The sequence below is a fragment of the Thermobia domestica genome, chromosome 8 (genome assembly GCF_964235325.1).
Source record: "Thermobia domestica chromosome 8, izTheDome1.hap1.1, whole genome shotgun sequence".
NCBI classification, from domain to species: Eukaryota; Metazoa; Arthropoda; class Insecta; order Zygentoma; family Lepismatidae; genus Thermobia; species Thermobia domestica.
The window spans coordinates 266,971,342-267,043,430 of record NC_137461.1 but is presented as its reverse complement, the minus strand read 5'-3'; the positions used below and the strand labels follow the sequence as shown (position 1 = coordinate 267,043,430).

Here is a 72,089-nt window from a genome sequence, read left to right as displayed (position 1 = left end):
GGCTGAATCAGTCAGGACTTCAGTGCACGAAGTAACGGAATAAGGAAATACCTAAGGCTTTGAGAAGTTGCAAAAACATGGAAGACAAGGCATGACCCCTCGAACAATAGACGAGTTACCATCCATAAAGTGTTGCTGCAAACGTGCATATGCCGTTCCATCTACGTCATAAATATTTAAGAGTAAAACCTTCTATTAGTTTTAAGTTTTTGCTATGAACAAATCTTTACTCCATTTAATAATATTTTCTAACAAGTAACTAACAACGTACAACTCCGTGTAATTTTCACGAAAGTAATGTGAGCATATACACTTTCTGGCAACACTTGCGTGAGTAGAAAGACTGACAGAGAGGGATTTTTTTAACCTATGTGCAAAACCTCTGCTTTTACGCTCGTTTCACTATGACGTCACTACCGAGAAACTTGAGCTGGTCGTTTTTTCGCGCGCAAAGATTAACTAATAAAACAAACAACCCTTTGTTTAATTTGGAATTGTTTTACTTCCCTTTGTTGGGCATTTTTTTGTTGAAAAATCTTTCTATTACGTGTTTTGATTACGTGGGCGAATGTCATTGAATAGAGGAAAATTTCATGTGTCGAAAGTTAACCCTTGGAGTACCAAGCTATAAATTTTACTTCAATACCCAAGACGGGGTCGATTTGACCCCATAGGTTTTTGTGACTCCAAGGAAAGCAAAGAGATAAAAGGATATTCTATTGTTACAATACAATAAATGAACATTTATTTTAAAGAGAAAAATATACCAGATAAGAGAAACTAACAAAATGAGGTTGGCGCCAAAACTCGCTTGCACGAAAATGCCATTCCCTCAGCGCCATCTACATTTGGCGGGATGAGAACTTTTTCTCCCCTCTTCTCGGAATATGGCTGAATACTCTTTTATTCGATTATTGACCAAGATGGGGTCTACGTGACCCCATTTTCCATTTCTGTAAACAAAAAAACAAATTATATTCTACGATACTTTTAAGTGTACAAAATTATTCAAGAGACTCTTATAGAAGCATTCCTAGAAAACCATTTCAGCAATTTTTTTTAATGCAATAAAAAATAGAAGATGTCTCGCTGGGTCAAATTGACCCCATCTAGGTATTCCAAGGGTTAATATATTCTTTACGTGGGCTTCACTGTACAGAGGTGTGTGGTTTCATAGAAGCTTAAATTCTGAATGCAATATTGCAAGATGGTGTGAGTCCGTTTGTACATATTTATTTTTACGTGTATTTGTCCACTTTCTTTCGTGTAATATGGTGTTTTCTTGTGAATTTTTGCGTATGTGCGTGTGTAAAGAAATATGCCCTCTTGTGTAGAGCTCTAGTTAGAGGGGCGAGCGGGGCGGTTGCCCAGGACGCCGATAGAAAGAAGGCGCTGCACAAGCAAGAAGAAAAGGAAAAGTGTTGGAAATGTGTAATGATGTGTCGACCCGAAAAGATATTGGCGCCCTGTTAAATCAATATTGTTGTCGGTTTGCAAAGAAATAGATTTGGTAAAAATGTTCTTGCTCGCTTCGCTCGTAATCCAAACGTTTCAATAAGAGTCAAACAAGATTTTACTTATTAGTTAAAGAAACTTATTATATATGATTTGTTAATGACGTTGTGATATACAAGGTGCTGAGTAACCACATAAGTAGACGCACAGAGTTTTCGAAACTAGAAATGGTCAAAGTCTGAAATTCATGTTCGGCATTTGCTTAATTAATCATGTTCTTCTACCCAATCGGATTAATCACGACAGTGAGAATGAAGGTATGAATATGTATGGAGTGTAGAGACACGTAAGCTGCTGTTTGTGTGGGAATATTAAAAGTGAAGGTATACAAGGAGAATAATAACATTTTCGAACTTGAATTAGGTAGTTGTAGAATGAGGGCTTAAGGCGACAGTACTTAACCCAACGAACTTCGTCTTTTCCAAAGACTGATCACTACCAGTGATCTTTTTTTTTTTTTTAAGTTAAATTGACGTATGAAATACTTATAATTTGAAAGAATGTATTATTATCATTTATCGACTAAGTACTCATATCACCAGTATATTTGTGCATACGTATGTAGTTGTGTGATATTTTTACATACACAGATACAAAACATAGACACGCATTATACATACAGTACATATGTGTGTTTACGTATATGTATATCCGTGTATTTTTAATATGTTAATTTATAATAAGTAGGGCAACTCAAAAGCATAAAAAGCATAATAGCAATTTACACATATGGTTGGCACCTTGAATATGGTTGTGGTTGTTTAAGGGTCCAGAAGAAACTAATTTTAAAAGCATAAGTTTAGAAAATAAAGCATAATTTAAAATATATAGCATAATTCTAGGAAAATTCTATTTAACTGCAAGTTTAACATACTATATTAATATTTTTAAGCCAATATTTAACACGCAAAATCATTGAGAACATACCAACGCAACAATGAAAAGCTTACTTTTATTTCAGTAAATGTTTCGCTGTAATGCTTTAATGTGGGGAAAAAGGGAAAAAATGGAAAAGAGAAAGGTTTCCGTCAACAATGAAGAGTACACAATAACTCCACACTATATTGTTATGTGTACCTCTTGAACTTGAGCACTTTCTGTACTTTTTGGTGGCATCTTTTATTTTACCTTTCTGTATACGAGGGTCATTCGGAAAGTAAAGCACGTTTTTGTATAAACACTTTAATAACTGATATACAAAGGCGAAATTTGTGTTACATACTATGTGATACTTAAGTTACTTTTCGACATAGTCGCCGTGTAAATTTAAACACTTGTCATACCGTGGTACAAGTTTTTCTATGCCTTCGGCATACACAGTTGCCGCCAAACTGTTGAACCAATCACTAACAGCATGCAGCAGTCGAGGCACCCACCTTGCACTATTTTTTTGTAACAAAGTTCACCACTGACAATTTCGTACAACACAGTTCTTGAAATTTCAGGAAAGAATTCGTGCAGCCCATCAATAGTGAATCGCCTATCCTCTTGAATTTTCCGCTCAATTCTTCCTTTGAGTTCGCCAGTCACAACAGAAGGCCGGCCCGAGCGTTCCTCATCGTGCACATTTGTCCGTTCGTCATTAAACATAATGCACCACTTACGAACTTATTCTTCATTTATTACATTTCCATACACCTCAGTGATTTGTCTATAAATTTCTATCGGACGCACTTTTCTTGCATTCAAAAATCTTATCACACTACGAACCTCACACTTCGCGGGATGAGTAATTGTATCGCACATTTTACAGTCGCACAGCGAAGCAATAACGGACCGTAGCGGATCGCAGCTGGTGCCAGACTGAAGTTTAAGCATGCCCAGGTCAATAACCCAGCGGGGGTGGCGGAACACGCGCACGCGCTAGCGCAAAACGTTCTTTACTTTCCGAATGACCCTCGTATAATGTATGTATGCACTTCTAAGGCGCACACAAGTGATAGAAAAAACTGACTCGAGCAGATATCTCTTAACAGTGCATTAAGTAGAAAATTCATTAAATATGAAAGAAATTGTTTGCATAAAATATTAATAAATAGATCAAGATATTTAGAATATTTAATGAATAGTTAATATTATACATTATTCACGATTAATGTAAAACAATGATTGAAATTAACAATAAAGCTTAATAAACCATAATTTGGAAAAATAAAACATAATTATACAAAAAAAGCATAATGTCGGCTGCTCCAATAATAAGTAATTTTATTCGACCTATTATTTAAAAAAATTGACGAAACTGCCTCAGGAATAGGTCTCTTAACTAATCAGGATGCTTGTCTTCTAGGCGCCGCTCTCACAAAGGAAGCTTTTACCAATGTCCTGTTAAGCAAAATATCGAAGTTAGAATATTTTTTGTCTTGACTCGCCTCGATTTCTGTCCATGCAGCTTTCTTTCTTCTACGTGCCTCTTTGTCGATCCCTCGTTTAAACTACTTCTTACGATGTTTTCCTTCTTGGAATGAGACTCCATTACTGGAGAAATACGATCATATCCTTAAAATGGGTCTGGAGTCAATTTTAAACTGCTCCTTAAGCGACGAATCTTGGATTCAAGCATCCTTACCTGTGAGATTAGGGAGTCTTGGTATTCGACGATCCGTGGATATGGCGATTCCTTCCTTTTTAGCGTCCTACCACGGATCTCTTCGTTTAGTCGAGGCTCTTCTTCCGCAAAGTTACCACCTAGACCCAGATGGCACAGTTCAAGAAGGCTCTACCAAATGAAAAATTTAACAGATACAGACCTTCCAGAGATTAACAAAATAGGTTCTCAGGCATCTTGGTACACACCAATTGCAGCGCATTTTCATGAACTTCTCTTACAGTCAGTTATTGCTCCAGAGGATAAAGCCAGGATTCGTGCTGCCTCATCCCTACATGCTGGGGCATGGTTGAATGCATTACCCTCCACACCATTAGGTCTTCATATGACTAAAGAGGCATTTCGAATCTGTGTCGCCTTAAGATTAGGTGCAGATATTTGTGAGCCACATCGCTGTCCAGCTTGCGGGGATCAAGTTAACCAACGTGGCCTGCATGGCCTGTCATGCATGAAGAGCATGGGTAGACACCCTAGACACTCCTCTGTAAATATCATTTTACGAGCCCTTACCACAGCTGGAATTCCTTCAATACGTGAACCTTAAGGATGTTGTCGTTCAGATGGTAAACGACCTGATGGCATGACATTAGTTCCTTGGTTGAAAGGCAAATCAGTAGTTTGGGATTTTACGTGTTCAGATACATTTGCCCATTCAAGTCTCCCTTTAGCTGTTATGAATGCTGGGGCTGTTGCTAGTCGTAGAGAAGTAGAAAAGCAAAGGAAATATAACAGCCTCCTTGATAAATTTATTTTTGCTCCAATTGCTATCGAGACTAGTAGTGCTTGGGGATCTGCAAGCCTTGATTTTATTAGAGAAGTAGGCAGACGCATTTCTATCGTTACTGGAGATATTCGTTCAACATTTTACTTAATACAACGCATATCTATTGCTATCCAACGTGGCAACGTGTCGTCGGTTCTTGGCACCTTACCACATGGAAAAGAACTGGATGAGATATTTCTTCTCTAACACAGAGGACAATACTGAACATTTGTACAACTGGACGACGTGCTATGCAAGTAGGGTGTGGTGTCATTGGATGGCGTGGAAAGGCAGGCAGTGGCACTGGATGTAATGCCGTTGATAGGTTGTTTTCTACATGTTCCTTTGGTGCGACTATCGAAATATGTTTCCTGTTGACTTAGTTATTTTTTCTTATTTGTTCCATAAATTTATTTAATAAAAAAAGTAATTTTAAATTTAGAACTTTCATTCATTAAGAAATTAAGTAATTACTATAATTTCAAACATATGTTGTAGCCAAACTATAGTTTGGATTTTAAATACAAACATTAAACGTATTCTTCACCTCCATTGATTATTATTGAGAAATTCGAAAAAGAAGGCTCCTTCTGAATTTCGGTTGCACTTCACAAAATATTTTTTACCGTAAGATAATGGAAATTGAAAACCTATTTGTGTGTGGTCACATACAAAATAAAATCATTACAAAAGTTTACAGTTATTACTGGAAATTAACGCTGTCACCTATTTCGAACATCTTTAAAAGAACATAGTTTCAACGTATTAAAATTTCATTTCCTTTCGATGGTATGGAACGATATAAATAATTGTAAATTTCCATAAGTGTTCCCTAAGTGGAGTTGTATACAGCCAAAAGGCAGTTTTGTCAAGTTTAACAGAAAGTCGAAAATAAGCATCTTAAAAACAGCCATTTGTAAAAGAATGCATAATGATCTTTGGCTGTTGCAATGATCTGTCCAAGAAGCGTGATAAAAATTCATCGTAGAATAACAACAAAAGCTGCTTTTCTTATATCTAAAAAAGAAAGAAAGAAAGAAAATCGAACAACCTGGTGATGTGAATATAGGGGACGCCGAATTGTACTTCGCCTCGGGTGCTGTAATCTCTATCTACGACTCTGCTCTTGTGCTGTATTGTGTATCATAAAAGATATAGGTATTGTGTATCATAATTATCGAAATGACTTTCTCCTTACTAAACAGCGGCTCCATACATGTACAAGAAAAAATAAAATTAGTTTTAAAACTGAAACATTTTTTCTATGCATTTCAGAAAAGAACATTATTTGGGAGACCTGACATCTGAAGTCAGCCTAATAAGAATGCGCACGACACAAGATTTGTGGCTGTCTCGTCTCAAAATGTGCTGTAAAAGTAATGTCTCGACTCGAAAAATGTATATTTCTCTATTGGAAGAGTCGTGTCTCGACTCGAATTTTCTTAGGAAAATTATGTCTCGACTCGTCTCGTGCGCATTCCTACAGCCAAAGAAAATTCCGAAACCAAATACAGTTCCCGTAGTTCAGTTATGCATTCACATTCCAATCCCTGTACAACATGAAACAAGTTAAGTAAAGACTTATGTTTCATCTCCAAGACATATCTCGTCTCCAAGTCGAGTCGATAGGTATCTTTTTAAATTCGAGTCTAGAAACATAGCAGTTCTCGTCTCGTTTAACAGGCAAAGTCAAAAAATTTCACGGGTCTTGTTGGGAACACTTATTCCCCCAAGTATTAGACCTCAAACACTGTTTTAGTGTTACGCGCCCCGTGGTAAAAAAAAATGATGAAGTGATTGTATAAACACAATGATATGGTCTCGTAATAAATATGATTTAAATGTCGTAATATTACACCCATCCTGGATGACACGGAAGGATTCTCAACTTCAAGGTGAAATTAAAAAGAATCAGGAAATAAATTTTATACAGAAATGTATGACACAAACCAGAAAACTGTCGAGGTGAGGCGATATTTTTTTTGAAAATCGAGTCGAAACGAGACATCTATATATATTAAGAGACGAGACGAAGAAATAAGGTATGTTCATCTTGAGTTGTGAGTAACATTTGTTAAGATACAAAGTATTTAGATATGAACGAAAGGCATTTTTAAGGACTTTATATTATTAATGTCGCCAAGAATAGTCATAACGTCAACAACTGTACAGTCAGTGGCGTATTTATGGGGGCTATCGGGTTCAATCCTTCCCCCTCCGAAATAAATTTGTTACTTTTTCGCATTCCACATACAAGAATAATCCTTCTTACCATTTCTAAGAATTTCATTGACTTTCCATTTTCTTATTATCTTTCTTCAGAAATGATGTGGTATTTGTAAAATTTCATTCAATGTAAGAACAGCGTTCTTTTTGTTTCTTTCTTTCGTCAATTTACTCTCCTGTTTATTTTTTCTTATTTGGTACTTTCTTTCATACTTTCGACCGTTGTTATTTGTGATTCAAATCGGCCATCGTCAGTAGAGGAGCTGATAAGCGAAACTGCTGTTACACACCAACTTCCACTTATATCAATATAATAGTTATTATAGCAAAGGAATATTTACATACAGGAATATGTTGTTACGAAGAAATGTACGGTAAATGATAAAATCAAAAGCAGGGAATAAGTAGCCCAGGAAATTAGGTAGGCCAAGAGGATGTTTCCTAGTTCTTCTATGAATAGAATAAAAGGTTGGATTCACTGCTAAATTTTTGTGTGTATCATATCACATAAGATTCACCAGTATGCAATTCTTACCATTAAAACTGCAATCAGCATATTTTAGCTTCATTTTGTCTCAACATTTTCTATCAGGTAAAAATGTACACAGATAAAACTGAATATTTCCATTTTTTCTAAAATGAAATCAGTTAAGTTGAAATGAGATTATAAATATTCAACATGAGTTTGCAGGAGCGTCATTTAAGATTTGTCTAAGGGATGTAAGATCTTCCATGAGTGTCACGTTTTTTCCTATTCTATTAGTAGAAAATTGATTAAAATATACCCTATATTTAATTCTCAATGTCACGTGAGAAATTGACTCCTACTTTGCAAATGACGCCCTTGAGTGTTTGGGTTTTAGAGGTTGAAAAGGAAAAATATAAGAGCTTATTCACTTGCATACCCTACCTCCCGAAACAAAATTCAAAATACACCCGTGGGTGCAGTAAACATAAACCTGTTGTGGATAGCCGATATGATGTTTAACACGGAGAGATTACATTTATAAAATTCACGTGGAGCTGGTATTAATTTGCACAATTTGAAGTTTAACCCTGAGTGTCGTATATTCAACCTGAGCATCAAAGGGCTTCTGCAAGTTAATACACTGGATAATTTATTATTATTATTATTATTATTATTATTATTATTATTATTATTATTATTATTATTATTATTATTATTATTATTATTTCCCATTGTTTTAAATATTTCATCAGATATCACTATCAATGATCACAAAGTAATTTATTCATGCCGGTGTGGAACTCACCTCATCATTGGTTCCGAAATTTACTTAATGTCCAGACCTCGTTTATTCCAAGGATTGCCTCTGGCAACACAGATATTTATCTGTAATTTTGCATTCATGCATTCACAATAATATTTCAGATATAAATGAGTATAAAATGTAATTATGATACAAGAATTATCTAGTTCAATTAAAAAATAAATGATTGATTATGCTATATACGTTGTTAATTTACCATAATGCAAATTGTACTAACAAAATGTTCTTTTTATTGCTGACTTATTTATTTCTTTATTTATTTATTTATTTATTTATTTGTAGTTTCTATGTAAGAGAATGCGTAAAGAAAGAAAAAGATATGTTTAGTCTGTTATATGTGCTTCAATATCCACTTGCTTCTCGCTGATGACGTCACGCAGAACGAAGAGCGAAGCGTCTGCTTGTCCTAGGCCAACCTTTCTTTTCTAGTAAAATGTAACTGTTGAAATATGCTTAAATAAAATGTTACTTTGGTGGTTCTTTTAAATGTGATAGTACAGTTTATAATGTGTGACTAAGAGTTCAATTTCCCTGAGCGGTATGTTGATCTGCAATACAATAAGCAGTAATATGTTTCTTCTTCCAATTAGGGTGTGTGCTAAGTCAATGCAATTATACCTTACAATTAGCCGGCGAACTTTCGTTATACATAATAGGGCCTATGCAGAGTCCTTCTGACTCATGCTTAGTGCCACACTAAAGAGTTCGGCTAACATATGCTTTCTGCAGTAGTCAGGCCTTTAATATGACGCTAATCATACGTCAAAACGACTCTGCATAAGGCGGAATACTACTAGTTCCTTCGATCTTTCACAAACCTTATTTAAGAAATGCTGTAAGAAAGAAGAAACAAAGCATATATTGAGGATGAATGTTTACTTACAAAAGTTGCGCTTGCGCACGTAAGAAAGTTGAACTTAGGCTATAGGTCACTACTACTTAATCTCATATATATAGTGGTTACACCAGACCAGGGTCAAGTATCTATTATACTGAATCAAAGTTAATATCAGCGAATCTTGATTAACTCTGAATGTCAGACAAGTTCTTACAACAGAGTCAATTAAATATTCATTTATTGTATTTATTTGTTAATTTACAATAAGTTTCAGATCCAGCACTAGGCAACTTTACACGGAAACATTTTAACATTTTGCAACATAAGAATAGAATAACAATTTGTGCTCAAGATGATACAGCACAACAGCAAAATTACAAAAAAAAGCTTACTTATGGATGATCTGAAAGTATATGCATTTGGAAAACCTTGTACAGTTTCTAGTAACTGCTTATACGTACTAACAATTCGGGTTAGAATGGACCTCTGAACAATGTTTACCCTCGCCGCTCGAGTGTAAAAGAGATCACTAGATCGTATTGTTCTAGCGGGTACGCGAAAATTGATCTGACTTAATAACTGTTCATACGATATATGGCCATTTACAATTTTATTCAAAAATATTAGGTCAGATATTTTTTTTCTTAAGAGACGTCTGATATTGAGGGATTTTAAAACGTCATTTTTTGGAAGTGTTTGGGGGTGAGATATTCGGTAGGATACAATGGTTAAAAGATAATTACATAATTTTTTTTTAATGAGTAGGACAGGCCATAGTCCAGATAGGAGAACAGTACTCAATAGTGGGAGCAACATATGACTTATTCAACAAGCTTAAGGGACTAGGATTTTTTATGTCAGCGAAGCGATAAAGGAATCACATTTTTTTCATTGCATTACAAGATATTGTGCTTTTACGATCCGGGAAAGTAAACTTACTGTCAATGATAACACCAAGATCTCTGAAAGACGTGACAGGATTTATGGTCTCATGACCAATTTTAGATGTGGTTTATAGGTTCCTTTTTTTAGACAAATCGTAAGAGAAGCGCATTTTTCGATGTCTAAACTAAGTTTCCAACAGTTACACCAGTTGAGAAGAATTGAAGCATTATGCTCATGAGCAAGAACATTGTATTCTGATTTAACTTCTCTATAGAGTTAGCTATCACGAGCAAAAAGAAGAATATTGGTAGAACTGTTTGTGAAAAAACAAGGCAGATCGTCAATGGATAATAGAAATAGAAGTGGACCCAGAACACTATCTTGAGGAACTTCAGAAGTTACGGGAATCAAGTCAGAAAAGTAATCTGAAACTGAAATCCGTTGTGTCCTATTACTGAGATAGGTTCCTAGAAGACTAAGTAATTTATCATATATATTGAATCTAGAACTGAGTTTGTATATAAGAAGATGGTGTGGAAGAGAATCGAAAGCATTAGACAGGTCCAAATACAAACTGTCGAGTTGAGAATTTTCTGAGCTGCTGACCATAGCATCGGGCAGAAGGATTGACAAATTAGTAAGACAATATTTTTCTGGCAAAAAGCCGTGTTGTGATGTGTTTATAAATGGAGCAACAAATTGAAAGAGTTATCTTTTTACAAACAAGTTACAATGGAGATAATAAGGAAATAGATTGATAAAAGGACACATCATTTTTATTTTTACCGGACTTGTGAACAGGAGTGATATTTGCTCTCTTCCAACTGGTGAGAAAGACACTTTCTGCAAAACTGCGATTAAGTAAAACCGAAAAGGGTTGAGAAAACAATCTGGCAACGCTGCGTAGGAAGCAAGTATATATATTATCTGGCCCTAAGGAACGCTGTTGGGGCAATGGCAAGAAAACAGAGAGTATTTCGGTCGGTATAGTACTGATACAAGACAGAGACTCAGAACAAACAGATTGAAGAGGTAATGGAAGGGTTCAGAGGTGGGAGGGGACGAAGCAAAGCTGCTAGCAAAATATTCATTAAATAACTTTGTCCGGTCTTCTTCATTTACACAAGCATTTTTGTAAGTCAGTTCTGTCGGTTTGCGTGAACTGTTTCTTCGATTGTTTATTAGGATCCAGAAACGCTTAGGGCTTTTACTTGTATCGATTGTAATAGGTTCAATGTACCCTCATACTTTCTTTATATAAGATATTTACTATGTCTTCTAATACCTGTAAAGTTCTTCTAAGTATACTTGCTTTGGAAATCTTTCCATAGCTTCCATGCACTTTTTTGTTGTTGTGAAGTATGCACTTTAGTTCCTCATCAAACCACGGGAGAAATTTTGAAGATCTTTTACTGAGAGACATAAAGTCTTTAACTACAGCCTGAATGTACCCAAATAAGTCAGCTGCATCGTCAACTGAGCCTGAGGCAAGTAAGCACCATGAGAAAATATGAAGAGTTTCACGTATTTTACTCCAAGGGACCTTTTTCTCTATCAAAGATTCTTATCTGAATTACAAAGAATGTCGTTATATCAGTAATGTGTTTTGAAATAAACGCTAGACATACGATAAGCCTTCGGCTACTTACATATCTCGGCCTCTTCCGGGATAACAGCTTCTCTGTGCATTTCCCTGGCATACGATAACGAACTTAATGCATTGTAATCACAGAAAACATCACGCGTTCCTCTTCCGAACATGGATTTCTTTGGCAGGTAGGGTTGTGATCAGGTTATATCCGACAGCAAACCTCTTTCCGTGGCCATAGAGACTAGATTGGACCCAGGTACTCTAAGCATGGCGGCAATTGCGGCCCACGGCAAAAGTCTTTGCATGGCTATGTAGGCAAGATTGAAACCACGAATTCTATGGGTGGTGATAGTAGCGACCCGCAATAGTCGCCTTTACTTTGCTGTAAAGATTGGATTGAACCTAGGACTTATATGGTGCGGGACTATAGCCGTCGTAGTTTCTACACATTACTTGCGTCTCTTTGTGCTGAAGTATTAAGGCTAGACTGTGCTTTCAAAGTTGAATCTTATCTCTTCTCAAGTCTCGAGACACTGAATGCGTGGAAAGAAGTTATGTTCTCTCTTGAATTTACTTTCGGTGCCTATTAACTCAGAACTCCTCGGACATCAAGCAAAATCCTCATCTTACCACGATGAATGATCCTTGTGACCTCAAAACCCTTAGTTTAAATACTGTTTTCGTCCTCATTATTCCGGCCACGAGAAACATTCTACAACTAAATCAAAGTTCGACAGTGTTTTTGTCTCTTCTTCTGTATCTTAATAAAGCCAAAGCCACTTTCTAAACGGTGCTTGTTTCTTTGTATGAAAATACCGGTTTATTTGATGAGTTTTGTGATTATTTAATTCTATTAATAATTTAATGTAATATTAATAATTCAATTTAAAATTTATAATTTAATTTAGTTATTAAATTCTAAATATTTACTTCGTTAATCGTTACTTATATTTCCTATATTTATTAGTACAACTATATTTTCTCTTCTTCATTTGCTTTAGAACATTTCATTCGTATAAGATTTCTTCTTTCTCACCTCAACCATAGGTTAGTCGCCAACATGAACATTTTAAAACCTTTCTCTGCCTTAGTAGAGCTGTTTTACAATTTGATAAAGTCTCTTCTCTGTAACAGCATTCTAGATATTCTATTCCTGGTCTTCCTCTCCCTGGTTTTGCTTCTGCCTTTCCCTCTATCAGCATGGTGATCCAATCAGAGCGCCCAATAATATGGCCCAGCATGCTGTTTCATCTTTTTCCTATTATCTTCTTGATCTGTTGTCCTTCATTAATTTCCCTTAGTACGTCTTCATTCCGTTTCCTTCAGTCCATGATATGCGCAGCATTCTGCGCCAACACCACATTTCAAATGCTTCTAGATTGGATATTTCAGTTTTTCTCAATGTTCTTGGTTTTGCATACGTAATTGAGGATTAATTTATCCGAAGATTTCCTTAAGCTAACTGATTGTATTCGCATAAACAGGTGTTGTTATATGCTGCATATATGGAACACTGACCAGAGTTAAAGTACATGCATGCATTTCATGATTGACTAGAGTTACAGTAAATATATACATGTATTTCATGATTGGTTATAGCCTGCATATATTACTGCATTAGACTTGATTGCTGTGGCAATTATACATGGGCTACCTTAAGATTTAAAGTTATCTTGAGTAAGCTTTACAATACACTCTCCATCTGATCCTCAATATGTAGGAAAGCTTTTAAAGGGTATCGTACAGTAGAGTATGGTAGAGCAGAGTAACGTAGGGATAAATAGGGTAGGGTAGGGTTGGGTTAGCTTAGTGTTACGGAAGTTTAGACCCATTTTTAAAAATAATAGAATGTAACAATTTCTCGTCTCTGCGTAAAGATGCCAACCGGAGCTGGCATTGTAAAGTTAACCCAATTATCTGAAACGTTCATTAGCGTTAAATATACATTAACTTGACTGTGATTAAATGGACATGTACGATTTCCAACGTAATTTCAAGGAGTAACAAACATAATTTTGAAGATAGTTAAATTACGGTACAGCACATGATCGCCGAATTGGTGCAGGGGATCGACCCCTGAATTGGTTTATTCAAAATTCCATTGTTCTATTATTCACAACCTCTTAAAATACTAGAGAATCATAGGTTAAAACAGAGTAAATATACCGTTACCTTGCTGCAATTTTCTGTGAAATTTTACTATACGGATCCATAGTAGAAGTAGTAGAGCCTGTCTATTCCACCTGTGCCTTCGGAAACTATGCAAAGTATTTTTCGGCCCAACCTCCGCCGCCCTCTGACAGAGAAAACCCTCCCTTTGGTTAGGGAAAAGAAGTGAATAACCTCAGCTCTGTTGACAATTTGTCATTCAGTCGTTTGATCTTGACGGGTGAACATCATAGGCTACTTAGAGTGGCTAATAACACAGACCACAGCGAAATAATTCATTGTAGCAACGCCTCCGCATCTAACAATTGAAAGATGTCGGTCGCAGCAACTTATCCTTCCTCTTTCAAGGGAGGTACGGGAAATCACATAGCGACAGGGGCGTCAACAGGGGCACAGTTGGGATAGAAAGGATCTAGTAAGTAGTAGTAGGAACGGGTTAGAAGCCTTGCAAGGTTTGGTCGGGTTCTGTTCTCGACATAAAATGGGCAAATTAAAAACTTTCCCAATTTTTTTCTGTACATTTCACAATCTGTGGATGCGTATAGTAAAACTGCATCCAATTTTCTTAGCCTGTTAATAACTTACGTGCGGTAGTTTCAAATACAATCTTATTAATGACAGTTTTGATGTTTCGTTTAATAAATTAGAGTCCAAACTACATGTATTTACACACATAGTATTTCTAAAATGCAAACATGTTGCTCATAGATTAATAGGATTCTTTTTTATTAATATATTACGATGCTGGTATGTGGTACTTCCCGAGTAGGTAGAAGTTCACTTTCTGCTTTAATTTTATGTAGACATGCTGTCAATTTAATAAGCGTAGCGTAACGAAGATTGCAGATTATCTATAAGTAGCTGTAAATTTAATTTAAAAATTACAAAAGATGTTGCGTAAAAAAAATTTGACGGCTGGAAGCCATGTTGATTGTTTACATTGTAGTGGGTGTATGCGCGCGCATTTAGCGGAAGTTGTATTTCTGGAGCGTGGCGGAACACTTAAACTGGTAAGTAGTTCGTTGCTTCATGCAGAAAATTATAATTCATTCATTATTTTTCGTTGAATTTTTAAATCTTAAATGGTACTGCGTGTTGTGAAGTATGAAATCCTCATTTCATTAAAATGATTTTTAAAGGTGTAATAACATTCAATACTTGGAGTTGCCTTGTCGTATGTATATGTGGCCACTGATCGAGCTTATCAGTGTATTAATCCGAAGTGTGTTAAGTAGGAAGGAACATTCGAGAACTATTTAGTGTGGTGAGGAGGCGGGGTAGATTGAGATCGAAAATTGCACGGAGGAATCTTATGCGTATTCCAGTTTGTGACGGGAACGAAATCATTGAGTATAGTCTTGTGGAGGTAGGTAGACACACCTACATACAATGTGATGTAAGTTAAGCATTATAATGCTTACTGTAGAGTAAGATTCCTTTAGTATAAGTAGTAGTAGTAGTAGTAGTAGGAGGAGGAGGAACGGGTTAGAAGCCCCGCAGGGGTTCATTGGGTTCTGTTCTCAACATAAGTAGTAGTAGTAATAGCAGTAGTCTAGTCGTAGTAGTAGTAGTAGCAGGAATAGTAGTAGCAGTAGTAGTACTAGTAGTAATAGTAGTAGAAACGGGTTAGATGTCCCGCAGGGTTGGTTAGGTTCTGTTCTCGACATTAGTAGAAGTAGTAGTAGTAGTAGTAGGAACGGATTAGAAGCCCCGCAGGAGTTGGTTGGGTTCTGTTCCCAACAAAAGAATAAGTAGTAATTGTAGTAGTAGCAGTAGTAGTAGTAGTAGTAGCAGAAGTAGTAGCAGTAGCAGCAGTAGTAGTAGTATTAGTTGTAGGAACGGGTTAGAAGCCCAGCAGGGGTTGGTTGGGTTCTGTTCTCAACATAAGTATAAGTAACAGTAGTAGTAGTAGTAGTAGTAGTAGTAGTAGTAGTAGCAGTAGTAGTAGTAGTAGCAGTAGTAATAACAGCAGCAGCAGTAGTAGTGGTAGTAGTATTAGTAGTAATCATAGCAGTAGTAGTAGCTGTAGCAGTAGTAGTCGTAGCAGTAGCAGCAGTAGTCTAGTAGTAGTATTAGTAGTATGAACGGGTTAGAAGGAACGCAGGGGTTGGTTGGGTTCTGTTCTCGACATAAGTATGAGTAATAGTAGTAGTAGCAGTAGTAGTAGAGTAGTAGCAGTAGTAGTAGTAGTAGAAGTAGTAGCAGTAGTAGGAATTGTAGTAGTAATAGTAGTAGGAACTGGTTAGAAGCCCCACAGAGGTTGGTTGGGTTCTGTTCTCGACATAAGTATGAGTAATAGTAATAGCAGTAGCAATAATAGTAGTAGTAGTAGCAATAGTAGTAGTAGCAGCACTAGTAGTAGTAATAGAAGTAGGAACGTGTTAGAAGCCCCGCAGGGGCTGGTTGGATTCTGTTCTCAACATAAGTATAATTAGTAATAGAAGTAGGGTCAGTAGTAGTAGTAGTAGTAGTAGTAGTAGTAGTAGTAGTAGTAGTAGTAGTAGTAGTAGTAGTAGTAGTAGTAGTAGTAGTAGTAGTAGTAGTATGATTATGATGATGTATGTATGGAGATACTATATCGTTGTACTATTTGTATTCTTGGTTATTTATTTTGTGGGAGGGGGTAACTTGGTACATTGTTGATTGCCAACATGTCATGTTACCACTTTTTCATAGTAAGGTACCGATAATACATATACCACAACAATATGGGATCTCCACATATGCTAGAATAGCCACACCAGTGTTGTAAACAATTATCTCTTTTTTATACGATTTCGTTATTTTTTTCTGTTTTCACAGTTATAAGTACCGGCAGTTTATTGTGAAAAGAACTGAATTTGCTTCTTGGAACACTCTATTCTACTATTTACTCATACCTTTCACACAAATCACTGAGCTCATCGGACCTTTTTCTGTTCAAGAATTATTTCAAAATCTTACATAACATTACTAAACATGCATAAAGGTGTAAAACAAATATTATTTTTTTCTATAGAACAATAAGCAACAAAATAAAATTACAATAAAGAAAATTGTAATCACAATTATCGTAGAAAATTACACACTCTGCTCTGAGCGTTTCTGCTCTGACACCTGTCGACAAACGGACGGACGAACAAAGGCCTTCTATAAGACTTCCGACACGTATGCCTAGCATAGTTTATACGTCAATAAATAATTACTTTCTAGTATTACGAAATTTGTTTAAGGGTACACTGAGAAAATTCCGTTCTCAGGACAGCGGTATATTGTACACATGTACGGAATCCTCTTGCTTACTGCATAAATCAATATGAAGCATACGTTATCCATATGCTACATCCGCAGTACCCTTAGATGTTACATCATGTCGTTGCAGGATGTCCGACATCTAACAGTCTTCCGTATATCACATGCAGATACTTATGTTAAATTCCTCAAATATGTGTTATATACATCCATTTGTATGTGAGATCCTAACAGCCTATATTGTTTCATACGGAAAGTACGTATAGATGGAACACTTATACAGAAAGTATTATAAAACATGCATTTTCAGTTATACGTCTGCTGTACGTTAAGTCCAAAAACTACTGGAATTACACATGCAGCCTACCTGATAGGTTTGAAAAAACGAGCTGATCCAATCAAGATCTAGAGACTCGGGATCTGAACCTAAGAACTTACAATTGCAAGGAACAGCGCAAAACAGTTAATGTCACACTATTTTAAAATTTTCTCTTTTCTTCTTAACTAAACGCCTAAGGATAGAGGAGACAAGATCACATGTTTAAACTCGGACTGCATTGATTTCATTTTAACCCGTAAACGCCCAGTGTCACCTACAGATGGCATTACGTTAAAGGTGGAGGCGCGGTGGCTCAGTGATAGAGCGTTCACCGCTGGTGCTTGGGGTCCCTGGTTCAATTCCAGTTCGCGCCGTGTTTACTTTGTGGTGGACAAACAACGTGCTTGTGGGTTTTCTCGGGGTTCTCCCGTTTCCTCCCGCTTTCTTCATTCCACCATTTCATTCATTTCTCATCATCACCGTTTCCTTTAGCCTAACCGGCATAACCGTGGGTCGTAAACCTTAAAGATTTCATTTCTTTTTTTACTTTAAATGTGTCTGCTTCCTCGTACAATACGTCAACTTCGAAACTTATTTATGTAGTGATGGAACATACATAGGTAAGTGGCTGGTGCTACTGTGATTCACTAGGACCCTCTGGGAGACGATCAGTGAACAAGAATTTCCACCTATATGTCATTGGGATGCAGAAGTTCGCACTTGTGCGCACGTAAGAGGCTATAATGTCGTCTAAAATGTACGTACACGTCATAAATCTCGTATATCTAATGGAAAGATACATAATGTATTACAATGCCAATTTGTGTTCAATAGTTGCGATTTTGGGTTCCAAAATTACATTTGTAATTTGAGTGTCTCCTACAGGTTACACCGGGCATTGTACGTTAACAAATACGTATATTTTCAATGTGTACGCATCTTATTGTGGACATGTCTAATTTGTATGCTGTCAAAGAAATCATGTGGTAATCGTTACAACTTCAGAAATAAAACTCTTCATTGCAATTCTCCTACTATTAGGATACATAGTTCAATATATATATATATATATATATATATATATATATATATATATATATATATATATATATATATATATATATATATATATATATATACATGTTCTGCAAAATACGATCAGATGCCGGTGTGATGTGCGTGGTTGGATAACTACAGTTGGGCTGAATGTAATCTATAAAAGGATTAGGATTTTAGATATTCGGGTTCTCGGCATCTAAGGCCATTTAGCCCTTCACGTTTTGAGGGATGACGTCCCTCAGCGAGCACACTATCCGGGGAAAGGGAAGGAAGAAAGGATTGGGGAAGGAAGGAAGCAGCCTGGGACCTATAAGTTAGGTACCACCCCGGCATTTGTCTGATGTGAATGAGGAAAACCCAGGAAAACCTCATTTAGGGTGGCTGGCCTGAGAAAGCATTCTTAAACCTTTTCGACCGAGTGCCCCCACCGGAAATCAAACCCGGGACCGCTTGCACCGAAGGCTACTGGATAAAAGGAAATTAAGTAAAATCATTACATCTGCAGGTTCATGACTCACAGTCATTATCTGTGTGTTAAGGAGACAGACATTAATAATACTTAATGGCTTTGAAAGAATTGATCCAATGAGGATTTGCAAAAAATCGAAGTATCCCTCGAAAAGAAAAAGAACGAAAATAAGATCAATAGATACAATTTTCTTCACCACAAACTCCCTTGGTCGTAAATCTAAAGTGGAACCCTTTGTCATATAGGTGTACACTGTTACAGAGTTACTATGTATCCCTTTTCCCTCCTCCGACGTACCGAACAACAGATTGTTTTCAATGTATGGGAGCTGATGACACATCAGAGCAACAATACTGGTTATGTCAAAAAAAAAGGGAACAGTCGTGTTAAGAAGGTAGATATATCGAGGAGAGTTAGTAACTTATCCTCTAAGATTTGTCTTAAACAAATTAGCATTCCTTAGTGCTGTCTCTTAGGCTAATGGAGGCGTATAAATATAGAAATATAAAAAGAGTCGAGGGAATGAAATGTAGGGATCTCCTTTAACGTGGCAAGTAATCTCTACGCTACGTGCATGAGATTATGTCTGACGCACATAATAGCCACAGAGATAGATTCTGTTCGATAAATGCGGTAATACGGACTAATATGATTGAGTAAATGTGTAAGAGAGTTATAAATTGAATATAAATGGTCTTTATATTGCATGTTGCATCTGCATAAGAAGATAAATAATTATTCTATTTACTTGCGAAATCACATCTTAATTTTAATCTTTTTGGAATAGCGTTCTACAGAGGTTGGATAAAAAGTATGGTTGGATGAATCGCAGCACTACAAGATTTCCATAGCTGATAAGGAAATGTGAGGCGATGAAATGTGGCGAATGGTAACGACTGTTATCCTGTCAAAAGGCTGTGTTTCAGCGTTACAAGAGTTCCGTAGCTGATAAGGGAATGTAAGGCGATGAAGTGTGGTGAATGGTAACGATTGTTATCCTCTAAAAGGGCTGTGTCTCAGCGTTACAAGATTTCCGTAGCTGATAAGGGAATGTGAGGCGATGAAATGTAGCGAGTGATAACAATTGTGTGTTCTTCGGTCAAAAGTATGAGACTCTTTCGGAAAGTAATCTCCCATTGGTCACTGTGCGTGAAATAGTGGAAGCAGTGCTACCATCTTTGCGGTAGATCAGTCTGCATCCAGCCGCGATAGAATAAAGGTTGTCTGATCACTAGTTTATCTTTTGTAGTGACCAAAATGTGTGCTGGAATAGAAAACACCACCAAGTGCGAAGTACGATCTGTTTATACGTTTTCTTACGTCAAAACTATATTCGGCAGTAGACACTCACAGGGAACTTTGTGCTGTGTACGGATCAAGTCATGAGTGAAGAAGTTGTTCGTGAATGGGTTCGTTCATTTAAAAGTGGAAAAAACGAAGAGAAGAGTGGCAGGCATTAGCAGTAAATTGAAGGAAAATTGATATACATGTTCGTGAAAAGCAACGTTTTACAATCTCGGAGCTTTTGCAATGAATTTCCACAAATGTTGGGGAATATGTTATACAACGTAGTGACGCGGTAAGTATGGAGCTGAAGGTGCGGCCACAGACTGGCCCAAAGCATGAGCGGGAGTTTCTTATGCCGATGGAATTTCTAAGCTAGTGCAGAGATATGGATGGTGTTCGAATGTTTATGGAAATTATGTTTAGAAGTAGATCAAAGTACTTGTTTTCAGATGTACGTAATAACTTCTTCTTATTAATTTTGGTGTTCTTTTTGTAACCAATTGGAGTTTACTTTCCGAACGCCCCTTGTAGTAAAGTAGAGGAGGAAAGTGTCATAACAATACGTTTGTTTGGAAAAGACGAATAATGCGCGTGAATTAAGTTTGAAGAAAAATGAAATGAAATCTTTAAGTTTAACGTCCCACAATTATGCCGGTTAGGCTAAAGGGGACAGTGATAATGAGAAATGAGTGAAATGGTGGAATGAAGAAAGTGGGAGGAAACGGGAGAACTCCGAGAAAACCAACGAGCACAGTGTTTGTCGACCACAAAGTCCACACGGCGCGAGCTGGGATCCAACCAAGGACCCCAAGCACCAATGGTGAACGCTCTACCACTGAGCCACCGGGCCCCCATGAATTAAGTATGAAGTACCTCGTTGGAGTACAGCGCACAACAATGTTTTCAGAGACATCGTGACTTCCTTCTCGCCAAAATGAAAGAACCAATTCACGAGAAGCACTGAAGTCATAATGCAGGCTATATGGCGATCTGTGCGAGACATCCCAAAAATTGTCGGGGTACGACGCCTTCCATATGTGTGACAGAAGGTGATAAGAGATGGAACGATATTACATTGAAAAAATGTAACATGTGTTTTTCTGTGCATAAAGCCAGGTGCGAATTACAACAGTGTTGCCACAACTTTGTAATCAGTTTATGTATAATGATATGTTTGTAAATGTAGCTTAATTACTACAGCTCAGATTTATATGTAAAATGCATATTTATAGTAACATGCAGAAACATATGGAAAGTATCTTGTCTGTCCGACAGATTTGTAAGGATTCGTTTGAAACGCATATGATAAGAGCACATAAGAGCATATTTTGAATGAATTTCAATGTGTATGAATATTTCGTAAACTTTCCAGAATACCCCATATTTTTAGATTTTTATTGTTGCATACTAGCATATTTCACACAGTATATTAGAAGAAAGTAGGTTATATTTAAAATGAACGTAATTCCTTTGTAAACGCTTATGTAGAATAAACTATTGTGTAGTGTAATAGAATGAAGTGTTGTATCCTAAATTAGTCCATCTGACTTGTTTTGCACACGGTCTTCATCGCATACTAGGAACAATTAGATGCTAATATCCGGAAGTAGATGCGCTTGTACCAAATATAAAGAGAAAATATTTGTGAAAGCTCCATCGCTAGTACAATCTTTCGCGAAGTTGCGAAAAATGTTACAAGTTTTAACCAGTTAGGGCTAGTGGGTAGAAATTGTGTTGTATTATGCAAATGGATTACCTCAAGTAAAGACTGGTATAGACTCACTGAATCCCGATGATGCAGTCACTATTTTTGTGTCACAAAAATGTTTCTCTATAAATGGCAACACAATCACTTCTCGACAATATCTGAAATTATCAGACAGTTGTAATCCAGTAACAATGCTTTTCAGCATTCACTCTCTTTGTTCGGCGAATTATAACAAACTTTGTCCAGTGTTGCAAATATAGCGTCACAAGAATTCTGCAAAAATTAGACAAAAATTCCGGGTTTAAAAATCTGTTATATTGCAAAAGGAATTGGAAGAGGAGCTAACACACGAAGACATTTGGTGTTTTTCACATGCACCAGTGACTTCTACTGATGTAGAAAGGAACTTTTCGATCTACAGAACGTTTCACCCTGGTAAACGCAGAGGGTTTACATAAGAAAACGTAAGGAAGGCGTTCACAGTTCATTGCAACAAAGATCAATAAGATAGGATATTTTGTGCAAAATTATTTTCCTAGTGCATAATTCAGTACCGGTATGTTAAATTTTTAATGCATATTTTAGTGCATATTAGTATGCGTATCTCGGGCTGTTTTTTGCATGGGAATCCAGGCTCTACTAATTAAATAATTGTGTAAGGCGAAACCTCTAAATAAGTTGAGTTGATTTTGAGTTCAACGTCCGTTTCAGCACCGAGGCTATGTCAGACGGGACCTACTGATTAACGTGGAATTCGAACCACATGCGCTACCGACGGGAATCGAACCCGGTTCTCCCACGCCAAAGGCGCGTACGCTAACCGCTTAACCACGGAATAGCTATGCGAAAACTCTATCAAGAAAACGTAAAGAATAACATATGATGTTAGTATAAATGAAATACACTAAACAAGCTAATGAAATGAGAGTGAATTTCAATAATTATGCTGATAGTTCCATGTGATAAATAAAATATTTATTTAAAAAGCAATATAATTTAGTGAAGTGCCCGAAAATAGTCTCTGAAAATATTTTAATACAAATAGTAAACATAAAGGAAAATTGAACATATTTCTTCTTTTGGTGTTATTTAATAATTTTAGTGGCAAAGTTTCAAAATGGTAATCACTTAAACGAAAAGTAGTATTTGTTCAAATGTGAACTTCAAAGTTATATTATACTGATGATATGTTTTAGTAAGATGCAGAAAATAAACTTTCCTTCAAGTGCGATATGCTTCTTTTTAAGTGCGATAACATCTAGTTAAAGAAGTTAAGAGCCATAAGAGGTATTCTATCTTTCTCTTTGTCCATTGGGTCATCGTCACTATCTGTTTCAGAGCGAATTTTAATGAATTGACGCATATCATCTGTGCAGATCTTAAAATGGAGGCAGTTTGATTTTAGGAAAACGTGACACATATGTTTCTCTGGTAAGACATTATACTCTCCAACGACAAACTCTTTCAGGTTTTCAAGCCGGAGCAGTTTGTTGCTGAGAGTTGTGAAATCTTCTATTTCGTTTGAAAAGATGCAATGGACAGTCATGTGCGTTATATATGGCGCAATGGTCAGGATCTCAATAACTGCATTGGGTTCGATACATGACTGAAAATTCACTTCTTTCAAGGACCACCATTGTAAATGAAATCTATTTGGAGGACCTGACCAAGTCATGAGACGTCCAGGACTGAATTTAATCTTTTCCAGTTTCGGGAAGTTTTGGTAAAAGGCGTAGAAGTTCACCTCGTCTACTAATTTATATTTTAGGTCTAATTCTTTCAAATTGCTCCAATCATTTGACAAGAATTTTTGGAGTTCATCAGCTTGATTAGGATGAGGTGGAACTTGAATCATTCCCTGAGGATTTTCTGGCATATGTTTCAGTTGTTCAAGAGATATCCTCACCTTCTTAACTTCTTTTCCGATCTGCTTTAATTTTAAATATTTAAGTTCTTTAAATCCGCAGATGCTTGAAATTGGTGTACGCACTGATATTATACAGGTTAAAGATGAGAGGGACGGACATGTTGCTAATACGGTTGTCAAATGATGCTGTTCTACCTGGATAAGTCTTAACGTCCTTATGTTCAAAGCAGGGAGAGCTAGATTTCTGGCCAGATTTCCTCGTAACTCCCACATTGTGCTTATATTACGAAACAATTCTGCGTTTAGAATACGACCAATGTTTTCTAAATTAGGGACAAGTTCAAGAAGACAGAGTAGTGATTTAAAGGACACATCTACACCCGTTATATCAAGCTGCACCAGTGTATCACACAAGGGATTCTTTCGTCGTCGGTATTTCTTGGTCTTGTCACCATCGTTGTCAAATATTAAAGGCCAAATCTTCTCCACAGATGGATACAGATCGTCCCGATGCCACATTGTACTTTTCCAGTCATTCTCAGTAACATCAAAATCTTGATCAGCTTCAACAACACTCTGTGTTAGGTAATGAACACCGTAGCGTGAAATCCTTGCAGAAGGTATCTTTAATGTACGTAACTTATGGCAAAATTCTCCAATTAGCTCACAAACATAATCCGTAACAAGAAATTGTATTTCGAGATGCGTCAAGTTGTCATGGGAAGCAAACAGTGTTTTAAGAAGGGAGATATCGTCTGTGCTGAACTGCAAAGAAAGATCTTGAGTTAAGGTGTCTTGAAGGAGCCGTAATGTAGTGACATTCGTACTTCTTATGGTTAAAAGCTCCAACAAACGTGTGAAGTAAGAAGAGTCTTTTCGATGTGGAATATAGATGTTAACTTCTTTTGTATCCCCAGCCAGAAAGCTCTCGAATAAGAACAACGTTAATTTAATCTCCAAATGTCTTGTCCGATCAAATTGCCACTTTTGCAGACGCCGAAGAATCGTTGCTGGTATTGGAGCTGGTAACTTGAAATAGGTAGAAGGGCATTTGAAGACCGATTCAAAATGTTGCTGAAAATTATCCTGAATTGCAGATAAACTTTCCATAAAAGAACTCAAAACTTTCTCATACAATATAGGCTGTAGTTTCCGAGGTTGCTCTAATGCTTTAAGCACTTTTATTTTCGGGCCTCTGTATAACTTACCGCTATTCATTGTGCCTAAAGAATAATGAAAGACATTTTGTAATTATAGCCATAAAAGTACACAATAGAAATTAAATAAAGTTTGCAACTACTAGTCCTTATTAGTATCTGAAAATGTGTTAAGACTACACAGATAAATGTTTAAATACTACACAAATAAATATATAATCATAATTATGGTTAGATTCTAAAGCGGGCATTTCAAATGAGAGACGGATCTATCCCGTGGCAATGGGGCCGGGGCGCAGCACCCCCAGTTTTTGAGTGAGGCTATTAATAAATTGAGGCTATTATTTATATATTTTTGAATGTTTGTAGTAAACTCATGATATATCTATGATAGTCTGGGTTCTGGTTGCCCCACCCCAGTGATGTAATTCTAATCTTTTAACAGCCTGTTTTATATATATATATATATATATATATATATATATATATATATATATATATAGGGTCGGATCCAGGAATTTTTGAGGGGGTGCACCAATAACTACTAATACACACTGAAACTCTTCAAAATGACATCTGTTAGTACTCTTTACACTTCACAACACTGGTACATAGAACGGGGGGGGGGGGAGTATTTTAAAGAGGATCGCAAGTGTTATGCAGGAAAAAATGTTCTTCTCTCCGCGTGGCCTCTGTTTCCTTCTACTTGAGAAATATTATATTGTTTTACTTGGTGAATCCTTTTCTTCAACCTTCAGAAAACCGACCTAAAATATTGCTTTCGCAAAGAACTGCTTTCTTTTAAGACCCAAATGGATTTAAGGAGGCAGAAAGTTTCGGAAAGTGTTGGTTTTTTTCACTGCTAGCTTCTCATTTTTGGTAATGTTTATTCACAATGAACGGGGGTGCACTCCTCCTAAATCCGGCCCTGTATATATATATATATATATATATATATATATATATATATATATATATATATATAGATAGATAGATAGATAGATAGATAGATATAGATACATATACTCTGTTAGTAAACAAACCATACAAGGGTAGACAAAAGCAGATTTTTTTTCCTTTGTCCTTACCACAAGTGACAAGTAGCAACCTACACAGCATCCTAATATTACCAGATGGATTAACGAAATTAGGTAACCCTGCAAACATCTTGGAAGAGAATTATCCAAGATAAATGGTTATCAAAAAGTATTGGAAAGATCTTAATCTAGCAATGAATCATTGTTGACAGGGCCGTCGCGTGGGTTGTAAGCGCCAGGAGTGAGAATTCCAGGAGCAAGTTAGTACTATGTCAAAATTCTTAAAGTGAATGGCTTTTGTAGTTGAAATCGAGTGCCATTCTGGTTTATTTTCAACTGACATCAACATTGTAATAGCATAGAATATACAAATAATGATACAAATATTAAATTCCAAAATTTTAAGGGGGGCGCGGTGGCTCAGTGGTAGAGCGTTCACCCCTGGTGCTTGGGGTCCCGGGTTTGATCCCAGCCCCCGCCAAATGAACTTTGTGGTGGACAAACACCGTGCTCGTGGGTTTTCTCGGAGTTCTCCAGTTTCCTCCCACTTTCTTCATTCCACCATTTCACTCATCTCTCATCATCACCGTCTCCTTTAGCCTAACCGGCATAATCGTGGGACGTAAAACTCAAAGATTTCATTTCATTTCCAAAATTTTAAAAAAATCTTCTCACAGAGGGCTGGAGAGAGTTCCAGTACAATAATCCTACACAATGTTTTACATTACCGGAAATTTTCAACTTCAATATTCCATTGGGATTTCCTCAAGGATCTAATCTAGATCCCCATCTTGTTTCTTCTTGTTATTAATGATATTCCTCTGTGTATTAAAACGTCTTGTATTAAGTATTAACTCTGTGTATTAAGTTCTTTTTGCCGACAGTCTCAAATAATACTTCAAAGTAAGTTCAATAGGATGTAAATAAGTTGATGACTGTGGGAAAGTTATTATTTTTCGTTATGCTACGCGACTAAAGAACTGGATGTTATTATCCTTAAGAAATATGAAAGGAAAACTTCCATTTTACGTCTGACGATTAAGCCGTGTAAACTAAAGGATATGATGACGAGAATGAATAAAAAATAGTGTATTGAAGAAAGTGGGAGCAAAACAGAACCCCGAGAAAATTCACACACACGGTGTTTGCCCACCACAAAGCCCACTTCCCGCGAGCTGAAATCTGACCACAGGGCCTGATAGTATGAAAGAATAGCAAGCAAATATATGTATGAAACCTCAATAAAAACAAATGTAGACGGGAGATCACAGTTCAAACTGATGAAATGGAGATACTTCCTGGTATGACTATAAACGAGTAACAGTATCCCTCTGAATTTTTTCAAACTATGTTTAAATGTAAATATATGTCAAAAGTATCAGCCCAAAACAAACTCATTAAAACATAAATTACTAAGCAATCGAGTGCTGTCTAATGTCAAACGAGCAAAAATATAAATCCACTAAGATGGCTTACAGCCAAAGTCACAAATGAAAAAGTCAGGCATAATTTAAACTTTGAGAATAAACTAAAACACTCCTAAAAATCCCTTTGCAGAGGAATGTTTAATGAATACTCAAAACTAGGGTTAGGAATGAGAGCAGTAACCCAATAACTTGTTTGGGACCGCTAGTATTGTATGCATTCTGTTTATAAATATAATAGATTTGATTGCTATAATATAGTCATCTGGTAATCCTCAACTTCTGAGTCGATTTTCTATAAATCTTCATGATTATGATATAAGATAAATCAGAGAGAACAATGCCGTTCCATCAACACCAAAATCCAGTCGCAGCAAACTACACCGTGGCAAACAACACGTAATCCCTGAAACTGTCAGGTCGAGGAAAACCTGTGTTTACCTTATATCTTATATTGGAGCACATTATTAATTATTAGTAAATACCATTATATTTTATTAATTTATAATAAACACCGGTAGTGGGAGTCAATTCCAAACTCTGTTTTATTAACTTAGCCCTACTTAACAAAGAAGTTTTACATGGTAGAGGCATTTCGAGTCACAAGACCTAAATTTGGAAGAATGGCCTTTTTCAGAAAATGTTTTAGGAATTTTCCACATTTTTCTCGAATGTACCGGGTTTGATTTTCGGTGGAAGTCTACATTCTTCGGATCCCACCTTAAACTATAGCTTTACGTATCAGCAGGTTCACGCGCAAATCAACTCAACCAGCATATGTATCATATAATTTGAAAGCCTCTTCCGTTCTAAATACTATGACTTACAAGCCATAGCCTAAAGATAATTCGGGCTCGAACAGGAATTTTCTAAGTACAAAAAAGTAACTGATTATTTTTTTCATTCAGATTTTCAAAATGTTGCAATATGGTTTGAAAATACTTTTGTGCCTTCATGTACGTTTTTCCACTTCTAAAGAAATTTGCTAAACATATAGCCAACATGTATTTCTCGAGATACCTTTGGTGTACATTAACTGACCCTGGAACCCTAGCAGCAGTGTTCGAATGTTGAGAAAAGTATTTCACATACAAGATTTTTATCTCTCTTTCATGATTTTGTGGATTCATGACACTATTTGATATGGTCTGGAGCCTGGACCAAGGTATCGTGATCAAAGTTTGGTAACTCTTGGTCAACTTGTCTGAACCCCAGGCCGGTCCCGGTAAACGACCCCCCTCCCTGAGACCATTTGCTTCGAAATTTGAAAAAAGAGCTCCGTCTTGATCTGGGGCCTGGACCAAGGTACCCGTGACCAAATTGTGGTAACTATCGGTCCACTTGTCTGGTCCCCAGGCAGCAAAAAGACAGCAAAACAAACACACAAACACACTCTTTATTTCATTTAGGTTACAGTAATTATTGATTCATTCTGAAAACGATGAGACACTAACAATAAATCAGTTGAAGGTAAGTACAGTACAAGTAATAGCTTTCCTAAGTTCATTTTCTTTATATATTGTATTCCCTCTATTTCGAATTCCATATAGGTTTGAATCTTTTATTACTATTATTATTGTTATTATTATTATTGTTATTATTATTTTTATTATTATTATTATTATTATTATTATTATTATTATTATTATTATTATTATTATTATTAATCTTAATACCCAGTACCCATATAACTTAAAGCCTTCAACTGAGGCAGACCCGTATCCAGGGGGTCTAGGAGGGGGCCGCCCTTCCTAAATTTTTACTGGCCCCTACTAAAATTTTCACGGTAGGCTTGCAAGTGAATTATAATATGGTGATGAACTATAATGTCCCCCCAAACTTCGGGGGCCCCCCAAACTTCGACCGGGCCCCCCTAAATTTTTGGGCTGGCTACGGGTCTGTACTGAGGGTATGTATTTAAATACATATATATCGGGTGTTCTGAAAGTGGCGCTTACGAAAAACAGATCGCTATTCTTCTGCTCAAAATAAAGCGAAAATCCTATATAATGGTCTTCTAGAGCTTTCTTCAGCCGGTATGGGGAATCAGAATTTCACTATGTGGCAACGTTGCAGAAACACTTGGAACCATTAGTATTTCTCTACGAAATCCATCAAGCAGTTACACCGTTTGTTATGCTAATAGGTGGTACTATTGTCAACCTCTATCGACTTTAACTACCATCTGGAAAGAATCAATGTATACTACTTGATAGATTGGTAATACTACCCTATGGTTCTTTATCTGTGACGTTGCTACATAGTGCGATTCGCGTCTCCAAACAATAACCTAAAAGATATACAATTATATGTAATGTTCGCTTTATTTTGACTTGAAGAATAGTGCTACGCATCTTTATATATTTCGTGGATTTACTCCTACAACCTTAATCCCGCTAGGAGCGATAATAATAATAATAATAATAATAATAATAATAATAATAATAATAATAATAATAATAATAATAATAATAATAATAATAATTCTTGAATATTCTACGAAAATCCGTATCTTTCTTCCAAATAGGGGGGCCGCGGTGGCTCAGTGGTAGAGCGTTCACCTCTGGTGCTTGGGGTCCCGGGTTCGATCCCAGCCCCCGCCAAGAGAGCTTTGTGGTGGACAAACACCGTGTGCGTGGGTTTTCTCGGGGTTCTCCCGTTTCCTCCCACTTTCTTCATTCCACCATTTTCATTCATTACTCATCATCACCGTCTCCTTTAGCCTAACCGGCATAACCGTGGGACGTAAAACTCAAAGATTTCATTTTTTTTCAAATAAAAAGGTTGTAACATACACTATGCGATCAAAAGTATCCGGACACCTGGCTGAAAATGACTTACAAGTTCGTGGCGCCCTCCATCGGTACTGCTGGAATTCAATATATTGTTGGCCCACCTACTTTCGCAGCTTGACACACCTTGATGACAGCTAGTACTTTCGCAGACATACTTTCAATAAAGTACTGGAAGGTTTCTTGGAGAATAGCAGCCCATTCTTCACGGAGTGCTGAACTGAGGATAGGTATCGATGTAGGTCGGTGAGGCCTGGCACGAAGTCGGCGTTCCGAAACATCCCAAAGGTGTTCTATAGGATGCAAGTCAGGACTCTGCGCAGGCCAGTCCATTACAGGGATGTTATGGTCGTGTAACCACGCCACCATAGACCGTGCAGTATAAACAGGTGCTCGATCGTGTTGAAAGATTCAATCTCCATCCGCGAATTGCTCTTCAACAGTGGGAAGCAAGAAGGTCTTAAAGCATCAATGTAGGCCTGCGCTGTGAGAGTGCCACGCAAAACAACAAGGGGGTGCAAGCACCCTCCAAGAAAACACGACCAAACCATAACACCACCACCTCCGAATTTTACTGTTGGCACTACACACGCTGACAGATGACGTTCACCGGACATTCGCCATTCCCACACCCTGCCATCGGATCGCCACATTGTGTACCATGATTCGTCACTCCACACAACGTTTTTCCACTGTTCAATCGTCCAATGTTTACGCTCTTTACACCAACTAAGGCGTCGTTTGGAATTTACCTGCGTGATGTGTGGCTTATGAGCAGCCGCTCGATCATGAAATCCAAGTTCTCTCACCTCACGCCTAACTGTCATAGTACTTTTAGTGGATCCTGATGCAATTTCGAATTCCTATGTGATGGTCTGGATAGATGTCTGCCTATTACGCTTTACGACCTTCTTCAACTGTCGGCGGTCTCTGTCAGTCACCAGAGGTCATCCTATCCGCTTTTCTGCTGTATATGTCCCTTCACGTTTCCACCTTACTATCACATCAGACACAGTGGACCTAGGGATGTTTGGAAGTGTAGAAATCTCGGTAGAGACTTGTGACACAATTGACACCCAATCACCTGACCACGTTCGAAGTCCGTGAGTTCCGTTGAGCGCCCCATTCTGCATTCTCACGATGTCTAATGACTACTGAGGTCGCTGATAATGAGTACCTGGCAGTAGGTGGCAGCACAATGCACCTAATATGAAAAACGTATGTTTTGGGAGTGTCCGGATACTTTTGAACGTATAGCGTATAAGTGGTTTGTGGTATTATATAAAAATCTGATTCAATCTAAACAACAATTTCCTTTTAAATAACAAGAAGTAATAGGTATTAACGAGTGTTACGCGTATACAACATGGAAGAATTTTGTTTTAGGCCTACGCCATGATATTTTTTCAACTAATATTGAAATTCTTGGTTTTAGTAGAGAGATTGGAGTGGAGCTGGAATATATTTTTGAAACCCTGAGTTGATTGAAAGAAACCACTTCTTGTTGTCTATTACCGGGTTTACTCTATAGATATCAACGTTAAAACCGGAATAGGTTCAGTTCTCCCTCTTTCCGTTTGAATACAGGGTTTTAAGGGACGATGGTACCTATTCTTAGAACGCTAAGTGGAATCTAAAAGAGATCTCGCTATTTTTTAAACTTTTCTGCTCTACGCAATTCAATATTGAAACCGGAAGTAGTAGTTAATTTTTGTCACTTCCCATTTCGGTATAGAGTTACGGATGGATATTAAAGTGTTTTCTTCAGATGCTTAATCAAATTGCAGAGACTGCTTCTATTATATTTATTGCCGTTTTCGGTCTATAGTTATCCAAGGTAATCCTGAGTTTTAATAAATATTTCCTCCAATTACAAATTGAATTCCTTTTGCCTCTCTACATCCTGGCTAAAGACGATAACGGTACATCAAGTAGTTCATGAGATTTGTTTTCTCCTGGGCGGACGGAAATACGGACAAACAGAGGAAATACAGGGTAAATTAAAATGATGGACCCGATTTCAGGAATGTATTCTGTGAAATATACATAAACGTATGTTAATTTGGGACATACGGTTTGAAAGGTTAACTTCAAAATTTAGTTTCCACGTAGTGTTTCCTCTTTATATCACTAAGATTCAGCAGCAAGCAGTTAATAAAAATGGCATTGACTGGAGAACAGAGATCTTTCATGGAAACAAGTCTGTGATTTGTGTGCAACGCTATTTCCATACCAAATATTAGCCCCTTTCGTATCAGTGACATCCGGATGGAGATGTCACGAAAATGTATCCTTTATTATTTACTGTATTAGTCCTGGAGATGCTGAAATTTGTTAGTGAATGCAAGGCAAGACTTAGTTCTACTATTGCTCCTTAGGTGGCAGCACCTTGCTGACATAAAAGAGAAAAAATGTGTTGTCTCAATAGATGGCACGCCTAAGGGAACATTCAATTACAACACATAGCCCTATGTTTGTTTTGACGACTAACAATTAGCAACTTCGGGATAAGTTCGAGATCGGAAAAAGAAAAGCTTTGTCTGTGATCTCCGGTCAGTGTTAACAACCTGAGGCAGCATAAAATTCCTTCAGAACATCAAAATTTCCGTTTTCAGTCCAAATGTTCCACCTCACGCACACACAATTTATGCCCTATATAACGGTGTACACAGTCTTTCAACAAAAATAAAACCGGCACTACAACACGCACATAGGAAAATGACTCTTGGAATGCAAAGGGTTAAAGAGATGCACGTCGGAGAATGTCATTTGTTAAGTGATATGAACATTTCAGAATCGGTCTTCATCTGTAAACGAAAATCAACTGGTCGTCCGTCGACTGAGCAAGGTGGGTTGGCAGGAGCTAGACTATATCGTCTTGATGTCTCCCAAAATGAAATGAAATGAGATCTTTAAGTTTTAGGTCTCGCGGTTCTGCAGTCTAGGGTAAATGAGACGGTGGTGATGGGAAATGAACAAAATGAAGAAAGTGGGAAGAAAACGGGAGATCCCAGAGTAAACCCACGCACACGTTGTTTCACCACCACAAAGTTCAGTTGGCGGAGCTTGCTTTATGCCGAAGTACTCAGTTAGAACACTTGTGATATATTTAAAGAAAACTTTTTCGGACAGATTACCTTTTTTAGCACATGTTACACAATAATATATGTTTATTCGATTTAGCAGAATAGATTTCTGAAATAGAGTCTATCATTTGAACTTATCTTGTATATAAGGGAGTTCTAGTATACCAAAGCACTAAATAAATGGAAATGAAAATGGAATGAACTCTTTAAGTGTTACGTCCCTCGCTTATGCCGGTTAAGCTAAAGGAGACGGTGATGATGAGAAATGAATGAAATGGTGGAATGAAGAAAGTGGGAGGAAACGAGACAACCCCGAGAAAACCCACGAGCACGGTGTTTGTCCACCACAAAGTCTACACGGCGCTAGCTGGGATCAAACCAGGGACCCCAAGCACCGGAGGTGAACGCTCTACAACTGAGCCACCGCGTCCCCACTAAATAAATATAGAGAGAAGGAAAATCAATAAATCATGTTGACTGCGATATGCAATTTGATCCATATTTTCTCAGCATCCAAGTTATATGAGATTTTACCTGCAGCTTTAGGATGGATTCAAGACATATTTGGCGCCGAAGGAAAAGTTTCTTTTTTTAAAAAAAATATCTATATGCTATTCAAAAAAAAATTCAGAGCTTCAATGGCCAAAGAAACTTATGGATGTGCTATTGTAGTTAATCATACTCACTTTCTCATAAGCAGCAGAGACGTACGTAGAAAGTAAATGCTGAGGTCCTAACCTTTCCTTTGCCCTGAAATTCCGACTGTTTTCGTAAATTTATTGTAATTTTAGGACTAATTTTACAAATATTAAATATAATATCCCTTTTGTTGATATATTAATTAAAAATCCCAAAAGCGTGGACTCTTTCCCTAATAAATTCCTGTGTAAGGAGTTGATTGAAATCGTTATCACTACATTGATAAATTTAAAAATATGAGGTTAACTAAAGGCTAAAATCACGTAAAAATGCAAATATAAGTAAAAATATAATAAAGTTTCTTATATTATTAAAAATTTTACATACTTGTTTAAAATTTTCCGTGTCCGTCGAATAAAAATTGTTGTATTTTTCTGTTTTGTTTCCGCAGTAACCAAAGTAATTATTGTAGGCAACTCGAAAATTTTACTAACGTTTGTTATTAGTCAAGCTAATTGTTGCGCCCAAAACTTCAGCCTTCTGTACATTATAAGATAAATCGTGTTTAATTATCAACTCTAATTAGTGTCATTTAGTGTTCTTTTTCTATTATTTTGCGGACCAACCGACATGCGGTTACAAAAAAAATATAGGATGTTCATACGACACTGTTGTTTTTTTTAAGCGAAAAGCCGTTTTTCATATTTCAAAAACAAAAAGATTTGTATAATTTAACAATAACTAATGTATTAATAAAACAAAAGTCTGTATAATTAATGATATAAAACTATAAAACACCCAATGTTTATACTGGTGAGGTTGTATTTACATCGAAGTTTCACCACCGAGAGTGACGGAATGTCATGTGGTATTATCATGATCGCAAAGGTGGAATACAACGAGCACCCTGCTGGGCTTCTAAACCCCTTCGCTCGCTCAGCTATTTTTCGCAACATAAGTAAGTCATTTTTTATCAATAAAGTAGGGTGCAAAGTGGACTAATTAGAACGTGATATTACGTCAAGATCGGAAGGCGCAACTTTGATGTAAATTTAACTATACCCTATTTGGGTTATACACCGTATCCATAAATGTTTCCCCTTATTTCAGGATCATATAACCATAATATAAATATAATCAGAATCATATTTATTATTCTAATGTTGTTTCTCTTATTGAGTTTCAGGTCTACTTGGGAACCCATAAAGTTTCTGTACAGTTGTGTCGCATCCAACACTTTCGCCCACAAGAAGCGCTGTATGAGTTATATCATAAAAATGGCTTCCCTCAGGATGTGTTGTGTGGCTTGCAGAAATTAAACCCCCGATTACTGTGCAGTGAAAGTTTATTTTTCCATTATGGAAAGAAAGCATCTGATGTCAAGTTAATCAGAGCATGGATAGAAACTTTTCAGTAACGGGGTCAGTTCAGAAACGCACGCTACAAAAATCGATTAGACAAGTTTGAGGTGAGCTTCAAGTGCCAAGGAGTACAGTGCATAAACTGGTTCCCATTGTATGCGTACAAGTTCCAAATTGTTCAGACATCAGAACCAGATGATCGCCCAAAACGTGAACAGAAATGTTGAACCGTTTGAGTGAAGACAACGATATCTTGAAACCTGTATGTTTTTTTTTTTTTTCGATGAAACCACATTTCATGTCTCTGGATCAGTTAACCGCCATAATGTCTGGATCTGGGGGTCATAAAATCCTCATGTCGTACGAGAACACATTCGGGATATTCCAAAGATTAACTTGTGGTGTAGGTTAATGTGTGATCGAGTGATTGGTCCATTTTCCTTCCTTGAAAGCAATGTAATTGAATATGTTTACCTAGACATGTTGTTGAATTATGCCGTTTTCCAGCTACATCTTTCAGCAAGATGGCGCTACTCCATATTGAGTTTATGAAGACCGCGATTTTCTTAATGAAATCTTCCCCAACTGATGGATTGGCAGAAATGGCCCAATTGCATGGCCACCGAGATCGCCTGATTTTAACCCCTTAGATTTCCTTTTTATAGTGGTATGTGAAAGATAATAGTGCACAAAACAGTAGTTCCTGATTATGTGATCTTGCAACAACGCATCAAAGATGTCATTGACACAATCACACCAGACATTTGCAAGAATATGTGGCAAGAGATTGAATACTGGATTGATATTTTGTGTGTTACCACGGGTGCACATGTGGAAGTAGTTTAAATGTTGAAGTGTATTAACTGTTGGTTCAAACCTTTATGAGTAGAAGCATGTGTGGAATAACACAAGTTCCATTTACAATATCGAATTAAAAGTTACATTGTTTTGTTATCAGGATAAACACTTATGGACATCAGGTATATTTAAGAAAAACATTATAGAAATTGCTCCCTTTCCCCATTTAAAAGAATTTTTCAGAACACAAGGGCACTTGTCAATTTATTTTTAATAAGGGTCTAATATATCGAGTTTCATTTTCCTAGCTTGAGAGGCTCACTATGTTTTTGGCATTTATTTTCAACACGAATCCTCAGAAACAGGGACGTCATGTGGGGGCCTCGGGGTACACTGCCTCCCCATAAAGTCTCATGTGCGCCCAAATTGATTTTGATTTATTCATTTATAATAATAATAATAATAATAATAATAATAATAATAATAATAATAATAATAATAATAATAATAATAATAATAATAATACAGCGTTTAAGGATAAAGGAAATTGTCCCCTAGGTTCTCTGTTTACTGTGGATAGGTGGATGTAGTATGTTAATTTTAGGGTCTTGAGTTTGCTTTGAGGGAGCTTTTAGGGCAACAGTTGTGTTTTAAATTACAAAACTTAGTTTGGGTAAGACTCAGCCCCCAAAGCGCAATCCTAGATTCAGATGCACGCGTAGACCAATTAATCTTAAAGTTTGTTATTCTACTCGTTCCTTTAGCAACCAATGGGAGTTTATGTTGCTTGAAGCTTGGAAAACTCTACTTATGAAAGAAAGTTAGAGAAGTTGTTTGAATATTGGCCTAATGTCACCAAAAAGGTTATTGAATATATCTACTGTTGTACGCAGATGTGGGTGTTCCCGGTACTGATCTTCTCGAAACTACCGATTTTTTAAGAAAATAAATATAATATACAATAAGATATAATAAGATAGCTGTAATATACAAGATGTAACAAAAATGTACGGCAAAATTTCAGGGGTGGATTCCGTATGGGTAGGCACGCAAGAAAGTTCATGTGACCAAATGTCAGGAAATGCATCGTTACAGAGTTACGACCCTTGAGCCGACTGACGGTGTAAAATAGTCACATCCTCCTTGCTCCTTAATATGACTCAATTTAAACTACAATACCTAAGCGCCTAATTAAGCTAGGACGACAGTTTTGGTATCTATGTATTTCTGAATGACGACGCTTTTGGCCGATATGTATTTTATGTATGTGAGGGGTAGCACGGCGAATGGGAGAGGGTAATTACGTGCTTTTTTGTTTTTTTGCGTCAGGATTTTGTTGATGGTATTCATTTCCCATTGGAGGTACACTCATAAAATTAATATCGACGGAAGGCTTCATCCTTCATAAACACATTGCTACCAAAATTGTTTTCCTAACTTAATCAGGGGCTGAGTTATTGAGCTTTAAATGGAGTCTCATTAAGGAGTGACCAGAATGTGACTATTTCACACCGTCAGGCTCAATGGCCGTAACTCTGTAACGATGCACTTCCCGACATATGGTCATTTGAACTTTTTTGCTTGTCTACCCTTAAGGAATCCACACCTGAAATTTTGCCGTACCTTTTTATTACACCCTAGATAGTATAATATAATAATTATGTAATATTATTACTATATTATATGTATTATATTATATGTACTATATGTACTATAGTATAATATAATAATTATGTACAATAAGATATAATAATTATATCGATTTTGTATGTTGGATACACATGAAGATCTTTAAATACCCTCCGAAAATAAATTCTAGACGTTTCTGGCTATAACCCTTAGGATCTATGAGAATGGATACGAAAAAATTATTATAAAGCTTTAAAAAATATGTATTAACAATACAGAGAAAACGCAAACAGGAAACAGCGGCAAATGTGCCAATCACTTTTCCACAAAATTATCAAATAGATTCATACTTTTATCAGAACGCATCAGATTCGTGTTCCCCGTAATCTAGTTTACAAAATATATCTAGTTTACAAAATTTCAGGTTAGGTCCAGTTTGCTTCCGAGTAGCCGAAAGTTTAACAGTAATTTCGTATGAAAAATAATTTAACACAACATGGTCCTTAACCCTTTGACAACCATTTTTTAATGTAAACATTCTTTTGTATGTACGACTCCTCTAATGTGGGATATTCTTGGCATCTGTACACAGTGTTGGAAACTAAACACAGTCTCCTGGTCACACATCTGACCCGATGGGAAAACAACATGAATTTTATAGAATATTCTAAAAACAAATTCCCAACAATGTTTGAATTATTCGCATGGGACACATGAATCCCGTTGGTAGTCAAAGGGTTAAACAGGCAAAGTAAAGCCTAAGTAATGGACTGAAATAAATCGAGACGCTAGGAGAGAAAGATTGCACAACTACAAAAAACCCTGCAGAAATACTGAAAAAGATTAAACAACTAATTATGTTGAAGCGATAAACCGGAAGTGAATGAAAACGAAAGAAACAGAGATACCTCAGTGTTGCAAGAGGAAGTTGAAATCGACATAAGAAACATAGAATGAGAAAATATGTCAGAAGATAAAGTTATTAGACATTATAAAGTGACTTGACGAAGAACCGGATAAATCAAAGCAAAAACTTATACAATCTAGAAAGGAGAAGTGATTAATCATACGGTAATGTGGTGCATAGAGAAGGATACAAATCATGGTTATGGACTTGTACTCCTATAATTTCTCTTCCTGAAATTTATTAATTTTAATTTGCTTGAAAATACTGACGCACATATAAGATAAATTAAACCGTCGCTCAACCAAGAAATAGGCTGTACTTTGAACTGTTACAACACAGTAAATCATATGAAAGTGCTGAGAAAACTCGTAAAATCGTCAAACGGATATGAATTACTCTTACATACTGCAGTCATCGACTTTGCAAAAGCATTCGATTCCGTGAAACTCTCGACACTTATTCACATCGTTAAAGCAATTGGTATCGAAAAAGTTTATTCAGAAGTTGTAGATAATTCCTACAAACAAATACTACAAGTATTCAGTTCTTTGTGTATAGAAGAACTATAAGAACACACACACACACACATACACACACAGAGAGAGAGAGAGAGAGAGAGAGAGAGAGAGTAATGTTAGAATGACAATGTTTTTGCTAGGGTTAGGGTTGTTCATGAGCTTCAATATGTGATTCGATTACTGCAGGGGGTGAACGACGGTTTACATAGAAAGAAATATTTGATGAACCTTCGTTTGCTGATAGCATCATTCCTGTAAACAATAACAGATATTTGGAAGATATGAATGTTTGAAGAGCAAGTAAATTGATTTGAAAATAAATATACTAACGACGAAAATGGGTTCAACGAAACAGCTTCGAAAGCAAACTCTTAAGTACTGGATTCTAATGGAAAGGTTGGCGGTTCAAATTCTGGTGTTGCATTTTTTCCCTTATTTAAATCTTAGAAGGAAAATGTTCCCTTTATCTCCTAATTCTATAAGGAGACGCGAAGATGATTAAGAATACTAACATTACGATAAGTGTACTAAAATTAGGGAGAGAAATTGCATTATTATATTTTAATCATATTAATTTTAATAATATTGGCTCCTTACTAATACGTTTTTAAAAGTTAAGATTCTTATATCTCCCTACATCTCTCTTACCTGCCACGAACATCTCATATAGCGTAGTGATTTAGTAAATCAAGCAAATGTAATAGACGTTACATTTCTTTATTTCTTTTCTCCGTATCTTATCAGTGAAGATGAATATTCCGACAATTGCAGCCTATCTTCAAATCTAAAATATCTCACCGTCGCTTATACATAGTGTAGTGCTTGCCTTAACGTATCCCATAAGAAATAAAAAAATACGCTGTTAGGTAGCAGATGGAATATATTATTGATTATTTTTCCTAATAGTAATACATAAGAATCTCTTATTGATTGTTCTTTCCTAACGGTGACAAATAAGAATCTATTATGTATTGTTCTTTCATAACGGTGACACATTAGAATCTATTATTGATAGTTCTTTAGTAACGGTAAAACATAAGAATCTCTTATTGATTGTTCTTTCCTATAGGATAATATATAAGAATCTATTATTGATTGTACTTTCCTAACGGTAACACATAAGAATCTATTATTGATTGTTGTTTCCTAATGGTGACAAATAAGAATCTACAATTGATTGTTCTTTCCTCACAGTAACTCATAAGAATCTATTGTTTATTGTTGTTTACTAACGCAGACACATTAGAATTTATTATTGATTGTTCTTTCCTAACGGTAACACATAACAATCTATTATTGATTGTGCTTTCTTAACGGTGACAAATAAGAATCTATTATTAATTGTTCTTTCCTAACAGTGATACATTAGAATCTATTACTGATTGTTCTTTACTAACGGTTACACAAAATAATCTATTATTGATTGTTCTTTCCTAACGGTGACAAATAGGAATCTATTATTGATTGTTCTTTCCAAACGGTGACAAATAAGAATATATTATTAATTATTCTTTCCTAACGGTGACATATTAGAATCTATTATTGATTTCTCTTTACCTACGGTGACAAATAAAAATCTATAATTGATTGTTCTTTCCCAACAGTAACTCATAAGAATCTATTATTCATTGTTCTTTCCTAACGGTGACACATTAGAATTTATTATTGATTGTTCTTTCCTAACGGTAACATATAAAAATCTATTATTGATAATTATTTCCGAATGGTAACACATAAGAATCTATTCTTGATTTACTATCGTAACGGTAACACATGAGAATCCAATATTGATTGTTCTTTCCTAACGGTAACACATAAGAATATATTATTGATTGTTCTTTCCTATTCGTGACAAATAGAAATCTATTATTGATTGCTCTTTACTAACTATGGCAAACAAGTATATATTATTGATTGTTCTTTCCCAACGGTGACAAACAAGAATCTGTTGTTGATTTTACTATCCTAATAGTAATACATAAAATGCAATATTTGGTTGTTGTTTCATAGTGGTGACACATAAGAATTTAATATTGATTGTTCTTCCCTAACGGTAACACATAAAAATATTGATTATTCTTTCCTAGCGATGACACATAAGAATCTATTATTGATTGTTCTCTCCTTGCCGTGACACATCTACTCATCTATGCAAACATTATTTGTAAACTCAAAGTGCAAGTTTTGTTACTGGTATTATTTCCGTAACGTTTACAGGAAATATGTTTGGACAACAAACGAAAAAACAAACAAATACACTCTCCTGTCTATCATCAGATGAATTTTTAAGCGCAAAGGTACAGGGTGTCTACAAAATAACTCACATACTTACCTGCCCTGGATTTATATTGATCACGTGCTGGTAGGCTCCCATTGAGCGGTATAATAGTTCTTCATAGACGAGTGTGAAATTCACAGTTCTATGTTTCTGAATATTGATACTCATTGTAAAGACATTCCTTGCTTTCGACCTGAAATATACATGTGTTCAGTTTATGTTGGTATTTTTTAATTGTAAAATTAATGGTTTTACTCCATTGTATGTCACCATATTAACTTACTCATTTAACGAAGACAGAGGGTGAGAAACAGGCATGTTAGAAAACATATATACGGTAAAATTTGTTCATCCAGATATAAATAATACATTAATTAACATTTAGATGTGAGTATCAGTAGACGATCATTTGTTTCAAAGCCTAGCTACACGTCAAAAGTTACTGTAGATAAAAATTGTTGCAAGAGCAAGCTTCGGAAGAAACTGATGAATTTGCTTCATCAACACGTTATAATTTAAAGAGAGAGGATTTTCAGCGAAATAAGAAAAGACTTGTTCTGTTTATGACAAAGAAAGACTATGAAGCTATAAGCAAATATTTTTAAAAAATCTAGTTATTTGTCCAGAAGTTAAGCTTTCCTATTTCTAATAATTAGTTATGTTACAATGAATCATCACCCGCCTTTTCCCTATTATTAATCTTACCTAATTACAGTCCTTGGATTTCTGCTACTGTGTAAAAACTTCTCGTTGATGGATGACTAACCGCCAACCTTAATAACTTTAGTGTACTTAAATGGTACGATTTGTGCCTGATAGAAGTGAAGTTCCAGATAAGTTTGTTTTCTCCAGCAGGATATCACGGATAATCATGTAGAAGAATAATACCCTAAACATTGTGGGTGAGTATGAACGACGCCGACTTTTCAAAATTTATGTGGGTGCATATCAATGGCGGCCCGTGTTATAGTGTATGTTTTGAGAGGAGTTTCGATACTTTTGATTGACTTTTTTAGTTAAAATCTGTCATAAAAAGCTGTGCTGCGATAAAGTGAAGTAAACCAGTAAGTACTATAAGGATAAGTTGGGCTGTCCTACAGGCCGATAACCAAGCCCAAAAATGTAGGGGGCCCGGCTGAAGTTAGGGGGGTCCGATCCAACCATATTATAGTTTATTTGCAAGCCTACCGTGAAAATTTTAGGGGGCCAGCAAAACTTTTGGGGGCCAAGTCACCCTAGATCCCCTGGATGCCCTAGCTCAGTCGGTAATATGGCTGCCTTAAACGCAAGAGAAATGGATTCAAACTGCCTCTGAACTGTTTCTTCCCTACGCAAATGTTTGTTGCCATTTAAACGCAACACTGCGGCTCAGGGCATTGTCACCCTAAATTTGCTTGATCATCTACAACGTTTCAGTAGCGGTTTTGAATAGTTTAAGGGAGAACTTGATGTATGTCCGTTCCTCAAACTACGACATTCCGCAGCAGCGCATTCAACTTCTTCCACAAGAGAGACAATACGTCAGTGTACACTCTATGCACACTTACTTCTTGCTGTGTCCAGAAGCGGACTTACCTATTGCGCCGCTCCTAGGCACGATTGGGCCGGCCTCCCCTTATGAAAATATTCACACTTCCACTTTCTCACTCGTTGGTGAAGATGCAAAATAAGACAGCTCACAACATTTCTAAATCTTATTTATTGCACTTAAGACGTAATACTTTTTAAAGACAAACAGTTCAAATTCACTTAAACTCATATTTTTCCCTTTTTGATATAATAGCTTATAATGATAAAAATACAGTAGTGTAAAAAATTATCATCAATATTCATTATATGTGCAACATATAGTATTGTTTAATAGTTGTTTCTGTCAAAACAAAACTATTAAGGTATTATGAAAATATATTCTGACATTAAATGTTTACAACAGTCTTTCATAACAGAAAACTTTTCTATTAATTGTTCAAATCCAAACTCTTCGCCATTAAGGATCTCGGCTTCAACATTAAGAATTGCAAGAGAATTCATTTTTTCTTCCTTTAGGGTAGAACGTAGATATGACTTCATTCTCTTTAATGACGAAAATGATGTTTCTGCAGAACAGTTGTTAACCGTAGTACACAAAATATATTCTCATAGGTATATCTACTCTAGGATATGTACTCTAGGATATGTACTCAGCAAGTTATTTTCTCTGAGGAACTTGATTTTGAAAAGAGGCATGTGTTTGATATTATTGCACTTCACCAATTTTGAAAAATGCACGCATTCAATTCCAAGTGATTACTCTAGTCAGTATCGTAAAGGTTTTGCAATTTTGCTGCATGTTCTAAAATTACTGATGATTGTATATTTGAAAGGTCAGAAAAGACAGAAAATCTATCAGCCACTATATAGAATATGCTTCTTTTCTTTTCTAGTAGTTCACTTTTTGTTCTGTCAATAATGACATAAAAATTTTCACGTTAAAGTTTTCTCTCCCTCCCTGTAAGTACGACTTCATCTCTACTCTCTTCATATGAATAACGTTGTCTCCTGTAAGCGTTTAAACAAAGTGTCATCATCACTGTCACACCATTCATATCGATCCATTGCCTTCTTTTCGTATTCGTCAAACATATCACGAAAGGAATCCATATATTCTACAAGAAAATCGTAGAGTAGGTTTCCTCTTTCAATGAACATATCAACTCTTTGGATAGTTCCGCTTACTTTTCCAAAACTCTCTAAACTATATTTACAAATCTCCAACGTTAATGGTTCCTAATCTGTACGTGCCATTCAAAATACCACAAGCTTCATTTCTTACAGGAGGTTTTCCACACAAGTCATTTTGGAAAATCTATAAGGCTTCGATTACAATTTCCCACAAACTTCTGCAAGCATCTTCACGTGCATACCACTTTGTACCATATAAACACTTTGCAGTTTTACTTTTATGTACATGCCACTGCATTAACTTCTCCGAACGGTTTGTAGAAAGCTGTGGAAAAATTATATACATTTTGTACTAAATTAAAAAACGTGCATACTTAGTGGCTACAGCTTGTAGCTCAAGTGCAGCACCGGGACATAAAGTGCTTTTGAGTTAATTTCTTTAATACGAGCTTGTAAGCCGGAGTAAATCCCAGACATACATTGTTACTTTCGTTATCAGACGATTGCCGTCGACAGTCATTGATGTTAATGGAATGTGATTCTAAACCATTTAACACAGTATTAGCCAAGTTCTCTGACTTTTGTCCGGAATTCAGAAAAATATAGTGTCGTGCAACAGGTAAACCATTTTTTCCCAACATATCTTATTACAAAAGACAGTTGTCGGTGTGAGATATATCTGGGGTTGAGTCTACTATTACAGAGAAGCATTTGATCTCTTTAATGATAATCTGCTTAACTGTACTAGCAAGTAAATTGACGACTCTACATATAGTTGAAGAAAGGTAGGAGGTTTGTCCCGGTGCAGGGTTACCTTATCGTTCAACGTAATTAGTCAGAAGGAATCAAATTCTGCAATCAGCTCTATTGACATAATAATTTCCCCATTATGCAAAGAACTAAAGTTTTCATCATGACCGCAAAATACCATGGCCAACATCATAAAAATGTTTGATTTCGTATAACCGAAGAGAAACTAGGATTATAGGAACTTTTGGTGCATTGAAATTCTGATCCTACTCTACTATACAAAGCCCATTCCTTGCCCCTATTCCTATAATTTAAAAAAATATGTTTAATTTATTTTAATTTTACTACACTTCACGCTACTACAGTATTATTTTCCAAAAATATTTGTTTCAAAGAAACAACATTTTAAAATAATCACAAAACATTAAAAACTGTACAGTAAGACTGATACATTTTACAACTTTATTGTGCTTTCTGTAGCAGACTACAACTACTATGCAATAATACCATCGGACTACGTCGGTCACAAAATACAACGTCGCCTTATTCACTTCGTGGATAGGAACTATATAGAAGGCTATGCTTTAGTCTATTATATTAAAGATTGGCACAGAATATTTCATTAGTGAATTGTAAAAGAATAAACCTTCCCAATGAAATTAAATTGAAGGTCACATTGACCAACTGTAAGTACCAATGTTCCTATAATTTAAAGGTAAAAAAAAAAATTCTCCGGCTGTCGCCCCTCAAAGGCTGCGCTCCTAGGCAAGTGCCTGTGTGCCAGATGGTAAGTCCGTCTTTGGCTGTGTCGAGAAACGAACTTCCACTGCTTCCACCAGGACGTCACTTATCAGCTGCAGTATACCACGTAGCGCCACACTGCGTCTAGTCCACGAATTTATTGAAAGTGTGTGCCTGTCTTAAAGGCATGACATATCGTATGGTCAACGAAATACACGACTTTTAGCTACACCCGGTTGTGCAGACACTGAACATCTCTCTGACAAGTAAACCTTACGTTTGGGTGAATCGAGTTGTTGACTGAGACACATATGGGCAAGTAGTACTAAATGTGGGCAGTATTTCAGTGAAGTTGTAGGTGCGAAGCTCCAGGGGTTTAGGAGATACAGCTACCAGAACATCATATGGAAGTACAGAATAGTCTTCATACAGTTGGAGGTAAAAGCCCTGTAAGACCTCTTGTAACGACAAAAGGTGAATAACAAATATACGGGTACATATTAGAACTAGGGGGAAGTCAAATAGTAAGGGTATATCTGACGGCGGCCATCTTGAAATCCGCCATTTTGAATTAAGGTTAAGTTTTAAAATAGGAATAGGTTCATGTGATACATGATTTAAGGCGCAAATTTAATCAGAAGAACAATGGTGACGTTAATTTTGATTTACACGTAATTAGTAAAAAGTTACACGGAAATTAAATATTGTTGCAGCATATGTATTAGTCCTTTACCCCACCTTGTAAATTTTGTGTTAATGATAATAATTAAATAAAAAGCAGGTGGATAAATATTAGGTCTATGGTAAGAGTTGCCTTGATGGCGGCCATGTTCAAATCCGCCATTTTGAATCAGACAAAAGTTTTAAACAAAACGCATAACATTGACACCTTATTAATAGCAAATTTTACCATAAATCCACCGGTATAACCATTTCTGCTTTATCTTTAACCAGCACAAAATTAAATGGGAATAGGGTAATGCAATAGATGACTTCGGGCTAGAAGTTAATCAGAAATACAATGGTGGCGTATCAAATGCTGGTTAATGATAAAGCAAAAATTTTTATACCGGTGGATTTATGGTAAAATTTGCTTTTAATAAGGTGTCACTCTTATGCGTTTTGTTTAAAACTTTTGTCTGATTCAAAATGGCGGATTTGAACATGGCAACCATCAAGGCAACTCTTACCATAGGCCAAATATTTATCCACCTGCTTTTTATTTAATTATTATCATTAACACAAAATTTACAAAGTTGGGTAAAGGAGTAATACATATGCTGCAACAATATTTAATTCCCTTGTAACTTTTTACCAATTGCGCGTAAATCAAAATTAACGTCACCATTGTTCTTCTGATTAAATTTGCGCCTTAAATCATATATCACATGACCCTATTCCTATTTTAAAACTTAACCTTAATTCAAAATGGCGGATTTCAAGATGGCCGCCGTAAGGTATACCCTTACTATATGACTTCCCCCTAGTCCTAATGTGTACCCGTATATTTGTTATTCACCTTTTGTCGTTACAAGAGGTCTTACAGGGCTTTTACCTCCAACTGTATGAAGACTATTCTGTACTTCCATGTGATGTTCTGGTAGCTGTATCTCCTAAACCCCTGGAGCTTCGCACCTACAACTTCACTGAAATACTGCCCACATTTAGTACTACTTGCTCATATGTGTCTCAGTCAGCAACTCGATTCACCCAAACGTAAGGTTTACTTGTGAGATATCTCACACTTGCTGTAGAGCTTAGCGGAACTCGGTAAAGTAAGATGTCAAGGCGCGTTTCGGGATTAGGAGCTGGCCTCTATGTTCTGCACGTTCTTTATAGGGTTTAGATATAAAGTTCTAGCAGGCAGTGGTATTAGATGTGCACCTAGTAGACCACGCTATGTTGAATTGGACTTATTGGAACACATTTTCTTGCTGGAAGATAGGATTACGCGAAGTGTCAAGCAAGATTAGTGAACGGTGATTAACGTTGTGAACATACTACCCTATATAAAGAACAGTGCTAAAAGCATCTGTAGTATGTTACCCCTTACTAGAAACTAAGAGATGGGTCCTGTATGGCGAACTAGAATTGATCGTTCACCTGCATTTCACGAACATGATGGTCGAAATGTAAACGAACGTTACCGCAGAATACCACAGTTTTTCATCAGCCTTAGCATATCTTCTAACTCACAAAAGTTATCAGTGATGAGAAATGTCATGGCTAATTGTGCGAGAGAAACTTGAAATGTCATCGTCTGCAAATGTGCTGTTTTTCAAAAGAATTCATCTCTTTCGAATTTTTGGTTTCGAGTTTTTTCCTTTCATTTATTTCTTCTCATTTTTACTATCTCGCTGAAACGTAATTAATTTATTTTAGTGCAAAACAACTTCTTTCATTCGTCTTGATTCTTACATTTATTTCCTGAAATCAAACTATCTTGTTCTATTTTTTCAAGAAGAGAACAGGAGAATGATGAATTGAAACTTCGAAACCGAGGGAACAGAGCAAATGTTTACACAGGCAGAAGACGAGATACTCAGATCAGAGTAAGAAAAAAGCAGCATAGCAGAGGAAACATGAAAGGATTCCCAATCATCAGAGATACAATTCATGGGGTTTCAAACAAGAAGACAATCTGTAGAAGAAAACACAACTTTGATTCTCACTACATGTACAGAAAGGACAGTAATAACTAAAATGTATTAATTTCCATTAGGCATTCTCTGAAGTATTTAGAAAGAAGGAAAGTTTAAATTTAAATAAAAGTAGTTATGAAAGGAACTGTTCCAAAAGTGCCCAAAGGCACCAATTCCCCAAAGGATTGTTTATTTTTGGTAATTCTTGATTCAAAGAAGAATTTATGAAATTAGCTGATCATGTCAGATACAGTATTCATAATTGTAATATTGGAGGAGACAACCACATGGTTTGTTACAAGTAGAAAGATTATACATTTGAGTCTTGCCTTTACGTTATCCAACAATTTGATTGGCGGAAATAAACGTACTGTGTAAGTGTACATCACAACTATTCCTCGTAGGAACTTACTTACTTCATAGATATTCGCGCAGCTCCTCTGCCTTTCTTCAGAGAGTCCTTGTACAATTTATTTGCTGATTCCTTTTCTTTCACCAGGGCATTGTACACTTTCCCACAAATCTTCCTGCAAATAAGAGATCATTCAATAATTTTGCACCTTCCAGAAACAACACTTGAGATTTAATGTCTGATATATATATCTTATACACGCGTATTTGGACTGTATTTTGCTTAAACAGAGATTTAAAATTTATTAGTTAATGATAACGTTAAGTTATACACCGTGAACCTCATTAAGATGTACTGTCATCTTTCTAATATTATAATGAAGTGCTTAATTATGGCATATTTCAGGAGCAGTTTTACCTCAATAAGAGACATTCTTGTACAACAGCAATTTTTAGATTTTCTCAAATTAATGGGCTTCTCTCAACTTTCTCGAGATTTCCACATGATTTTACTCTCTTTAATAAGATATATCAATTGGTAAATGACTATTTCTTGCCGTTGCACACTAATAACTTCGCATTTTTTCTAGATGTATTGCTATTAGAATTTTCGTATACTAACACTTAATACTAGTGATGAATCTATAAGCTAATTTTGAAATGAGTGGGTTTCGTTTCACGTTCTAAATCTAAAGTTGACTTCCGAATTTCTACTACTTTCGGTTTCATGTGAGACATAAAAGCGTATATAGAACATATCGCAATATCCTCTCAAATTAGTAAATACAACCACATGCTTTGGCAGAAGCACCAGAAAGCAGCCGATTGATGCGTTACCGATGGAATATGAAGGGACATGAAGAGTTCCCTTCAACCCTTCATAGGCTTTGCTTTCGAAGACTGGCTATAAAAAGGGACATCTCGAGACAGAAGTCATCAGTTGTTAACTGGTCATATCCTACCTATCTCTCCAAGCTGCAACGGACGTTAGAGACTCATCTAAGATCACCTTTTAACTGCAGCAGACAAGAGCTATCCTCACCTATCTCCGAGCTGCAACGGGCAGGAGATACTAACCGTACCTTTGAATTGCAACGGGCAACAGGTTACTTTAGACTGAGATGAAACGGGCAGGGTCACACTTAACCAGCAACCTGAAACTCTCGAGCTGCGATGGGCAGGAGCAGGCCCGTGCTGGGATACTAATAAGGGCGGAGGACAAGTCTACTAAAAGGGCGCCCATACAAACGGGAAAGTTTCAGAACTGTGCTACTTGAAAGACTTCCGTTGTAAATAATGCGTCGTGTCGTCTAATATGTATATAAACAGTGTTAAAGTTTTGTGTATGAAGTTAATTTTATGCTAAAAATTAATCAGATCATTAGTAAACATGACCTACAAACGGTGCAACTGAAATACTTATACATCGTGCAGTTAGTTGTAAATACAGTGAAATCGAAACAAACTTCAAATTTCTCGAAGTTCACCTAGTCATTCTCTACGAGAAGGACTAGTACATAGTAGGGATAATACATTAAGGTGTTTTGAGATCATCCACCTGGACATAAGAAGAGCACCAGCAAGTATTGCAAAAAACGGAAAAGCGATACCATTGATGGAGGAGTAACAAAACAGTCCCGTAAACAAAAGAACGGGACCAGCGCCAAATTAAAAAAAATAACAAAAAAAGTTCACAAACTAATAATTATAACCAATCTAATCAATACTGCTCAAGTACGTATTAACAACTCATTCACTATTCATTAGTGATTGTGATTGTTTTTTATTTTTGTAATTAAATATATATATATATATATATATATATATATATATATATATATATATATATATATATATATATACATACCCTATCTTATGTACAGATTTTGAAAGAAAGTATGTGTGCCATTTTATATCTGAATCACCACCAATTTTGTTTTAGTATTAACGTAAATAGCTAATTTCTGAAAACCTCGAATCGAAATCCTCGTTACTAGAGAAACTTTTTAATTCCTGTTAACAGCATTTCTTACAAATATAAAGAAGATAAATATATCAACAACTTAATGTAGCTCTTGCCTACGGACACTGGAGGTTCAGTGCCAAGTTTACAAAATCTCTCCAATGATTTCTGTCCTTAGCCAACTGGACTCAATTTATACTTTATATTCCAATCTCTGCGAGAACCATTTTAATGTTCTCCTACCATCTGCGCCTTGGTCTTCTTAATGGTGGTTTCCCTATTTGAATTTCCAATCAGAACTTCGAAAACATTTCTAATTTCTTCCATTCTAGCTACATGACTTGCCCATTTGAGCCTACTAAACTTGATGACCCTAACAATGTTTGGTAAACGTATAAATTATGCACTTCCTCTTTATGAAGTTTCCGCCATTCCTTATTCCCGTTCCTCTTGGAGTCCGAATCTTGTTTTCAAATACTTTTAGTCATCGATTTTCCCTCAGTCAGTGACCATGTTTCGCAACCTTGCAGCACAACCGGCATGATTATCGTTTTATATTTTAAGCTGCAAATTCCTCAACAGAATTCACGACAACAAAAGATTTTTAACTGAATAATAACACGAAATTCCTGCTTTCAGTTGACATCAAATTTCTTAGTGATTATGTTTTTGGTCTGTTAATAATGATTCTACATATTTCAAAGTATCCACTTTGTCGAAAGTAAACATTATCTGATATTTAAACGTATTCATAAAATACAGTGTTACGATCCCGACAAACTTCCATGTATTTAGTTTTCTCTGCATTTACTTCTAAGTCCATATTCCTACAAGCGTTAATTAAGATATCTGCATTCCTTTCTATTGTTCTAACATCCCCTATAAGATTTACACTATCAGCATACTCCATAACTTGGTAAATACAATTTATCTCTAGGACCCGATTGCTGTCTTTGGGTTTTCTTATAGTGTTCTCCAAAACAAACTTAAATAATAATGGCGACAACACATCTCCTTGTATTAGGCCATTCTCAACGTGAAAGCTCGTGAACGGGAATTTCTCTATTCGAACTTTACTTTGGGATTCATTTAAACATATCTTAATTAATTTGACTTTTTCGCCATTCCAAATTCTGTAAGCATGTTGTTCAATGTTTCCCTCCTACCCGAGTCTAAAGTCAATAATTGATGTGCCAGGACATTGTATTCCCATTTCTTTTCAAGTAGTAGTCGAATGGCAAATATCTGGTCCATAGTTGATCGATTTTACCTAAATTCGCTCTGATAATCTCCATTAATTTCATCTGCGTATAGAGGCAATCTTTCGAATAGAATGTTTAAGAGGATTTATTTAATGTTGACAGAAGAGAAATGCCTCAATAATTATTACAATCAGTTTTGTTGCTTTTCTTTTGAACTGGAACAATGGTTGATTCTTTTCACTTTTGTGCTAATTCCTCCTTGTTACAGATAAGGAGAATGAGTTTGTGTATCTTGTTGTACAATTTTTCCCCTCCAGCTAAAACTAAGTCAGTCAGAATTTCGTCTACACCCGGAGAAGTCTGTTTCTATATTTTTTTAATAGCGATTTCTATTTCTGTCTGGTTAGGTTCTGGAAAATAATATTACGCTGTGTGCATTTTACTTTCTCCATGAACATTAGTTTTTGGCTATATGTTAAGCAAATCGTCAAAGAAATCTTTCCATCTATTTAAGATGCTAAACTTATCAGTGAGAACTATTCCGTTGGCTTTCTTTAATATATAAGCACAAGGTTGATATGCTTTTTAAATTCGTTGCTCCCATTATACATGTCCCGAATTTTTTTGTTTTTTATTATCTTCAAGTTAATTAATTTTAGCTTTCAAAAATAGCGTTCCTTTGTTCTAAAAATTTTGGAAGTTTTCCGCCAGATGACAATGAAATTTTATGTAGTTATTTCGTTCCGACCTTTTAGCCAACGCTGTTTCTTCTATTTTCTCTTCTCTGCTACTTTAGTGCATTCCTGGTTGAACTATGGTTTGTTCCTACGTACCTCTGCGTGACCCAATTTTTCTTTTGCTGAAATTTTAATATTATCTCTAATTTCAACCAAGTATCCTGAACACTAATGCACTCCGAACCTTCTAAAATCGAGGATCTATTTGACACTTTAATCTGGCTCCCATCTCACCTGACTCTCCTCAAATTTCTTTAAATTAAACCGCTCCGTTTTCAGATATTGAATATTTCCTTTATTCAACGATAGTCTCTCTCTCTTATTATCGCTGCCACCAGGTGGTAATTAGTATCACTATCAGCTTCTCTGAACGACCGAACATTAGTTGTGCTAAACTGTTTTCTTCTGTCTATTAAAACGTGATCAGTTCGATTATGTGTTTTTCCATCTGATGAAATCCAAGTATATTTATGAATGTCGCGATGTGGGAATTTTGTAATCTTCAAGATAAGGTTTCTGGACGTTGCAAAGTTCACGAGTCTAACGGCGTTGTCACAACCTTTCTTATGCAGACATTTATTTCTCGGTTTGAAAATATCCTCTCGTTCTACCTTCGCATTGAAACGGAATAACAAAATTTTCATATGGTATTGCGGGAGATGATCAAATACGCTTTCTATTCTTTCGTAAAAACTGTCGTCTTTATCGTCGTCGTTATTTTATGTTGGGATTGTTCATTTAAAATAATAATATTACACCACCGACCCTTAAGAGAAATAAAAGAAAATCTATAATTAACAAATTCAATCCATGTAATTGCTAATATTATTCGTTTGTGAGTTGATAGCCCTATTCATAGTTGGTAATTTTTAATTCGTTCCCCTTAAAAGAACGTAAGATTTATCGACTTGATTCCTCCATTTCCTTCTCATCTAACTTCCTGCTATCCCACTACGTACATCCTCTATTTCTAAACTAACTCATTCCTTACAGAGTTTAACGCCGCTACCCTATACAGACTGTTCCATGTTCCAAATATTCCGTGTTCCAAATCTCATGTCGATTTTACTTTGCTGAGTTCGTGCCAAGTTATCAGTTATAATCCGGAGATTCTGCGAATATATTTGAACAAGCCTTTCTTTTTACAGGATAAGGTTGTTCGCCCCACACCAAATCCACAAGGTGGAGGATCACCCCTTGTCATCTGTCCGCTACTGCTTATTCAGTATATTCGCAGCTAACCTCTATATCCAGAGGCCTTATCCTCAATCCACAATCTGAGGACGCGCCATGCCGTGGTGACAGGAAGACCATATTTCACAGAAATTAATATAGCTATATCTTAGAAATACAATAGGTACTGATTATCCGAACACTGCTTTAAAACACACAGGAACAATCAGTATGCTCGGATATATGGATGAATATTAAGACTGTGCAAGCTTCGATGCCGTAAAAATCGTAAGAGATCAGTGTCAATGTAGTATTCATGAATGCATCGTAGGTTTGACTATCCGAACTATTCTTGATGTATCACATTGTTTCGCCTTATAGCTACATAACTTTACAGTTACTTTTGTAAGTGCTTATACTCTTTACCTGATCTCCACCAATAACAGCTGTATGAATTTTTATAACACAAAACTGGTATCCAGAAGAACAAATTAAAAAATATGTCTATAATGTAATGATGCCCAGTACACCTTATGTAAGGGGCGCCTTGTACCCTTCACAGGTTTTTTTATTAACAGCCACTATTTTAATTTATTATACAAACCTGGTATACAGAACAACTAAAAACACTTATCTATAATGTGATGTTTCGTAGGGCGCCTAATGTAAAGGGCGCACTGTATCTTTCACGGGTTCTTTGCCAATAGTAACTGTATGTAGTTATTGTACAGGATTATACTATAGTACAGAAGAGTGAATAAAATCATCCATGTTTGATGTGGTCGCGCAAGGGCGTCTAATGTAAAGGACGCACTGTACCTTTCAAGGGTTCTTTACAAATAAAACAGTAAGAATTTATTACTAAAAACTTGTACCTTTATTTATACTTTGATGTTTCGGAGGGCGCACCGGGCCACGTCCCGGTGGGTCAGCACGGGCCTGGGCAGGAGGTCCAATTATAGAAGAGAGAACGTTTAGAGAATTACATATTTGTAATCTTATATACAAGTATAAACTGTGTAAATGTCATTTATAATTTAAAAATCGAGGGAAAACCCATGTATGATTAATCTGCCGAATATTGCAGTATTATTTGGACGTTCAACCCATGTCAAGGAAACCGCATCTTGGTTTACACTGATACTCTTGTGGGTTTACATTGATAAATGTTTAAATCGGAAATGGTAAATTTGAGGTTTGAGTAGAGACATATGAGTGGAGATTGATGCTACTCTTAAGATGTTGAATATGTATCAGGAAACCCTTTTTCACTATTTTCTACCGTACCGTTTTCATTCTTAAAATCAATAACAAAATCGAAAGTATTAGTAAATTTCAATTAATTCCTGATATATTAGAGAGAAAACCGTAGGATTGAATCTATTCTTGAGAAGTTGAAACTATTTTAAAGAAAAAATTAAACACAGAACTTAATTCCTCGGTATGCTGTACCATTTCCACTCTGCGGTGGTAAATGCTCGTTTTATATTATTTTCAGCTTAGCGTCCTTTTCACCAACCAGGCCATATGATTTCTCCCTCTTCAGATTTGAATATACAGGAAAGGAACTCAAACCTCTTCCGGGGACGCAAAATCCAGTTGCTTACATCTGATGCGTGGGGTCCCTTTTTCCATGCTCGAAGAAGTATATTTGTGAGAATTGAATTGAATTGAAAAAGGATTTATACAAGCGGGCGAGTTTCAGCATATTGCTGGTCTACAGCCTAACCCTTATCAAGGAAGTACATTGAGTTATACAAAAAAGGATACAACCAATTGAGTACAAAAGATAAGGTTATATATAACAAAAAATACAGGTCTACATTAAGATGATTAAAAAAAATTTTAAAAATGGTACTTTTAGCAAAACACGCACACACGCACAAGTACTACAAGTGAAGGAAAAAAGCATACAAATACAAACATTAAAACAAACACAAACCGATCAATAACATAGAGACAAAGTAAGTTATGCTTGTGATTCACAATATAGAGGGAGGGTGATGAAATATTTTTCCAATGCATGATTATTTAATAAAGAAGATGTACCAAGTGAAGTCTGATTTCATTTACGCGGTTCAAGTGATAGAATACAAATCATGGGTACCTGAACTTAAATTTTGTTGGATGAGTAAATAAATTTTTAACATTTTCTTGAAAGAATTAAATGTTTCAGCTTCTTTTGCTACATTTGGTAGAGCATTCCATGACCTTGGTGCTAATACTGAAGATGCCACAGTGGTTTGCTTGAGTCTATGGTGTGGAATATCAAACGTATTTCTTTGGCGTGTTAGGTGAGTGTGAATAGTTGACTTAGCAGTACGTTTCTTGTATAAATACGAGGGATGTGTTGTTTTAAGAATTTTATAAATGGATATCACTGTATCCGTAAGTTTTATCGGGTACTTGCGTTTCCTTACAGTTTCTCATTCCAGGAATTGCTCTATCATCATTCATTTGCCTAAATCATCTGTCTCTCTAAGGCTAATAGGTATAAGCGTGGGACGTTAAACGGAAATTTTCATATCATTTTCTTTGTTTTCTTGTTTGAAGGAAGTAATTGACGAATTTATATAAGAGAAAATGGTATAGAAAGTAACATATGTGCGGAGTATATAACAATTCTGTTATTAGTAAATATATGGAAAAATATTAAAAAAAAAAAAAACTAAAGTTGTTCGAAATATGTAGTTTCCAATCTAAAATTTGTGGAATTCTTATCAATCGCACTAGTCGTTTGGGCTCTACATTTGTCTATGTTAAATGAAAACGGAACGCTAGGACACACAGAAATGAAACAGTAAACGCATACATTGTTACGTGATGGAACTTAGAACACCTTGAATCCGTTCCATAACAATGTTGTACTATTTGTATGGTGAGGTCCCTAGAGAGCAGCCTGTTGAACTGGCAACATAGACATTTCATTATAATAGGTGCCTTATCAATGTGTAGTCCATATTGTTTCGAAAATTTCTACTATTTTATATTAAAACTCACATATTCCAAACAAATTTTCTCCTTTTACATCTTTTCGTATCTTTTACTCATAACGAAATTGGCCTTAGCCTCGGACATTTGATAAAACCTGTATATAAAAGAGAGGGAATATACGCGTACATTTGTGTCATTGCAAAAAAGTTTCAGCGAACTAGAGTGTCGTGGGTAGAAGTCAGCAATATAAATTTATCTAATTATAACCTAATTCAAACTCTAGCAAGTGAAGCAGTGCTTCAGTAAATATTTTGTTGTTCTGACAGAGTCTAGTTACATGTTTCAATTTCTTTTCTCTCGCGAACTTTCACATGAAACACGCTTCCACTTCTTTTCCTGCGGCCAAATACCCTTATTGTGCGAATATATAATAAAATAAAATGTTGGAAAAAGTTCAGCAGAACATTTAGCGTTAAAAATTGCACTTCATTTTAGTACTTCGATTTTTTCTAAGAGTGAATCACTACTATTGATCTGTATTGTGTAGGATGACCCTCGAAGATGACCAGCCCATCTAGAATGCTACGTTAAAAACAGATTCGGAGGATCTAGAAGATAATAACTGGGGTCAACCAGAACCCATACTGTGATAGATATAATATATCATAAACTTTTAGAAATATATAAATAATAGTTTCCATTATTTTTGTTACTCAAAAATTTGGGGAGGCTAAGCCCCTTGGCTCCGGGCTAGATATGCCCCTGGTTAAAGAAAAGTAAAAAAAAAATGTTTAACAGAAGGTAGTTAATTGCGATTCATCTCGCTGGCTAGCCACTCTGCACTTGGTCTAGTTGAGTTCATTGTTGCCAAGTCTACATAGATTTATCTGTACACATGCACAATTTTCATAGCGGTTCGGAAAATAGAAATTTACGGTGTACTCTACGATAAATTATTGACAAACACGTTGTTCTATACATATGCTAAATTTCCAATGGACTCTTTAAAAACAATTATTATAATTTAGAAATTCGTACTTTAACTGATAATTATGCGACATAATATGAAGAAAGAGGACGGGCAAAGTGGAATTTTGCATTTAAACAAACATAATGCTATACATCAAGACACAGGTAGTGGCATTGATGAGAAGCAAGTAGCATGATGCTATGACGTAATGGAAAACTTCACGTGCTGCTTTGCGCATGGGTAATAGAGGGGACACGAGCGACATGAAAGGACAAGTTTTTAGAAGGCCATAAAGAAAAGAGTTGTAGTTCCTGAATATTTAACGGAAATACGTATTTTGAAATCAGATGAGCACAGCATTATTCATAGTAGAAATAGATGAAATGGTTTTGTGATTTGATGAAAACCTTGCTTTGGAGAGGTATACACTGTGAATCGTGCTGACGCGGGCAAAGAGACAGTCAAGATTCTTGAGTACTAAACTGCCACTTTTAGAACTACGTGAACATAATAAGCTGTATTCTGAGCAGATTTTCATATCGTTTGAATAGACATATGTGTAAAAGCTGCTTGCATTTTTTTATTTTTACATTCTATTTAATTTCTTACAATTGTATTGTAAACACAAAGTATTACAAATCTGTAACTTCATAATTTGTTCTCCAAAGGTAACAGTTGCACAACTTATGACTTTACTAAATTCGCAATATTATCTCAACAAACAACAATTTTTACACTACATATATGCACGTTGCAATATGCCCATTATATGCGGGCAAAGTGGATTTTCGCATATCGTCATTAAATCTCGTCCATCATGAACACGTTTAATTGTTTTGTTTCCGTTTTATTGCTTAATATGGCAGAAGGTTTAAGGTTTCCATACGCGTATAAAACATTCTGTTATTGTGTTTTGTTCCGACAATATTGCGTCATTAATAACTTATGTGCCACTTTTCCCGTCCTTACCCTAACTTAAAAATCCAAATACACTTATATATTATGCTTATTATTCATTTGTGTTTGCAAAGCTTGTATAGATAATATTATGTTTATTATGTGTACTAAACATTTGATTGATTGAGTAGGTTACCGAACACCACACGTGATTGGTGAATCTTTCACAACCAAGTAGAAAAGTTTCAAGTTAGAAAATAGCCACAAAGACTGAATAAATAACGCATCAATTTTCGAGCAACTTACATTGAAAACTGAGTAACAAACGATTTTTCAGGCAATAGTACTTCAAAGTTTACTTCCTGGGCGTTATCTGCACTGTTTTCAACAACACTGGTGATCTCTGTTCTTGCGTAGCGACAGTAAATTTCTGTTTTAACATGCCACGATTTTATTTCAGGCCTAACAAGAGACGAAGGCTGCAAAGAGAAAAGAAAAAGGTTGTTATACACAAGTGATTCTGAAATGAAATGAAATCCTTGAGTTTTACGTTCCCCAGTTATGCCGGTAAGGCTAAAGCAGACGGTGATGATGAGTAATGAATGAAATGGTGGAATGAAGAAAATTGGAGAAAACGGGAGTACCCCGAGGAAACCCCGCACACGGAGTTTGTCCACCACAAAGTTCATTTCGCGGGGGCTGGGATCGAACCCGGGACCCCAAGCAGCAGAGGTGAACGCTCTACCACTGAGTTACGGCGGCCTCCAAACAAATGAATCTGAATGCATAGGCAAGTTCAACTTATCGCAGGAGTCTATTCTATACACTGGTACACTGGTAGAAAACTATGTTGTTAAACCAATTTGTCTATCATTGTCAGCAAGTTATTTCAACAACAAGGCCATTACCTTCTAGTGTATCATGAATATATAGTAACTGACAGCTAGAATTTTTATCAGTTGTTACTTTTTGTTGTGAGTAGAGCTTAACGAGATATATTTGACATCTATAGTATGTAACGCACGAAAATAGTTTTGTACGGGAAAGAAATTTCTAACAATACCTTCATGAGTAGTAGAAATCCTACTATCTGCTTTTCCTATGTACTATCTTAATGTCCCTGCCACCGGGCAGGAATTTGAACGAAATCGTAGACTGTCACGTTGGGGGCCCAGGTGACCCCCTAATTATCATAGGAAGACGATTAATACTTCTTCGAAAAACTTATGAAACACTAATTCCAAAGAGATAACACTTGTGCAATTCCCGCTCTATTCGTAGAAGAAGAAGAAGAATAAACAAAATATCCTTAAAATATTACAAATTAGAATTTGGGGGGCACTGGCAACCCTCACAGTCACTCCACGCGTACAAAAAGAAAGGTAATTTGTAGGCAATGCACTTGTGACCATAATATGAAAACGTAGTAGCTAGTGCTGCAATATAAAGGGAGATAGAAATTAAGAACAAAATTTCTATAGAAACGCCCTGTATATCATTGTCGAAGGCTTATTGCTGATCTTCACGTTGTCGACCATGGTGACCTCCCTAACTATCACACAGTGATGATTCATTCATCGTTGGAAAGCTTATAGATCACAGATTTCAACAAGATAGCGACAAGAATTATGCTTGTAGACCAATTCAGTGAAAATATATCTTGTCTTATATGGAATCGTCCAGAAAATATATGTAATGTACGTCAAAAAACTGAGACTGAAAAGAAACTGGTCAACTATACTTCTTGCCCTATATAAGCTACAAGTACGTTCGCATGGTATTAGCGTGTAGAGAACTATTTCATTGCTTCATGTACCAACTTTATGACTGTGCCTCCAAGGATGGAATGATCCCCACCAAAAAAACTTATGCAAAAGATGACACAAACTTTGCCCTCCATCCTGTCCGCTGTGGTACCCCCACATACAAAACATGCATATCGATGGCAGGCTTCATCCTTCGGATACTCATTGATACCAAAAGTATCTTCCTAGCCTTATTAGGGGCTGAGCTATGAAGGTTTAAAGCCTTGACGCAATAGGTGCGTGCATCGGTGTTTAAAGGCTGATGCATATAGGAACAGCAGATAACAGGACTTCTATTTACTTAATTGTTGTCAGAGTATTCATATACTCCAAAAGTATTTACCTAGTGTACTATGTCTCTAATGTATGTAGGAACAACAGATTGCAGCACTACTACTCTTGTATGTCAGAAACTTGATATGTTAAAAAAAAACTATTCTCGTGAAGATTTCAAGAAATATCACACGTTTTTGTTTCTTAGTATAATTTTCAAACATGCCGTGTAAAGCTTTGTACACAGCAAAAAGTAAGCAGTAATACAAATTTTAGCTGCCCGTTATAGATACTTATGACATCCTAAACAGGTGATGTTCCTGGTGTTGAAATATCAAGCTCACAATATTAGACAAATATATCAGTTTTAACGTCATTAGTTTTCAAATTGTAGGTTAAACGAAGTTCAACCAAAATTGTCCACTAAATTCACATCAGTGGTGTCATTCAAACCATTCAAACCATTTACATAGATTAGATAAAAAGTGGTGATAACACTGTTCTTATGTAAAGGGGTTGTAGCTAAGCACAACAAGAGTTCCGTAGCTGATAAAAGAATGTGCTAAAATGAAGTGGCGAGAGGTAACGACTTCGAGTTATTTAGTCGAAACCAGCGGTACTCTAAAATAGAGGCGGAAAGTGTAAGTGTCATAACAGTATGTTACGGAAAGACGAGAAACGAGCGTGGATTAAGATTGAAGTTGCACGTGTACACTGTGCACAACAATGTTTTCAGGGATTTCGTGATGACCTCTTCTCCAAAATGAAGGAACCTCTTCGCGGGAACCATTCTACACAAAAGAACCCCGCCCTCACCATTTGGAGGTCCCTACAGGTCATCGACAAAGATTAACACAGTGGGCCTTATGCAGAGTCATTCTGACGTGTAATTAGTGTCATACTAACGAGTTCGACTAACGTATGTTTCCTGCAGTAGTCAGGCGTTAAGTATGACGCTAATCATGAATCAAAACGTCTCTGCATAAGGCCTACTGAGTGTACGATGCCTTCCAGCGTGTGGCAGAAATTGATGGAGGTGGAATTAAATTATATTGAAGGAAAGTAACAAGTATTCTTCTATGTACAAAGCCAGGTAAGAACTATAACGATTATGCCATTACTTTTCATTCAGTCCTTCTATAATAATTTTAACATCAGGAATCTTATTTCGTATTAGTCTTAGTAAGCACAATGCAGATTTCACGTTTCTGACGGGACATTAAATAAATTTAATACTAACAAATTTTGTTACGCATTACATTTTCATTGACGAAATATTATAGAAAATCACAGTGACATTTTTTCAACTCTGGCATATCTTAATTCTTTCTTTAAAAGCTGGGAAATACACAATAAATTATTGAAAGTAATGCTAGAAAATTGTTATTTTATTTTATTTTACGTAGCTACTGGATCAAAGAGTTGTGAAGAGATTATTCCTAATCGTTTCTGAAGCCTGAGACCTTTCAAGCAGTTAAAGCTAATCGGCTGAAGTACATCACTGATTAAGCTTTCGAACGGCAATTATTAGTATTGTTAATTTAAGATTTCTCAGCGAAAAAAAAGAAAAACAAAGTCCAGCAGTATCCATTGGCGTAACCCAAAGGAGACACTAACAGTTCTCTTTTAAAACACTGAAGATATGTATATGTAATTATCACAGTGCAACAGGAAAAAAAAACGTTTTTCGCAAAAGTAGGTATTTTTTATGTATTTAGACCTCCTGAATTCGAAAATGTCACTCAAAACATCCTATCACCTCTGTTTTGGCACAAATTGTATACTTTGCCAATATCGATTACACATATTGAATTATATATATATGGAACACGAATCATGCTGAAGTAGAATATGTTTAAAACAACATAATATTTAAATATGTACACAATGAACAGATACATACAGATAATGTGGTACAAAAACATGCATTAAACTCATTCATACCATGCTTTCTTCGTGGTTATGGCGTGGCTCCTAATTTTCCTCTTATGCGGCATTTGCAGGTGCTCACGGTGAAGCATCCACAGGTAGTCGCCCATCATCCGAACATCCCGATTGCCCTGGTATCATCGTTCCATGTCCTTGATATCCTGATGGAATCTTTCACCCTGGTCCTCACTTACAATACCCAGACTTGAAGGGGAAAAGTCAAGATGTGAATGTAAGAAATGTAATTTCAGATTCATTGAGCGTCGCATCATTTTGAATTTCGTCAGCATCTTCTTAACCATGTCGATATAATCTGGGCTACGATTGTTTCCCAAGAAGTTTTGAACCACACTCCTAAAGGTAGTCCAGTTTTCTCGCTCCACGACATTTATTGAATGAATGAAATCTTCATCCAGCATTAGTTTCCGAATATCAGGATCAGTAACCAAACCTTCTTTCAACTAAGCATTTCACAGATTGCGGAAGTTCTTATATAGTTATTTGTAACAGCTGCCAGACTTAGGTAATGCCTTGACAAACTGCTTGATTATGCCTAATTTGATGTGCAGAGGTGGCAAGAATATTAGGTCTCTTTCCACTAAAGGTTCACATCACATATTTTTGTTCCCTGGAACCAACCTCAACCTTCGGGGCCATTGTTTTTGCTCCCTATGCTTGTCAACACATTCAACATACTCAAGCATACTCAACACGTTCAAATCACGACACACCATCCAATTGTGATCTTCATAATGTATGGTAGTAACAAGTACCTTCATGTCCTATGTTTTCTTCAGGTGTACAAAATGGCCGACAGGTATTGAGGTATACATATTACCATTGTGCAAGCAGAACTGCCTTCAGGCTTCTTTTAGATGAGTCAATAAACAGTTTCCACTCACCTGTCACGAACGGAATGTTCAACTTACCCATCAAACCTTGTACATCACTGCAGTACACTAACACGTCCTTTTGAGAAAAATATTGTGTGAGTGTAAAGTCCCTTTGTCTGAAAAATGTAACGAACGTATCGGGTGCTAACAAATGTCTTGACCCTAGTAGTTCTGCTTTGTGCTTTATTAGTCCCAGATCACGGACTAAATCATTTAGATCTGATTGACTGAACAGAATAGGGCCCTCATTTACGTCTACTTCAAACTCAGTATTATCCGTCTGCTGCACGGTATCTATGTCATCATTGTCGTTCTGATCTAATGCTTGCGGCTGTGGTACAGGCATATCCGTAGATGTGAAACAAGTAGTGGTGGGCACAAAAACCGGTTTTTCGGTTTTTAGAAAAACCGAAACCGGTTTTTGAAAATTTTCACCGAAACCGGTTATCGGTTTTCTCCAAAACCGGTTCGGTTTTTACCTGATCCGGTTTCGGTTTTCTTCAAAACCGGTTCCGTTTTTTTTTCAAAATTTGTTGTATTTCTGACCAGAATGGTGTTTCGTTGTTCTCCGGAAACCGAATCCATTTCCACAGAAATAGTTTTCTGTTTTCGGAAAGGTTTTCACCAAAACCAGTTTCGGTGAAAACCCAACTGGTTTTGGAGAAAACCGAACCGAAACCGGTTTTGGAGAAAACCGAAATGTCGGTTTTTCGGGTTTCAGTTTTTATAGAAACCTGTTTTCGGTTTTTATAAAAACCGGTTTTGCCCATCCCTAGAAACAAGACGAATCGCTGAGCAAATGCTGTTCGGATACCCAATAGTCTTTTTACTTCTCTTGTTAAAAATAGTAAGCTTACAAGAGCAGAAGTAGCAGTCGTCGGTAAGATTATGTTGCTCCCGCCAGACTATAGGGATGCCAAATAGTATCGGCTTCTTCTTTCTCGACGCCCTCCGTCGTAATTCTTCTACACACGTAACACACATGACATGTGAAGCCGTTGGTTTGTTGATGTCGCCTAGTTTCACTCCGAAATAGGCGTGGTAGACCTTTTTTTTTTTTTTTTTGACGAAATCAGTAATATTTCTTCGGTCATTTTTCACCACAAATAAAAACTGTTTATATAGCCTCGGGTAGACATTGTCAGTAGCACTAACACGTACTTCCTTCCGCAAACAACACAGTGACGAACAGGAAGCGACATTTCCAATGTGACAATTTGCTGTATGCCGCTAGGGACGCAACTGTTGAACAGTTAAAAGCGATGCGCCGCTTCTGAGCTTCATATGGTGTTTTCGTATACATTATAATATTATATTGCATTGTAAACAATTGCAAATGTAAGCAATTTGTGACAAAGCTGTAGGTGATACGATACTTTTAGTATCATTTTCGAATTTAGGAGGTCGAAATACTTAAAGAACGCACACATTTTCGAAAAAAAAATGTTTGTGTCCTTGCAATTTGATGCAGGGCATTATTTTAATTCCTATGCAACGCCATACTCTTAACTGTGTTAACCATCCAACATAAAGCTGTAAAGCTGTAGTTTTCAAATTATACTATGCAAAATTTCAAATCTCCGAATTCTGGTGGAGTTGACGTAGCACCAGGTGTGTCAAAATTAATACTGGCACACTGGGAGAAATTATAGAAGTTTTTAGCTTTTTAAATATATCTACAAAGAAATATATATATCCTGTAAAGTCAGCTGCCAACATTGCATTGGTAAGTACTCCAATTCTGTTCGGAATGTGGTCGGCCGAAGGGAGACACAGCTCCCGGCTCTCACGAAAATGTAGAGTAAAGTGAGGTAATGCGGATCGGTTGGGTATTTCCGATCATTGAATGACTCAAAAGTGGCATGACCTGCTGACCAAGACTATGCTTACTCCTCTAGCATTAGTCACATGTACTCATGAAGAGGAAGAAGGACCTTTGTTCAGTTGTTCTGTGCAAATGATTTCGACATTTGTATTTTTTGGTTTTCCTTATAAATTTTGCTCTGGTTATTTTGCGCAGTAAGTATTTATTTTTCTAAGAGTCTTCATAAGTCTTACAATATTCCATAGTATGTTCTTTTACCAAATTAATGCTGTATGTTTCACTCTGTGTATTTGAATGTTTAGCCTCATGGCTTTGTTTAATATAAAATGGCGAGTCAGGGTAATATCGATCACGGTAATATAATCAGACTTGTACTTAAGTGATCGGAATTTCCCCGATGTGTAATAATGTAACTACGATACGTAGAATCTTTTAAATTAGGGCACAGAGTGATAATAGTATATACTTTCTACTACATATATAAGTCCTATTCTTCTTAACAGTTTTGAGAAAATTTTTTTGGGGGAAAAACTGAAATAACAGAAAAATCAAGTTTACAGACAAAATCAAGTTGGATCTCTTTATGCAATAAGACATTGATTCAACTTAATGTCATGAAATAGTTTTTATTCGGAGTTTCTATAGCAACAGTGTCAATGTTAAGCATCCCAGATCCATTAGGTCCCACCCCTTCTATTTGCCTGCTACCATTAACATGAACGTTTAATTTTAAGGTCAGTAAATTTACATAATATGCTGTTCTGTAGTATGATACGAGTACAGGCACTTTTTCATCCGTAATTGAAACAGATATATTGCTAGGTGTACAATGACTGAGCAAAACTCATTTGATGTCCAAATCTCATGCGATCTTTTTATTATGTATACTTACTAAATGCGGATCGGAATTTCTTCAAATCAGGGTAAGTGCGATCAAAAGCAACCTCCGAAAACAAACGATAATTGTATCTTTCTGTTGGTTGAGCTACAATACGGAAGCAGTAATTTTAGCAAAAGGTTTGATAAATATATTATTTACATTAATTACTACTCTACAACTAGTAGTTTTCCATCATCACGCATTTTCCCTTAAGTGCTCGGCATTCCCCCACTTTACCTTATACGTAATATAGCAAGCCATGTATATTAAATACCATAAATACCAAACTTAATATAGCAACCATGGAGATGCCCCCCTAGAAAATTTTCTTCGGGCGCTCCTGGTTCTGAACCTTTGTCTTTCCCTCCGTCCGCTTGTTTTAAACACATTTAATTTTGATACATATTCACATCACACAATACACAGAGCAAATTACAAGCAAGCACAACGTAACAAACAGATAGGTACTACACTAGACAATGTATGTATTGTCATCAATAAGTTACAACCGTACCCCTCTCAGTACCCGTACCGATATCTTAATTTATATTTGATAACGTAGTTATTTGGTTCGAAAATTAAGAGCATCTAAGAATGGAGAAAGTGTATAACAGTTATATTACTCATAATTAACGAAGTTGCTGTAGTTTGGATTAACAAAATGTGTAAGAAATTATTCTAAAGATCATTCGAACATTTTATATCTGACACCATATTAAAAAAATGTTTACCTTAGCATTGTCATTAGTGAAATAGAATTTAGTCTATAATGGATCGTAACGCATATAAGAAAAAGATGAAAACGTAACATATTTAGATTTCCAAACTACGCTATGCATAAGTATCTGAAGTCCTATGTCTGTTGACATGTATGAGAGTACTAAGAAATATCGAAGGTTGTGGAATTGACTCGAGTCTGAATAATGGTTCTGCGTCATTCGTTTCCTCTATATTCAAACCAGAAGTCCTAGAAATGAACTATTTCCGGTTCCAGCGTGATTGTCATAGAACAAAAACGGTAATAGAATAGGGACAAGCAGTTTATATTGAATCTAGTTAGCGTCTCAAAACAAGGTCCTATCTCCAAACGTATTAGTCTACAAAGACCAGAATTGGTACAAATGAGTAGACCGAAATTGGAACGCCAAACCCGATTTAGTGGGTGCGGGAAATTATCGGGCTCCCCTATGTGAGTCATAGGCCTACAGCTTAACATTGAATCGAAACCCTTTCATCTCCCACCAGGAACTGAATCCGTAACTTCTGCGCCGAAAGTGTCTATCCTTACCACATAGCCACAAGGAAACTTCTTAATGTTACCTGCTTTAGTATATAGGGTAACTTCGGCAAATAACGCCACCAATTCAACATATTGTTCTGGTATTCAAGTGTTTTTATATTTAGAACCGTACAAATTACATGGATGATAAAGTGAACCCCCCACTATAACACAATGAGAAAACAAATATCCTACACATACAACATCTACCGCAATGCACTGAGAATCAGAGCGAACATGAGGTGGCGTTATTACCAGTCGTGTCGGTAAATAACGCCACATGCTTTCCAAAAACGGAAAGGTGTTAGAATTGTAACGAAGTACATTTTGAACATTACTAAACAATGTTCTTGTAAAGTTCTACCTGCTTTCCTAGTATACAAAACTCATAGACATAGTACATGTTGTTAACCGGTAACTTATGATGATTGCGATCCCTTTAACATCACAGCTGCAGCCACATCGAGCACTACATGTCGTAGTCAAACAACAATGCACAACCAGCGTCACACAATGTATACAAGCCACATTTAACAATGCTATCAGAATCACATCATTCGTGAAACCATATCTTGCATTCACTGAAACCACGTTTTAGGACCCCTGGGATCATAGTAATATCCTCCACAATTCCCACGGAACATGTCTCCATCTTTCTTCTTTCTAGAGGATGGTTGTTTCTTTGTGCCGGAAGAAGTGGAAGGGTCAGCTGTTGCGGACAAGTCTGGTGTTAAGAATACTCCTCTGGCAGTAAGAAAATGCCCCCTGGGATTAGATACGCTTATAGTTATTTCGGTGTAGGCAGAACTTCGTGGATGAAGTGGGCAGTCGGTGGTGTTGAAGGAGAGGTGGAGGTTGGTCGTGTGCTTGTAGGTTGGTGGAGGTTGCTCTTGCTCTGAGATATCATTTGTGGGAAACGTTACATGAGGTATAGCATTTCTGTTGAAAGGATAGATGTTTGCATCGCTGAAGCCTGAAATTGTGTTCTGAGATGTTGCTGAACGGAACCATGCGTGTTAAAATAGTTTTAAAAATTGTAGCTTTCCAAGCGTTCTTCCGGGATGTGCTCGTCGATAACTGTCAACTGCACCAGAGCAGTACACTTTTAAGGATTTGAAGAACCTGTTGTCGAGCGGTAAATGTTCGTGGGTGCAATGTGCAGGCAAGCACGGCAGTTGAATATCCATGGTCTCAGTAGCACTTAAAATAGTAATATCAAAATGACTGCGATGATCATCTACAATAAGTAGTGCTCGACCAGGGATCCGGTTTCTGTTGAAATGTTCCATAAATGTACTGAACTCTTCCTTTGTAACATCCTTTAGATGTCATGCCATAGCTGTTACCTGGAGGAAGATCATACAATACTCTTTTTTATACTTTCCCTTATATAAAACCGTTAGAGGGATCCAATTTGATCCTGATGCATTCGTTGCACACAATAACACTCACAGTTAAACCTTTTTCGCCATGTATGGCATTACGTACTCATTTGCACTCTTTCTGTGCCAGAAGTTTCAGGCTGCAGTCCAGTTTCATCTGCATTGTAAATTAGTTCAGGATTGTCACGTAAGTTCATAGCATCAACTGTATTTTCCAACAGCGTATACAATTCGTAAACTATAGTTCTGTTGAAACACATGAGTTAACCATAGCTCAAATTTTCCACCTTACTGTACACAATATTCGGATGTCTTGCCATGAAATCATAAAACCAGTCTTTTCCGACTCTACCACTACGAAATGGATTAGTTATGGCGTTCTCTTTAAATATTCTATACACTGCATCACTATCATCTTTCTTAGTTAAACCAATCCAACTGCTTGTAATCAAATTATTCTCCGTTTTAATTCTTCTTCCAGTTATTTTGAGAATACAGAGTTTCAACGAAGTTTTCGAATGTTTTTTTTTTCCTTTCGTTTTACCCTGTCTCTTAAAGTTCTGCGAGGAATGTTAAACGCACATGCAGCCCTTTCAATTTTCATACCCTGCTCGGTGACCATGATAGCTTGACGTACATCATTTTCAGACCACCTAGCCCGTGTGGTTTGATATTTCCTTCCTATATGGAAAAGAAAACGAGCAAAACATCAGACGTCTCATATTTCATAGCCACTTCGAAAAAACAAACTTTTAACAATAGCATTAGTTTCGATTAGCGATTAGATGGAGTGGCGTTATTTCCAGAAGCAATAGACTTTGTTTTGGCAATTCTTTCTATACCAAGAAAGCGGTCCTGCATATATTATCTATATCATACCATTATTCAAGTATGACCCTATCGACACATATCTCTAGTAATAGTAAAATCTTTAGTAATAGTAATAAAAAACTCGCCTACCTCGTTTGACACACTAAAAATTTGCGAGCTGTTTCCTCCGCTCCGCGGTTCACTGCTTTCTCTCTACTGAAGCGTGGTTGCCCTCTAGTCTTTGTATCTACAAAGACATCACTGCTTATCACACACCCATAAATGGTCATCTTACGAAACACGTGTTCATGCTAGCACTGTGGAAAGTTTTAAATGGCGTTATAACCCGACTGGCGTTATTTGCCGAAGTTACCCTACATGCTTGATTCGATGTGCATTTATTTTCGTACATCTGATACTAAAATAGTTTCTTAATTACTATACACAAATAAAACGTAGAAAAGACATTAAAACATAGTGAGAGGCTAAATGTTTAGCTGTAAGTTACAATATCGGGTATACTGTAGTATATGCAGTATAGTAATGATATGTTTTATCCACGTTTGTCTTGTCTATTTGTGTATTAAATCACCCATTGGTTCCGTGTGGGATGTACTCTTCTGTTTCCCATCAAACCAACTCTTCTTGCCGTTCTATTTGTTTGAATTTTAGTGCTTGACTGACATGGAAAAAGACCGGAGAACAAATAAGCATGACTTGGATTAGATTTAGGAATTAGATTGCTGGGCTTGACTACTATAGAAAAAGACCGGAGAACAAATAAGCATGACTTGGATTAGAATTAGGAATTAGATTGCTGGGCTTTCGGCATCTGTGGCTATGTTAGCCTGTCACTAGGATTAGAATTAGGAATTAGATTGCTGGGCTTTCGGAATCTATGACCTCGTATATGGGATGACGTTCCTCGGTTATCACTAGAGACCTAATGTTTCTTGCAGCAAAAACCTGGAAAATAGGCAGGCAAATATGCACCTAAAATTTAAAAAAAATATGCAGTCAAATAGGCACTAAAATATAACTCGAAATAATAAAGATAAATACACAATGCAAATAAAAAAATAAATTCAAGTCACGGATAGTGCTTAAAGAATTTAGAAACATATCTATTTGTTAATATCTTTTTACTGTGTATATAAAAACGAAGCTTGACACGTATTCCATATATATTTAAAAGTATATTCTCTACAGCATTTTATCACTACACATAGCAGTCCAAATTTTATATACTTATCAGTACACACAGCAGTCAAAAGTTTTACAGCGGTTTATCAGTATACCTAGCAGTTGAAAGGTTTACAACATCTGATCACCGCAAACAACACTTATATTTCTCGGAAGAGGCAAAATCCTTTATTAAAATATTACATTATATATTTTCCCCATTAAAGTCTTATTTTGAAGAAAATGCATAGAATAATCAACATTACGTACTAAAGGAATTATTTAGGCAGGAATACACGAAATAGGCAAAATAGGAAAAATAAAATTGGCTTAAATTAAAACTATAACTCTCCATATAAACTTTAAAATGTTATTGTTTTTTAAAAATCATATTTGTAATAGTAAAGAATAGGCATTTTGCATACCAACCAGTGTCAAATGAATACACTATCCGAGGAAAGAGAAGGAAGAAATGATTGGAAAAGGAATGAAGAAGCCTGGGACCTGTTTGTTAGGTACTACCCTATGATTTGCCTAATGTGAATGAAGAAAACCTAACCCAGAATAGCTAGCCTGGAAAAGCTTTTACACATTTTCGACCGAGTGTCCACATCGGGAGTCGAACCTGGGACAGTTCACACTAAAGATGACAGACATGACCGACTACGCTTCTGGACCACAAGACATGACTTGGAAACAGCGTTGCTAGTAGTTGTTACAGATTCTGAGTTTTATTTATTTTCACCCAGTGTATAGTGTATTCCCAATGTTATTATGCATCTCTTGCTGCCCTTTTATGTTCCTAATTTCAGTGGAAGGGTGCATCTTGAACAAAAACTATGTATTAAATTAGGCTATCCTGGATACTTCACTTCAAAGTAAATATTTTTTTTCAAATTACTTTTTCTTGACCGTAAAATTATTAAATAGATTAAATTGTATAATTTATGAGTAGAACAAAAATAACTGGAAAGCTAACTCAATAAATTTTGTAATAAAATTATTTTACATGCACTAATATTTTGCACTTGAGCGTTTCTTTAAAGAAAAGCGAACTTTCAGACAGTTTTCTGTATTTTCAGAGGAAAAATCACTTACCAGCCAATCCATACCTTGAATATTTTTGCGTTTTTCATTAGGGAGAAGCAATCTGAGCGTAGAATATGTACGCCTGACTGATTCCATATTAAGAAAATCATTGGCCTTTGAAAATGAAAATGAAATGACAAACAAAGTCACAAACATTACTTGTATTGACATATGTATTTTTTTCATACTTTTTACGTTAAAACAAAAAGAAACTTCTCTAATCATGCTTTTTTTATGCTATTAAGAATATTATTATTATTACTTTTAT

The 72,089-nt window shown here is 36.2% G+C and overlaps 2 protein-coding genes across 2 annotated transcripts; both read right to left on the bottom strand.

The window, feature by feature from the left end:
- Window positions 1-22,939: 22,939 nt before the first annotated feature.
- LOC145693613 (uncharacterized) lies at window positions 22,940-34,445 on the bottom strand. The gene is made up of 2 exons (XM_081769763.1): window positions 34,350-34,445; window positions 22,940-25,050 (listed from the first exon to the last, which is right to left on the bottom strand). The coding sequence occupies exon 2, from the start codon at window positions 25,043-25,045 to the stop codon at window positions 23,219-23,221; it is 1,827 nt and encodes a 608-aa protein (XP_081625889.1). The 5' UTR covers window positions 25,046-25,050; window positions 34,350-34,445; the 3' UTR covers window positions 22,940-23,218.
- On the bottom strand, window positions 29,604-63,138 carry LOC145692567 (inter-alpha-trypsin inhibitor heavy chain H3-like). The gene is made up of 5 exons (XM_081767876.1): window positions 63,121-63,138; window positions 58,781-58,953; window positions 48,664-48,774; window positions 41,508-41,646; window positions 29,604-29,735 (listed from the first exon to the last, which is right to left on the bottom strand). Exons 1-5 carry the CDS (start codon window positions 63,136-63,138, stop codon window positions 29,604-29,606), a joined length of 573 nt encoding a protein of 190 aa, XP_081624002.1.
- Window positions 63,139-72,089: the final 8,951 nt, after the last annotated feature.

Bases quoted from the DNA above. Each gene is read 5' to 3' on its own strand.
- LOC145693613 (XM_081769763.1), bottom strand. From the start codon at position 25,045: ATGAATAGCGGTAAGTTATACAGAGGCCCGAAAATAAAAGTGCTTAAA.
- LOC145692567 (XM_081767876.1), bottom strand. The intron at 48,775-58,780 runs GTAAGTTGCTCG...TCTTATTTGCAG, and splicing joins TTTGTTACTCAGTTTTCAAT to GAAGATTTGTGGGAAAGTGT. The intron at 41,647-48,663 runs GTAAGTAAGTTC...TGTATATTTCAG, and splicing joins GCTGCGCGAATATCTATGAA to GTCGAAAGCAAGGAATGTCT.